The sequence below is a fragment of the Carassius auratus genome, chromosome 5 (assembly GCF_003368295.1).
Source record: "Carassius auratus strain Wakin chromosome 5, ASM336829v1, whole genome shotgun sequence".
Classification (NCBI taxonomy): domain Eukaryota; kingdom Metazoa; phylum Chordata; class Actinopteri; order Cypriniformes; family Cyprinidae; genus Carassius; species Carassius auratus.
Window position 1 is genome coordinate 32,746,404 of NC_039247.1, and position 71,016 is coordinate 32,817,419.

At 39.8% G+C, this 71,016-nt stretch overlaps 2 protein-coding genes across 7 annotated transcripts in view; both read left to right on the top strand.

Moving 5' to 3' along the window:
• Positions 1–23,955, top strand: part of LOC113086758 (G-protein-signaling modulator 1-like) — a 24,306-nt gene extending 351 nt beyond the window's left edge. The window contains exons 1-14 of one of the 4 annotated variants that reach the window (XM_026255499.1): positions 4,829–5,415; positions 9,393–9,614; positions 9,710–9,845; positions 10,436–10,578; positions 11,067–11,190; positions 11,339–11,454; positions 12,599–12,754; positions 12,841–12,949; positions 13,021–13,135; positions 14,308–14,378; positions 14,747–14,911; positions 16,852–17,020; positions 17,945–18,150; positions 20,007–23,955. In XM_026255499.1, the coding sequence (XP_026111284.1) occupies positions 5,264–5,415; positions 9,393–9,614; positions 9,710–9,845; positions 10,436–10,578; positions 11,067–11,190; positions 11,339–11,454; positions 12,599–12,754; positions 12,841–12,949; positions 13,021–13,135; positions 14,308–14,378; positions 14,747–14,911; positions 16,852–17,020; positions 17,945–18,150; positions 20,007–20,213 (2,091 nt within the window). In that variant the 5' untranslated portion in view covers positions 4,829–5,263 and the 3' untranslated portion in view covers positions 20,214–23,955. Of the gene's footprint in view, positions 1–4,828; positions 5,416–9,392; positions 9,615–9,709; positions 9,846–10,435; positions 10,579–11,066; positions 11,191–11,338; positions 11,455–12,598; positions 12,755–12,840; positions 12,950–13,020; positions 13,136–14,307; positions 14,379–14,746; positions 14,912–16,851; positions 17,021–17,944; positions 18,151–20,006 lie in introns of those variants that run through there. The other 3 variants (XM_026255500.1, XM_026255489.1, XM_026255494.1) reach the window with 3 other exon arrangements.
• An 8,654-nt stretch (positions 23,956–32,609) lies between these two features.
• Positions 32,610–45,723, top strand: LOC113086799 (adenylate kinase isoenzyme 1-like). 3 transcript variants are annotated; one of them, XM_026255503.1, is made up of 7 exons: positions 32,610–32,754; positions 41,267–41,299; positions 42,359–42,394; positions 43,784–43,947; positions 44,056–44,172; positions 45,354–45,545; positions 45,637–45,723. In XM_026255503.1, the coding sequence occupies exons 2-7, from the start codon at positions 41,293–41,295 to the stop codon at positions 45,703–45,705; spliced, it is 585 nt and encodes a 194-aa protein (XP_026111288.1). In that variant the 5' UTR covers positions 32,610–32,754; positions 41,267–41,292; the 3' UTR covers positions 45,706–45,723. The 3 variants fall into 3 exon arrangements, with proteins under 3 accessions (XP_026111288.1, XP_026111289.1, XP_026111286.1); XM_026255504.1 differs by lacking the exon at positions 32,610–32,754 and adding an exon at positions 36,110–36,200; XM_026255501.1 differs by lacking the exons at positions 32,610–32,754; positions 41,267–41,299 and adding an exon at positions 42,102–42,204.
• Positions 45,724–71,016: the final 25,293 nt, after the last annotated feature.

A 71,016-nucleotide genomic window follows, 5' to 3' on the forward strand; every position in this document is an offset into this window, starting at 1 on the left:
TCAGCTTTGTAGACGTGGGCACGATTCTCCTAAAGACTGTGTTGTCAGATTGGCAGCAAGTGCACAGATTGGCAGAATTTGGGCTCGTTGTGTGTTTTTACACCTTCACAGACCACAAGAAAGATTAGATATGCCAGGAGAGCGATATTCATCTCACACAGGCAGTTTCTCTCTGTTGACAGAGACATTTGCATGTTTAGCAGTAGTATTTGCAACTCTGCCCTGGTCTTTGCATACGTGTTGGACAGTTACGCCACTCTGCCAGATCTCACTGCTGCTGCTTCTTGCCTTCTGAAAGTTAAGAAAATGTGTGTGTGTGTGTGTTTCCCCCCAATTAACATTGTTGAACAACTGATTTTAACTGATTTCAGATAAAGCACTGGCATCATGCATGCTTTCAGTATTCCTATGAATGTTTAGGGGAATTTTATAATTTATGAGATCAGAATGAAGAACATTTTCCTGCTAATACGTGGTCAGCGCTGGACAAAATCCCTGACGTCTGAAGAATATGTTATGGTTGACAGTGATGGTGTAATTGTTGACATGCAGCACATCTCATTTGAGCTGTATTGTGGTAACAGCATTGTGTCATCATAAGCAATAAGAAACAGTAATACCTTCCAAGACGTGAAGCCAGCGCTGTGAATAACTAAGAGAGATTAGCAGATCATGAACGTCAGTTCAGAGTTATGGTAAATGTGTATACGCCACACATGATAGTGGCCATAGAAATCTCTCTCCACTCAGTGTGTATGATGTCACAGCAGTGAGTCATCGGCCTCCACTGACTCAACTTTGCTGTCTGAGCTTCATTCATTACAGATGTCTGTCAGGATCACAGGAAAGAGGCTCGGCAACATGCACATACTGTAATCCAAAATTCATAATGGGAGAGTTAGTCATTTTGCATTGACCTTCATCACGCTGCCACAAAGCTTGTTTGATGCCACTAGAATCCACTCAGTTGTGAACAGAATGTTAGCGTAAGGTAGCAATTCAGGGTTAGTAATGGTAATTAGCTGTTGGTAATTTTCAAGGCTACAAATTTTAGATTGGTTTAATATTTGTTTAAATAAATAATATAAGCTACTGAAAACTTATTGTGCTTTGTATTTACTATATTTATTGAGAACTAATCTGAAACTTGGTGATCCATTGTCAGTTATGGTTCTTGTGCCCCATATTCAATAAATTTGAGTTCTTTTGATCAATATACATTGCAAAGTTCCAATAGTTGTTTGTTACTTTTTATTACTATTATACGATCTGCTGATATCCGCCCTGTGCGCTCTCTTCTCCCTGTCATTAATAGACAATCCCCTTACTGTTAATTGACAGCAAGTTTGTTTGGGACTTGGTCCGACACTGGCCGAAATAGTTTTTCAAATATTGCTTAATGCACCTTTAAGTTTGTAATTTGTCTTCTTATCTTAGTTGATAACTATGTAACATTTAGAGCCTTGTAAAAAAATCACACATTAAACTATTGATATATCAGAATGACTACTAACGGTTTTGACTGGAAAATATAACTTCACATAGTCTTTTTCTTGTGCTTATTCATTTATTTTATTTTAATTTGAAAAAAAGGTAAACTTAGTACATATAGAATACTTTTTTTTTATTTAATAAACCATCATAGTGATGAATAAGAAACATGCTATTTAGATGATATCTTATGAAAAACAACTATTGCTTTTACATTACATATTAAAACGATTAATTAGGCTAATTAAAAACATTTAAGTTCAGTGTTCTGGTAGTTATATCTAACCTGTCATCAGTCAGCAGGTGTCAAAAACTGAAGCATGATCAAGCACTTCTCATGTCACTATTAAGATGAGAAGATATCACATAATGATATCAAATGGCTTTAGAAGACTTGGAAAGCACCACAAGTCATTTGTATTGCTTTCATGCATTTTTGGTGAGTTTTTGCAATAAGTTGTACTTTTATCTGTTTGATACATGTTTTATATTGCTGAGTTTAGGGTATATACATTATATATATATATATATATATATATATATATTAATTAGCAAAATGCTAACAACAAGAGATGCATAAGGAAAACAACTGAAAGCTATAGCGTTTTAAGTTCATCAACTTGTGCTGTTTCTGTTTCTTACTTGTGCTGCGCGAGGCTCTTGACTTGATTCAGCTGTTGATGCCTCTAGAGTTTGAACAGGTTGTAATATCAGTAGTAGGTCATGAGGACACACAGGCCACTGTGTCCTGAAAGGTCAGACTTCCTGCTTTCAAACTTTGAATCTGTCACAGTGATGGTAAGAAACAGCTCAGGTCATTTCATTATGGAGTAATTGTCTGAACGAACAGTTCAGAGACAGGTTCAGCCGCAGGAATGACGGCTCTCCAGGAGTCTGTGGCTTTTTCTTTTCTCTTCATTCAGAGAGTTCTGGGTTGAGTAATGTGTTATAGTTCATTTGATATAACCCAATTGACATTAAGGTTGAGGAATCAGGAATTAGAAATTCTACACTTTTTTTTCAGATGTGGGCCTATTTGGCCAGACATAATCCATATATTTTAGAAGTTTAAAATCCTTTCAAATTTGTGCATTTAAATCTGAGGCAAACTTAATTAAACTGCAGACCCTGTGGAATCTAGAAGGGCAAATCATACCATTTTGTCTCATTTTATTTAGCTTTCTTTAGTCCATTTTGTTTCTGTAAGTTGCTCGACCTGGCTAGGGGGAGGTATTTTATTTGGCTAGTACACTAGAGTTTGTATCCTTGGCTTTGACCTTACTCTTTTTAACTCTTTAGCAGCTGAATGGGGTGCTACTGACTGTACATACAGCAAACTAGTTTTTTCAAGTGTATGTATGCAGACTATTACTGGTAGCAAACAAACCTATAGACCACATTATGGCAAACACAGTCCTGGTATTCAAGGCATAAACATACTACATAGACTGGTGACTCAGCCCTAGTGACTGTGTCATTGAGTGCATAACCTTATTTTATTAAGTGTAATAATGTCAGAGCACTCAGCTAATTACTAAATACTCCTTTTTAATCCTTGTTCCAAATCTCATTAACTGTAATTTGGGATTAACCAGCAAATGATCCTCAAGACCATTAGAAAGAGCACCTGTGTAGAACGGTGTCTGATTAATCAAAGAAAAGCAACCAAAGCAAATTTATCCCACACCTTTAGAATCCAGAATTTATTTACACTTCTAAAACAGTGTCTAAAATCTCTCAACACTATATAAGATCTGGTGTCCTCAAGTTTTGTGATGAAGGAGCTCTTTTGATTTTGTTCGTACTGAAAGTGTGCAGCATTAAATATTCATGCAGTATCTCGACCTTTAACATGATTGAGAGAGCAAGGTTGTGACACTAGATGGATGTCTCACACACGCTGGTGCTGCTGAGATCAAACGTGTGCATGTCAGGGTAATGACTGCCTTTTTGTGAGTGCACTCAGTGACAAACGCTTCCTGAACTGCACGACCTCCTAAGACTCTCAGTGTGCGCCTCATGCCTGATCTAAAGACTTCAATGTAAAGTCAGCTGGTAGTAACAAAGCAAAATACAACACATGATTTGAGCAAGAGCACTGCATGCATTTGAAGGTAATTAAGTATAACAGTTCAAACATTTGTACATTTAGTGTTTTTAACAAACTGGGTGAGGGAATAATTCACTAACCCTAACCCTAACATCCATGCAACTTGTTTTGTTTTTTAATGAATCGAGCGTAGTGGCTTTCCTCTAAGCCAGGGTTGGCTGGTAAGGGTGATTTATTTAATTACTCATTCATGCAGCTTGTTTTGTTCCTTAATTATTCCAGTTTTTTTGAAGAAATCTCTTTTGTGAATGATTTAATGACTCACTCATGTAACCTGCAGAAAATCCCCACCACTAATGCACAGACAGACCTGTGTTGCAGGCTGGAATTAAACCACACCATGCTGGTTTCGTCTGGCCAGAAGAGAATAGGCCCCCCGGAGTTTTGGTTCCTTGCCGCTGTTGCCTATGGCTTGCTTAGTTAGGGACGCTTGACTGATTGCACAGACACTATTGGAAGAGAGCTGAACTGAATGAGGAAATCACTGAATCATCAATGATCTGACTTTAGCTGGAAAAATGTCTCTGTTATTGTCTTGCATTATTGACAAACTATTGTCCTGTTTTGACTCAACCAGTATTGTATATAGCGCTATACAAATAAAGATGACTTGACAGACAGTCTAGAACAATCACATACAAGTATCACATATCAGTATTTTATATATATATATATATTTTAATTATTAGATTCAAGGACCAGAACTGGGATGTATACCCAGCTAACAAAAATATGTTCTGGATTATTTCAGCATTAAAGGAAAATTCTATTTGATCATTTTCCAAACATCATGGCCATGGGAGCATTAAAATAACATTTAACATAAAAACTTTGGACGTCCAACTAAAGTATTTCAGAAAAAGGTTAAATTAACCATGTATAAAATAATGCTTTGAGCATTATTAACATTGAACAAACATTTTAAGAGAACCCTGCCAGAATGTTAGCCAAAGTTTTGAGAATGTTCCTTGTTAGCTGGGTATATGTTTGATTTGTAAGTCATTCGCAGTCATGCCGCAAATATTCTAGAGAAATTTGATTTATCATTCTGGTGGTTTTGTATGAAGAGCTTCATGTTTGTGTCATCTGAAACACAAAATCATTCATAGACGTCTGTAAACAATATCAGACCAATTTAGGCAGATTACATGCTTTCAGTTATTTTATTTTTATTGAAGTTTTGACCAATTTTTTTTTTTTTGGTGCACTGAATGCATTTGTGGAGGTTTTGTCATGACCGTCTCCTGCGTTTGAGCTCTTTGGGTCAGCAGGAACAGGATTAGCTGGCCTGTGCCCTAGGTGTCCTTTAGGAGAATTAGGGCAGCTTCCAGCTCTCACAGGAGCAGTCATCATGCTGGTCAGCGTTCATGCGGGATGAGTTTCTTTGATCCATATGGATATTTGGAGTACAGCAGGAAGTGTTAACTAGCAGTTTGCTTTATGAAATTTCAGAGAAGTTTGTTGATGGTATTGGAGAGTCCAGTGTGCATGTTTTTCAATGGATCCAACTGAGAAAATCTGAGAACTATCCGATGGTCTATTGACCTGGACTTGTGGAATGTGATTGTGATCCATCAACTTGAGATCTTCAGGTTTTGTAGCTGACCTTGCGGATCTGATTTGTTGCAGTGTTTTGTGACTGTGATTTCTTGTACATTGTGTATGATGTCGACTGAAGCATTTCCTCTGAGTGGGGCTCAGATAGCCTTGTGTCGTCTGGTTCATCACGGCCCCAGACCACAGGCCACGCTGAGACCTCTGAACCACGAGCTCAGGCTCTATGTTGAGAAGACACGCACCAAACCTAAATGCAGGTACAGGTGGATGCTTTATAGATATTCCTATTCTCCAGTTAAGGACGAATAATGAGCTGATCAATCTGCACAAACTTGCAAAAAGATGCTATATAAAGTGCCTGTATAATGGCAACTTTGACCAGCATTTTTGAGTTAACAAGTGTTCTTTATTCAGTCAAGCATCACTGTTTTTATATTGCCTTGGGTTTGAAAGAAAATTAATATTCAGTAATATTAGAAAGACTCAAAAAAGCTGAAAATCACATGCATTCAACATCTTCTCACATGAATAAGCTTCAGTCTCATTTTTAGGACTAACCATGAAACTTATGGGAGAGAATGCTTTACTATAGTTTCTCATAAAAAAGTGCATCTTCATTTCCAATTATTAGTCTACAGATATCAAGCTTGTAATTATACTATATATATTATACATTTTGCTAAATATAATATTTCAATGATTGCATATCGCTTATATGTTAATATAATTGATATATAAGTAGTTATATTATAATATAATTAATAAAAATATAATAAATATTATGCTATTACATACTCTCTCTATTTTCAGAACACAAATATTTTGAATGAAAACTGGGAGGCTTGTGACTGTCCCATAGACTGCCAAGTAAAACACGCTGTCAAGGTCCAGAAAAGAATTACAAGCATCATGTCAGCTCAGAAAAGTATGAAAAGCACACTCTTCTGTGTCAGGGCTGCACTGTTTTCTTTCAAATCAAAGCTTAAATATACTTAGAAATCGTATAGCTCTGCTTGTGTTCAGCTCATATTCTCCAAAATGGTGCTAAGCTGATGTGAAGAGACACAGACTAAACAAATTGTTCTATAAATTCATTATTTTTTGTTTTAATCGCATACAAAAAGTATTCTCGTTGCTTCATAATGTCTTCATAAGTGGTTATGCTTGAACCACTGATGGCAGATGGACTATTCTGACAATGCCTTTCATACTTTTCTATACAATACTTTTTTTCTTGACAGTATATATAACTTGGCAGTCTGAGGGACATTCACAAGCCTCCTGGTTTTCATCCAAAATATCTTAAATTGTGTTCCAAAGATGAACGAGTGAAACATCATTTTATGTTGTGGTATATAGGCCCTATAGGTAGAGACTCTTGAGACCCTCACATAAACCACTCATGCCTTGTTCTCGTCAGAAACTGAGCAACAAAATAATTGCAACACCGCAAGTAATGATAGTGGCATTAACATACAGTTTCATGTTATTTAACAACATATAATTTTATATGCAGAGCCATGGTAATCCCAGGAGAGTACCATGACATGTCATTTAATGCTTACAACTCATAACTGCTTAGGCTAACGTTAGCAAGCTAGCAATGCTATCTCTTAAATGACATCATAATGGTTTTCTTGATTATCAGTTACTTACCTACATAGCCATTAATACATTTTTAACCACTTATAATATGTGTCAAAACATTTGTATTATTTCTCAACTCTACAGCTGTGCAGTAAAAATCACAGATTCACTTTTCATTCATGATGATTACTTGAAAAAATGCCAAACCTCCTGCTGGAAAACAAAGACTTTAAAGATGAAAATAACATGAAATTATCATTAAAACCAGTAGAAGAGGATCGCTCAATATATATATAATTTATATTTCTAAATGATTTCTGACATCTGCTTTTTCGTTTCATTCCATTTTTCACTGTTAATCATAGCAAAGAGTCGCAGAACAATTTAGCGGATTCACTGGTGCAGTTTATCTCGTACAATTTTGGCTCATCTAAAACCAGAAAGTAACCATGCATACGGTCAATACTAGGCTACTTGTTTAGACCTAAATGGTCCCCTAAATGAAATTCAGGTTAAGCTGATAATACTGGTTAAATACATTACAATATTCAGTGACATGATATGTTCTCTGCGTGGAGTAACCTCTGGCACAGTCATAGCTTGTTCTTATTATTAAAACAATTTAAAGTAAGTAAGTAGGATTAATGGTCATTAATTGGATACATTTGAACATTTCTTCTAGATTAGGTCATGAATATTGTCTCAAAAGTCATGGAAATTTATTGATAAAGATGTGCACGAACCCTGGCCACATCTATAGACCAGAAGATCACTGAGACGCAGGGCGCATCATACCACTTAGTATCTACCCAATCCAGCCCTAGCAACCGCAGTGACACACTGTCATGATGTCGACTTATGAAAAGTCAAACACCACTTATTTGATTTCAGAAAATGTAAAAATCACGGGGTGTTTCTTCCTTTAAAGTGTTATTTTTATTGCAGATTGATCCAGAGAGGAAAAAAACAAAACAAGGCAAAGCTGGATGTGAGCCCATTTACTGCGCCAGCTAAAATACTTTCCTGACCGCAACGCATAATAAATCTCTCTCTCTTGCTCTACAGTAGCCAAGCCAGCAGGACTGTTTCAGACATTAATGGAAAAGAAGCAAAACCAGTGAGCGGCTTGTCAAAGTATGGCTAGATATAATTGCTTTCAGACCATTGAAGCTGGGAGGCTTTGAGAGAGAGATGGAAATGTTTTAGGGGTGCACAGATAATAAAATTTCGAACAGCCATTACAATTATGGATGCCAGAATTACGAAATTGTTCAAAGGTTCAATTAATCGTTCAAAGTCCATATATTTTATTCTGAGTGCTTGAGATGCATTTTTTTCTTTCTGTGTTATCTTAAGGGTTTTTCCTATTATTTTAATTTTAGTTTTAATATAATATTATAATACCATTCATGTCTTTATTTAAATAATTTAAAGAAGAAACCAATCCGATGTATAGTTGACATCTGAGGCTTAATACTATAGAAAAGCACTAAACATTTTTCAGTAGTGTTTTCAGCTTCTTTGTTTTCATATAAATATACGGCATGCAGTTGCGTCAAACAATGGTATAAACATCATTTAATGTTCATTTTGATAATCCTAATAAAAAAATCGCAATTACAATTTCAAGGGAATAATCGACAATTATGATTTTTGTCATAATCGTGCAGCCCTATTTAACTATAATGAGAATGAAGATCGTTCAGCATTAAACATTTTATCAACATTGTTTCAGCAATATTTCAATGTTAAAGGTCAGTCTGGGCATTTTGTTTTTACTGTTAATGGGGAGTTAATATTCTGTTAGTAGGGTCGCTTTAACCCACGGATTTGAAGGCCATCCCATGGCACTTTACTTCCACTGACAATACCTTTTGCAACTTGTCTTGATATCTTTGGCTTTGCAAATCATTGAAGTGACTCCCATGAGTGCAGAATTATGACAAATGTTGGTCTAGAGTGACGGAACAGTTGAATGAATTTCGATATGACTGTTCACAATCAGCAATCGCATTGTAAAACATCTGACCTGTTTAGGATTTAGTACCACATATGGAAATGGCACAAATAGGAACTGAAAAGATCCGATTCCACCTGGTTTTGTGCTCAGTGCAGGTCACCCGTGATTTTGCCAAACAAGACATGTTCCTGGATCAACATCTTTTGATGACCCTGGATTAACATTATTGTCCAAAAATATAGACTTAACCCAATCTCTACCCCTAAACCTAACCCTACCCATAATTTATTCCCCAAATCAGTGGGAAATTATAGCTGATTAACAAGGGTGTAGAACCACCTAACCCTAATTGTAAGCTTAAAACATATATTTCCTGAAAAGTTTCATAGACGATAGACAAGCATATTGGCTTTGAATCTATGTAGTTGCTCGATTCCATATAAAATCTATTCATTATTCAAAATGTCTCTGAAAACAGACAGTTTTTGATGTGTATCAATTATGCATGTTCATTTGCTTTCTTAGGATGATCAACACCAGCTGTCAATAATAGGTCCAATGGTCTTAATAAGTCCGGCCATGTTAGTGTGCAATTCAGTCTTTAGGGTTACACCAAACTTGACAACATTATGGCATTTTTCCAGAGAAAGCCTGTCAGTTTCATCGATTAATGCCTTGTGTTTGCAGGATGGAGGCATCTTGTCTGGAGCTGGCGCTGGAAGGGGAGAGACTGTGTAAAGCTGGAGATTTTAAAGGTGGTACAGCCTTCTTTGAAGCTGCTGTTCAGGTGGGAACAGAAGATCTCAAGACTCTCAGTGCCATTTACAGCCAGCTGGGTAACGCTTACTTCTACCTGAAGGAGTACGGCAAAGCCCTGGAGTACCATCGGCACGACCTCACGCTCGCCCGGTGAGAACACTGACTCTTGACTGCCATTCATAGCCACTTGAGTTTCATGCAAGTTTGTGTCCAAGGAAAATAAATTGAGCTGCATTGTAATCCAGGACAATTGGGGACCGGATCGGGGAGGGGAAAGCCAGCGGGAATCTGGGAAACACTCTGAAGGTTTTGGGCCGGTATGATGAAGCGGTTGTGTGCTGTCAGAGACACCTAGACATTTCTCAAGAACAAGGAGACAAGGTGAGAAAACCACCATCAGTAATTCTTTAGATCTGAGTAAGTGATGAGAAACACACTGAATGGAGACTGTGTGTGTTACTGGAGCACACACTGATGGATTTGATAACCAAACAAAACCGCAAATATGATTTACAATTATATTCTCAGGGAATGCATGAGCTGATAACTCACTTTGGATAAAAGCGTCTGGAAAATTCAAAACAAATGTAAACACAAACCTTCTGGGATTGCCTTGACCATGAATAATACATGTATGCAACATATCTCAGTTTGGAGCAACTATGATTGCCATAATAATACTTAAAATATACTAAGATTTTAAGTACACTACAAGTGTACATTTAGTACAATTATGCACACAAAGTTACAATGCATCGTTTGCAAGCCATTGCACCTCTTTAATATGATTTATCTCATAATGTTGATTATAAATTGCTGTCTAGGCAGGTGGCACACTTGATTTCAGAGCAAAGCCAGTGTGGTGTTTCTCAAAGGTTTCTGTACTGTTGAGTCTGGAGGTCTGTTAAGATAAAAAATACATGCAAATGTAAACCAACAATAAGCAGTGTACAAATGGCCTCTGTGTGCAGGTCGGCGAGGCCAGGGCTCTGTATAACATGGGGAACATGTTTCATGCCAAAGGAAAGCAGCAGCTGTGGGGCATCTCACAGGACCCCGGAGAGCTTCCTCCTGACGTCAGAGACACGCTGCAGCGAGCCACGGCTTTCTACGAGTGAGTCCAGCACACACACACACACACACACACATGAGCAATGGAGAGTTTACTGAAGCATCTGAGCATCAGTACACAGAACCCACTGTTTGCCCGACTGCAGCGCAGCTCATTACTAACAGCAACACTTAGCAGATACAGAAGGTTAAACGCAACATAAATGAGACGCCGAGAGACCAGAGGTGTCAGACAGAGGACAAACGGCCTCAAACAGTCATTAGTAGCTCCCTCTGTGTGTCCATTTACCAGGAAAACATGGAGAACAAGGACATGTGCTCTTCCAAAATCAAAAACAGATACGCATCACTTTAGGTTTATTAGTTGATGTTAAAACTATAATCCAAAGTTGGTCATTTTATATGCATATATTTTATAAATCTTACTTTAAAACTTGAATGTAATTTCTATTGAAACTCCATACTGTATTTAAATGTGTTTTTAACTTGAATGAAGTGAATTGCAAATGAGTCTGTTTTGGTCTGTTTCAGGATGAATCTCTCTCTGGTAAAGGAGTTGGGAGACCGAGCAGCGCAGGGAAGAGCCTTCGGAAACCTCGGCAACACTCATTACCTGCTGGGTAATTTCGTTGAGGCCATCAAGTTCCACAGAGAGGTAAGAGCCAATCAGCTCTGACCATGGGCTCATTCTCTTACCTAACTGGGATTTCACTCCCAGTTTCTCTGCTGCGGCTGAGTGAGCAGCTCAGGATAGCAGGCATCTGTGATTCAGAGTAACACACAATCCCTCCTTGTTTTTCCAGCGTCTCTCCATTGCAAAGGAATTTGGCGACAAGGCTGCTGAGCGCAGAGCGTACAGTAACCTAGGCAACGCTCTCATTTTCCTTGGCCAGTTCAATGCAGCCACAGACTATTACAGGTAACCATGACTACAGCACCATCTAGAGGATGAGTCACGTGTGACCAGCCTTTTTATTTGAGGAAAGGTGATGATATTAAATAAACAGGAGAACATTAAAAAGCATTGGCTGAAAATGGTACTTTTGAAACAGACTCAAAAGATAGATAAGCAAAATGAATGAATGAATAAAATAATGAAAATAAAAGGAAACAGCTGCATCACAGTTGTAGCTTACATACTATGGATTCTTTACTGTGAAAGAATTTGAGCTTCTGATTTCATGGTAAAACTCACAAATACGTGAGAGAAATATGATCAGTTACACCATGTATTTATTGGTGCACTCTGTATTTTTTCCTCATTGAAAATGTTTTATACTTAACTGAAAAGTACTTTTGGAAAAATATGTTAATCATAAGGCTTATTGAGGAGAGGTGTGATGTTGCTTATCTAGACAATAGGATACACACACTGTAAAAAGTGGTTTGATGCAATTCTTAATTAATTTATTAATTTATTTATTTTACTCATTATAAACTAGTTTTGTTGAGGGAAAATGAACTGTTTTAGATTTGTACATCTATAGCAGGGATCCTCAAATCTGACCCATGAGATCCACTTTCCTGAAGAGTTTAGTTCTAGCCATAATCAAACACACCTGAGCATGCTAATCAGTGTCTTCAGGATCATTTAGAGAATCACAGCTAGGTGAGTTTGATCAGGGTTGGAGCTAAACTCTGCAGCACATTGGCCCTCCAGGACAAGATTTGAGAACTATTTTTTTTCTACTATTACTATTTTTTTAGGTTACTGGTTAAAAGTAAGTTAGTTAGGGTCAGTTAAAGTGTTTTTATCCAGCAAGAACACAATACATTTTTGTAAAAATGTAAATAAATGCTGTTCTTTTTGAACTTTTTATTCATTTGTGAGTCCTGACCAGAAAATCCTTGAGCATCAAATCAGTGAATAAGAATGATTTCTGAAGGATCATTTGACACTGAGACTGGGGTAATGATAGGGGGAATTCAGCTTTGAAAGACATAGAAAGCAGATATTTTGAATTCTAATAATTTTTCACAATTTTACTGTATTTTTGATCAAATAAATGCAGTCGTGGTGAGCAGAAGAGATGTCCTTCATAGAGGTTTGCTCTGTTGTTCAGGAAAACTCTGCAGCTCTCTCGGCAGCTGAAGGATCAGGTGATGGAAGCTCAAGCGTGTTACAGTCTGGGAAACACGTACACGCTGCTGCAGGAGTATGGACGAGCCATAGACTATCACCTCAAACACCTGCTCATCGCTCAGGAGCTCAATGACAGGTGTGAACCGTGAAAACACACAAACACAGACTCACCTTCACATCAGCGCCACTCTTAACTAGTAAAGTGTTCTGTGTGTTTGGTAGGGTCGGTGAGGGCCGGGCCTGCTGGAGTCTGGGCAACGCTTACGTGTCATTGGAAAACTACCGTCAGGCTCTGCACTACACTCGGAAACACCTGGACATCTCCAGAGAGGTCAGACAGATTCCACGTCCAGCAGCAACTCCTGCTTTGCTTGTGTGTAACTGTGTGCTTTGATTTCTCAGATCGGGGACAGGAATGGAGAGATGACGGCCAGGATGAATGTGGAGGAGCTGATGGAGGCTCTCGGGGTGAAGGAGGCCGATCTCTCACCGTCCGAATCGGAGTTTAAAGTGCAGGGTAACAGACTCTTAGATAATTCGTATCTGCAGATGACAAGTATACTACATCCATATAAAACACTTCACCCATCGTGCAGTGTACACATAACAAAACTACTAAAACTTAAACTAAAATGGAAACAAGAAATAAAAATACAATTCCAAAATAAAACTATAATAGGGTCTAAATTAAAAAATAATACTGTGGCAGGGCTAGTGTGGAAGCTTGTAGCCATTGAATAAAAAAGGTAATTGTAAAATGTAATTTAAAAGAAGTCAGAATTACGAGATATAAATTTGCAACTGTGAGAAAAAAAGTAAGAATCGCAAGATAAAAAGTAGCATGGGGCTATTTAACAACTTTTATGTGTTTTGACTCTTCGTTTACACGATAATAGCGTCTTGGGGCTGAAAACGCATATTTTGAAAACAGGTTTCAAAGTGCAAATTTTTGAAAACCCCACTGTTTACATTTCCCTGTAAACACTAAATACGGGAATCTTTAGAAACGGTGATGCCAGTTTGCTAACGCTTCTTCAGCAAAGTGTGGATTTACTTCACCAATATAACAACCAACAGTACACATCATATATGACATATAATCATCACTTCCTTACAGGTACTGTTTACTAACAAGGTGACAGCGCCAACTACTGGCCTAGCATATGTAATACAATGCTTTTGGCCATTTTTGCAGATATGTGTAAACGCAAATTGTTTTGAAAACATTGTTGTGTAAGCGTGAAACTTTTTTTAAAACGCAAGAGAAAGACCTTTCAGTTTTTGACTACACTGTTGTGTAAAAGTAGCTGCAGTTAACCCCCCCCCCCCCATTACATTTTTTATTGGTGGCAGAAACAATGTTTCGTAGTAACACTACTTGCCCGATCTGCTCATTTTTTAAAATCATTTTACTTTTGTTTTAAATAAGACATACTGAAACAGAGCCATCTTTAACAGCATCTCTCTGTTAAAAATGTATTTTCAGAGACATTTAAACAGTCAATCAATGCAGAAACATAAAACTATTAATTAAAGGGTTAGTTCACCCAAATAGTGAATCCTGACTTTGTGCATGTCTGTATGATTTCACTGTTCACTTGTTACACAACAAATGATAATGTTCTAATAATAATAATAATAATAATAATACTTATAATGTCATCAACTTTTACTTGTTTTCTTTAACAGGAGCCAGACCCAAGTTCACCAAGAAGAATAGCATGGACAGTGTTGACTTGTGGAAATACAGCTCTGAAAAGGTGCTCAGCATGCTCAACATCTAACTGGGCGACCAGGATTTTGCTATGCAGGACGTGAACCTGAATCAAATTATTTGTATATTTATATTTTGGTCTTTCAACAAAATGGCAGAAAAATAATCTAAAGTTTAATCTAAATTTAATGCTGCAGATATTTTACTACCAGATTCTTACAGACATGTGATGGTAATGTAAGGTTGTAAAGGGGTGGATAATTTCCCAAAACGTTCCAAAAGTTTCTGAAAAACCGTGAAATTTTCCACATTTTTCCACAAATCATGGAAAGTTTCCAAATTTTCTCGAAAGTTTGAGAAATGTTCCACCTCTTTGCTGTTGTGATGCTGATGTGTGCTGCTTTGGTGCGGCAGAATGGAGATGCTCCAGATGTTGATGGTGTTTCAAGAAGGTCAAGGAACCAGCTGTTTCAGTCCAGCAGAAGCAAAAGTTACGCGGACAGTCAGTCGTCAGATGAAAGACAGTGGCTCGACTCACCTGTGGACATGGATGACATCACTGTTCACGTCACACCTCCAGTGAGTCTCTATCTATCTATCTATTAGATATACACTGCTGAGGTGAGTTGAAAGTTGCAAGCACAGCAGTGTTATAATGAGATGGATAGTTGTTTTTTTTCTGACAATAATAGTACAGTGTAAGCGTGCAGATGTATCTGTCTGCGGGTGTTAATTCACTCTATGCTTTAAAGTGCTGCACTAAAGGTTTCACTTGATAGCCATGGCTCCCTGTGTTCCTCTGCTAATCAATACACACCAGCTGTGCGGCTGCTAATGCATCTGTGTGCATGTGACTTTCCCAGTTTCAGAAGACAGATACAGTATATAGACTACTTTTTAGATTGTATTGTGGCTGCTTGATTCTTTGATTTGTTCATAATTAAAGCTTCTTCATATATTATGCATTGATTTGATTCGTCCCACAACGTCTCGACAACTCAAAAGCAGTCATTTTGCAGAGTGTGATCAGTTGTGTCATGTGGGATTATCGCTAATTTTAGGATAATTTTTTAACACATTTTAGGATCATTTTTGACCTTCGACAAAGACACCCAAGGAGTCAGCGATTGTTTTAGGGTTTATGTGCACGACCAAATGCCGTGACACCAAGGTCAGGGGTTTCTATGGAAACCGTGATGTTATTTGGACAGAGACCTTTCACGGTCCATCCACTCTCTCTCTCTCTCTGTATCTCACCCTCGGTGTAACTGAATTATTGAATTAAATGCACGAGCAGCTGTGATTGCCGAACAGAGACAGACAAGCAGTGAAGGGAAGGTGTAGCCGAGACCAGACACTGACGGAGGACAGACATGTGAGGATTTCCTGTGCATGATTTTGTATTTGCATATATTTGTATGTGATTGTGTTTTAGCATTATGTAGTAGTCTTAACAGTCACTGTTCATTACTGACCCTAAATCCACCATCTACCCCCTCCCCGACCGTCCCATAATCAGAGCCAAATTAATGAGTTGTTTTCCCACAGTGAGACACAAAGATGGACACAGAGAGAAAGATAGGACGCACACTGATGGAATAGAGAGAGATGTGTCTATGATTGGATGATCAGGCTGTGGATTAATTAATCGAACCATAAGTATATATTTATCATATTATCAGATCTGCTTGTGGTGTAAGGATACTTGAGCCTGAACTTGGTCTTGTGTTGTTGGATGAGCTGGGATGTGATGATTAAGCTTTGTCATCGTAGGTTATAGTGGTTGAATGTTCTTAGTATGCATGCTGATACAGGACAGCGCTGTTATGGTGGAATGTGCCTTTACTGTATATGCGTCTGGTTTGTGGAAGGGCTAGGTCATTCGCAACCTCATTTCATGCTGCTATTGACTGATCCCAGTTCACTGTATCAAACAGAAATATTTGTGATTTTAAGGTGACATTCAAATGAAGATGACTAAGATGTGTGTTTATGCATTTTAGTCAGTATATTTAAACCACTGTTTGATTTTTGTTTGGAAATTATTAAGACTTGTAAATGTATTGCTTGTCTACCCCGCTGTGGAGAGTGTTTAAATGTGTGTATGTGTATCTGACCACTGAAAGGTCATCGTGACACACACACACACACACACACACACAGGGCTGTGAAGATGTAGATAAGAGCTCACATGAGCGCTCACAGGACAGAATACACCAACACATGACCAAGGAACCCGAATTGCATTACGCTCTGTTAATACTGCATTGTCCCTAATATGGTTGGGTGAATGTCACTGAATGTGTCACATTACATTGTAGTGTAATGTGATTCAGGGTCTTTTAATTCAAAGTTTAAAGGTTGTAAAACCGATTGGAGGAATGTTACATTATCTTTTGAATGCTGCACACTGATGTGATACTGTGAATGAAACCGGTCTGATTGCTGTTTCTCCAGGGTTTGTTTCCAGCTGACTTTGTAATAAGAAAGGAGCTGATGTTCTGCTGTGTTTTCTGCAGAAACTGGCTCGTGACGCCTCAGATGAGGACTGCTTCTTTGACCTGTTGAGTAAGTTTCAGAGCAGCCGTATGGATGACCAGCGCTGTCAGCTGGACGAGCCGTCCGATGGAGAGAACACAGGAGGAGCGGATCGAAACACACTCAGTGACATGATTGGTCAGTCACAGCGTAAGATCGCACAGAATCTGCTGAAGTTTCATTGGCCATTAACTTGCCTTGTTGTTTCAAACGAAAAAAAAAGATTTTTGAGATATTTTGAAGAATGTTAACACTGCTTTATGTACATAAAGTAAAAGTTTTATGAGATTTATGATGCAAATTAAGGCAATTTATGATGAAAACATTTTACAATAATGTTGTATTTGTTAAAGGAGTCCTATTATGCTTTTTCACTTTTTGAATTTTAGTCAGTGTGTATGTTTGGGCATAAAAAAAGATCTACAACGTTACAAATCTCAAAATCCAATTAAGTTTTTTTTTTTTTTTTTTTTTTAAGAACTACGACATATGGCTTGTTTGGACTGCAGCATTGTTTTCAGGGGTTTTGTGATGTCACAAAGTGGCCCATTGGAATATAATTAATTCCCGCCTTTGTAAATTGGAATGTTTGGCGTGTGGGGTGGAGCTAGGTTGTGGTGAGAACACTTGGTTGAGTGCCACAGACAAGACAACAATGACAAAGAAGTGTTGCTGTAGCATCAAGTTTTCGCCATGTTGAAGAAACACAGTTTTTTTCACCCCTAAAGCGGACCACATCAGGAAACGGTTGTTGTAATTTATTTTTAACTCTGTTCTGAGCATTAAGCGATTGTTGACATCGTATCTAAAATGTATCAATCGTATAAAAAAACAAACAAACAAAAAAAATAATAATGTTACCACTCTAATCTGTCTTGCAATAGGTTCTGCGTGATCCTCTTGTTCAGTATTCTCGGGGTATGAATCCGGCTCAAAATGATATGGCAATATTATTTGCATTAAAAAGCATTCAGTCAGGATCACTTTGACCAAAGATTTGACGAAGCTCATCATCAGTGTGAAATGATCACAGATTAATATCATAAAGGTTGAGTTGTTTGTGTTGTTTCTCAGATGCCAGTCTGCTGACGTCTCCTCAGACCGAAGAACTGTTCGATTTGATCGCCAGCTCTCAGAGCCGCCGTCTGGACGATCAGAGGGTGAACGTCAGTAACCTGCCTGGACTCAGAATTACCCACAATAACCTGGGCCACCTGTGTGGAGACAGCGACCCCCAGGAGCCCAGCGATGACTTCTTCAACATGCTCATAAAGTGCCAGGTGAAACCGAGATCCTTCAATCATATGCACACATATTGAGACTAAACATGTCTGGTGTGTTTTATCTCACAGTGACTGTAGTTCTGTTCTAAACTCTGTTCTGAGCTGCTTAAAAATATGTCTCTTTATATTATGAGTGTGCTCCCAATGTGAAGGCTGTGAACTTAAAAAAAAAAAAAAAAAAAAAAAAAAAAACAATATCTGTAAATTTTAAATTAACGGAACTGACTGAACTAACTGAAATAAAATAACTTTGTTCATTATTACCAAAACTAAAACAGATTTTCTTTATATTTAATTGACATTTTTGTAATTCTGTTTTGTGCTTTTGTCATAAAAAAGTTTTACATTTCTATTTAGCTCAATTTGTTTCAGTTTTAAAGAGCCAGTAAGATGAAAATTCTAAGCTTCCTATCACTGTTTATTAGTCCTGTACAACAGGTTTAAATCCATTCAAGGTTAAAAAACATTGTCATTTTGACAAAATATCATTTTAAAATTACCTCAATTCTCAGAGATCCCCAAACGGTTCGCTCGAAGCTGTTCAAAAGATTCAGTTTCCTTAAACCCCACCTTTCGGTAGCATACTGTGTTCTGATTGGTCAACTAACATAGTCAGTTTTGATTGGTTGTTCCACACACACTTCCACAGTAAACTATGCGTTAGCATCTGTTTGGGGTGAATTATGTCTTATTCCTCTCATTGCGAAGCAAACAGTAAAATAAAAAAACTTGAACAGTCTCGCTGCTTTTTCTTCTGTGTGGGTGTATTCAGTTTGAATCTGAATAGCGCATTCAGTGCGGGGGCGTGGTCATGAAGGGAGACATGAAAAACAGACATCGCGTTGTTTTCATATAGATTACTTTATCACAGAATATCTGTTTTCGGCAGCACTTGTTAATTTTAAAGTAGACATGTCAAGCTTTCTATAGATATCTCTCTAGTGTCTCTTCGTTGAGTATTCACGGAGTTACACTTCATTTTAATGACGTGTTTGTACATGACGATCAGCACAAACAAAGGCTGCAGACAGCACACATACTGATAAGACGCTCGGGAGAAAACAGACATATAACTTCATAATCATACTTCGCGTTGTGATTCGGAGATGCTCGTTGTTCTAAATAAACCATCTTTTGTGGCCAAACGCTTTGAAAATCCCGCTGTACTCACCGAGATTAGAAAAGCAGTCATCAGTGAAATGTTGTGAACACAACAAAATGGATTTGTTGTACTGCTCTGGTTTTGTGGTGAAAATGAATTTTAGCCATTGGTTCTTCTGATCTTCATTCTTTCGCAGTGAAAATAAAACACACTGTCTCCTCGACATGATGCTATCACACCAGCCAGAGTGTCTGCGTGAGGGGGTGGGGGGGTGGGGGGGGCAGGTCAGAGTTACGTTTCTCCCAAGACGGTGGGCGGAGATTATTATGCAAAGTGCTCCTAGTGACGTACATAGAGATGGGCAAAAGATTTGAAATCTATAACGACTTGTTTCAGCGATTCAGAGTCGACTCCTTACTTTAGAAGCCAATAACTTTATAAATCGTGTATTTTTTGGTTTAATTATTTGCACATTGTTTACACTGATGGACAGCTACATCATACACTGTAATACAGGTCATTTTTGATTTCCTATCTGTGTGGCTCTTTAAATTTCAATTTAAACTTATTTTATTTATTACCAAATCAGCATTTCTAATTTAAGTTTCTTTAAGTTTTAAATTTAAGTTACATTTCTAAAACTAAACTAAAATAAAGCTATATATATATATATATATATACACACACACACACACACACACACACAAAAAGTCAAATTAAAACAATATCTGTTCACTGTGCATGTGTTCAGTCATCCAGGATAGATGACCAGCGCTGCTCTCCTCCTGAAGGGGGTCCACGGGCCCCAACCGTCCCAGACGAGGATTTCTTCAGCCTAATACAGAGAGTTCAGGCCAAACGAATGGACGAGCAACGTGTTCATCTCCCTTCCGACGAACAGGAGCTGGACGAGGATGAGGAGGACGACGAGAGAGAGCCAGGGGTCGCAGACTCCTGAGGAACCCCCGGCCAAATGACACACAACGAGGATTGAATGAGAAAGGACGTTTCACGGGGAATGTTTTGGATGGACTCTTTCATGAGATGAGGAAATGTGCACAAAGAGAAATCACAAGTGCCATCTCAGTATACGGTGCAGTTTTACGCCTCCTGTGCTTTACAGCCAATGATACATGAAGTTTGACAGAGTTTATAATGATGCATTGGGACGCATCTCTGAATCAGTGATTGTGTTGTTCATTTGCAAACACTGCCTGCACTGTTTTAGCACCTGATCAACAAAAGAAACTTTACAAATCAGGTACAAACACTGCAACAAAAAAAGAAGAACAGAAAATGTTTATTTTTTCTTTCTTCTTTTTTTTCAGTAAAATATATAAACAGCAGGAGAGCATGATGTCATTTACAGAGATGGTTCAGCATTCAGACACCTGAAGTGGCACTTTAAAATGTCTGCATCTGAAAGTACAGCCAGTTATAACCATTTGATCATTTATGCATATAGCAAATGCTTTTCTCAAAGTGACTTGCAAAAGAAGAACAAAAGCACAAAACATTACATTATCTACAGATTATAGTAATAGTTCACCCAGAAAGGAAAATGTGCTTTTAGTTTTTTTTTTTTCGGAGAACAGTAAGGAGATTCTTAGCTGAAACCATGATCATTCATAAAAGGCAAGTCTACCGTTACTTTGAGAGTAAATAAAAAACAAAACAAAACAAAAACCAACGCATATCAGGCAACATAAAATGAATACACACGGCTCCTGATGATATATGAGGTCTCATGAAACAAAATGATCAGCCTGTGCAAGAAGCTGAACATTATTTGCATCATTACTACCTGTAATCCACAGGCGAACGCTACGGAGTGGTGTCCAGTTTGTTAACAAATCATTATTTTGAACGTTTTATTTACATTTTTTATGAACTAGTTCAGACAGTCTGAAACAGCACAGATCTAAAAGCTACTCAGTCAAAACTTCCTAGCCTGACAGTCACTCTGATTGTAAATACTGGTGTATCTGATCCTAAGATGAAGCTCTTTCAGAGCTCCAGCTCCCAAATCGTGTACTATGATGTTTCTTAGTATGTTTCTTAGTATTGTTTTATATGCATATGCAAGAATTAGTGTGCAGTGCATGTGACACAAATTTCATCACCAGAATAGCATGCATGTACTGTACGTGCAGCTTCCGATCTTTGTAACACAGGTCACACGTGAATTGACTTGGTTTTCCAGTTATCAGTTGTTCCACAAGGTGGCAGCACTGACCTGGACTGCTGTTTCAAAATAGAAAATTAAGCTAATGGTTCATTTCCACCCGAGTGTACAGTACAGTACAGTACAGTATGAGTCGGGACAATTCACCCTGATCCGGCTTGATTTTGTGGCCAACCGTAACCTTGCCTGATAGGTGTGGTGTATGCCGGAAAGTAACGATTGATATCATTCTTGCACGAAAAAGAAAGTGTGACATTGTCTGTGTATGAATGTGAAAATATAAAATGATAAAATACACTGTTATATTTTTTGTTTACGGACTATAACAAGCCCAATATGCATGAGCAGCATGACGGTAAGAGTGTAGGAGATGCCTTGTAGAATGAACAAGTGAGGATACTCTGTCAACCAATCAATGCTCTACCATGAGTCTAGCTCCACCCATTAGGTATCGGACTACTCTGCTAGGTTTCCCAACGGAAGGGTCCCAAAAAATGGTATGTATGGTTTGCTATTTTGGTACCATTCACAACTTCTGACAATGGAAATTGAAAAAAAAATGTGTACTGTACTGAACCCCAGTGAAAATGAGCCATGAAGATACAGAACAACAACAACAGATGCCTGTACTGACAAGTGCTTGTATAATGTGGTTGATGAAGCTCTCTGGAGAGCACGTGTCGACCATCTGCGTTCACCTCAAATGGACTATACTTTTAAAGGCTGCATGTTTAGTGTATGCGTACAAAAATTAAGTATACTTTTATACTTGTATATGGGCTTTTAAGTGACAGTAGCAATTGATTTTAATTTTATGAATCACCACAGTTTCAGCTAAAACTCTCTTTACTGTTCTACTGAAGAAAAACGTCACCTACATCTTGGATAAGCAAATTAACAGCACATTTTAGTTTTTGGGTGAACTATACCTTTAAGCTCCACCGAAGGACTGCTTTGTGCAGGCAATAACAGCTCGGTGTTAATTGTATCAGGGGAATGCTACTGACCTTTGAATCTGGTTGATTCAATAATAAGCTTCATATTAGCACCAGATTAAGTTGGACTGGTGGTAGATAATGCAATGCGATGCTAACGTGGCGCAGGCGTTTTGTGAATTTGCCCTATTGTTTCCCATGCCAGACGTTCAGATCAAGCTTCTCATTGTCATGTATTTCTCATCTACTGCCTTAATTGGACCCGCAGACCCTGATTGTATTCTTTGATATTGTGTTTTCTGAGGTCTTTACCAGTATTTTGTCCGTGTTCATTGACAGAGTTGCGCAGCTGCCGCTGTGTCTTTGACATTCTTAATTGCTAGTGCATTTTGGTTTAGTTTTATATTGTATTTTCATTTAGCTGCTGACAGCACTGTAATATAAATGAAGACGTTAGGGCTGCTTTTCTTTACATTTCTCTGCTTCTTTTGAATTTGAAGATGCTATGCTAACTCCACAGATGTATTTATTGAAAGTGTTAAGAAATCTGTACAAACAACAAAAAAAGAGACTGTGAAAATACATTTTAAGTGTTGTTAATTGTGTGGAAATATGTGAATGTGCACAAAAGCTAATTTAAGCCACCATTTTAATGCTTCATTGCATTTTTTGACTGAATTGACTGAGGGTGCTTTTAGGTTTACAATCAAACAAGTGATTAGGGGGTTTTCCATAATTGTCCCCGAATCACTGAAAAGAGCAGTTTGGACATTGATTGAATTGGTTTAGTTGTTCAATATTTTAGTCATTTGTGGCTGACTGAACAGCAGTGTAATGGCTCATTCACACCAATGGCAGTTTTATGTAGAAGCTTTAAAAAGTCTTGTTAAAATGTAAATCTGCAGTATTTTGAAAGTAGACCAATGCGAGTTTTTGAGCATTTTTTTTTTTTTTTGGAGCAATTATTATTGGAGGGAATTAATATTTTGAGTCAATTCACTGCCATCTTGTGGTAAAAATAAGCAAAGGACATAAAAATATTATTTTTTGTTAGCTCAAGAAAGTGTTATGCATTACGTCTCATTCCTAGAAATCTGTGAAGTTACTTTTGTTTTAAACACCTGATTCATATTGATGAATATGTTTGTGACTGATGCATGATGCTTATAACTAACCCTCATTTCCAACATGACTTTCTTACTACAGTGATGAAATCTTCAGCTTACTGACTCCTGATCAATAAAACATGATATATGTGATAGATACATAGTGATATGATGTGATGAGGTTAACTATGAAACTGTATTAGTAAACTGTTTAAAAATATATATTAATTTGTCATGGTTTAACCGAAATTTCATAATACAGGAGGAAATAGTTGATTCAGATAGACTGTTAATCCATCTGAATCAATTATTTCCTCCTGTATTATGGTTTGCCTTCAATGTGCTGTAATAACATGTTATCTCTGAAAGCCTTTGAAAAGCCACTGCCCCAATGTACATAACAGTTTTATATTTATTTTATGTTTATAAATTTGGGAATGGATTCCTTGCTTTTAATAAAACTGATGAAACTTATATTAACCAGTCATCTTTTTCAGTAGAAACTGTAACTCACTTCAAACTCATTTAAAACACATTAAAACACACATTACTATACTCTTCTATTTGTCTATCAGTGTCCAAAAGTGGACATATGTGATGTCGTTGGTGGTGTCACTAGGTATTCAGCCATCTTAAAGGGTTAGTTCATCCTAAAATGAAAGTAAGCTTGTTTTTACTCACCCTCAAGTGCTGCACACCTGCTCCAGGGGGTGAATAAAGGCCTTCTGTAGTGAATGGATGTGTGTTTGAAAGAAAAATATCCATATTTTAAACATAATAAACACTCTCTCTCACTTCTGTTATCTTTCATATGCGGATGTCGTTCTGGCGGATGTTGTAGTACATCGGTGTTGCGTGATTTGTGTCAAAATGCAGAGAGAAAACAAAACGTTGGTCACTAATTAAAAGTACAAACTGAGGGTTTGTAAAGAAAAATAAAGGAGGATTTTGATATAAACCAAGAGCGGACTGGTTTTCCTTGCTAAATTAAGGAAACTTCCTTTACTCCTATAAATAAACTCACGATACTAGCATATCTCAGAGGCTCATGCACTGTGCATACATGATGTGCCATTTGAGCTGAATCTTCTTATTCAGTGTGTTCCTGGCCTGATTGAACAACCTGTCTCCATTTTTGTAGGCATCTTCTTCGGCCTGACAAAGACGTCTGAGTTTTGCTGTAAACCATAGCATATCATTTTTTAATGTTAGATTAGGGATGCATATATATCCTTAGAAAAACTGATTTATGATGTTACAGTCTCCATGAGCTCATCCAGTTCGGTGGCAGCAGCTTCAGAAACACTCCAATCATTGAGGTTGAAACATGCTTGTAAATCCCACTCTGCTTCATTCGTCCACCTTTTAACAGTCCTTAATACAGATTAAGCAGATTTCAGTTTCTGCCTGCAGGTTGGAATAAGACCTGACATTTACCTGACATTAGTGATGTGTGTACCATGTCCTGTCTGTCTCCTGTGTGTCCAGTCCCGTCATTCAGTACCTTCAAAAACCTGTATCAATGCTCCTTCTAGTCCGTAAGACTTTTTAGTGCCATTATTTACCTGCATTTGTCCATTTAAACAGCTGTTCAATAAATACCTGCTTGGGTACACTAATTCCTGTCTTCAGCCTTGTTTATACCCTGACAGAAAACCAGACCTAATAATGGCATGAATCCAGAAGTGTATTCACCTAACCACCTTACAGACCTAAACCTCTCTTTCTTTCAAGATGGCTACCCTCTAGAAAACTATGTTTAGGAGTTCCTAGAGCATTCCCATCTGCTATCCTGGAGTGATGATAATCTGACGACTGTCTTCTGGAGTGGGTTGGATGATCCTCTTTTCCAACAATTACCAGCAGGAACTATCACCTACACTGGCTGAGTGGCTACTCACTCACTGTAGACAACTGAGCAACAACATCAGGGCCACACATTCACAGCCTCCCAAGCCCACTCTAGTCCTCCTTGTGGTGCCAGACTCCTGACACCATCTGCCTTGAAACTCCTCCCGAGTCCTTCTCTATCTCTCCTCACACTAGCCACTAAGTCAGAGCCAGTACCTGAAGCAGATCCCCAGCCCAGAAAGCGCCTTAAACCACCCACCTTGGTCACTGTGGCGAGTGGGGCGGGGCCGAGGGACGTGGGAACAAGGAGTGAAGCCGGCGGAATGATTGGGAAATCAGCGACACCTGCGACCCACCGCCGGTCTCGAGTCCCACGTAGGATATGGAAGGATATAAAACTGGAGTGACAACAGTTAAGGACGAGAGAGGACCAGGCCCGAACCTTGAGTACCCCCCAAAAAGGCAAATGTACAAGAGGACAGCCGCCAGTTTAAAGAATGCCCCCCCCAAAAAATCATAGAGTACTGGCGGGGGCTGATTTGGTTTCTGAGAAGTCATCTCGTTGGCAGGCTGGAAGGGCCTACGTACTCCGGAGGGAGTGACTTGGGCGTTGGGAGAGTAGGACCTACCGGCTGCGGCTAGTGAACTACGTGGTTGTTGGAGCCCGGGCGGTAGGGCTCGAGCCGATGCTCAACTGGAGCCTTTTTGGTGTTGGAACGGTGAGCCCTACCGGCCGATGAGGAGGAGCAGCGTGGTTGTGGTACCTATTCAGTGGGTGAAGGGCCTAACGCTTACCGATAGGGCCCATGAAGCCTCCGACAGGAGACTGAGACTCAGGATGACGGACGTCTGGGTCCTCTCGGTTTGGCAGATAAAAAGCTTTGGGCTGGCCGACAAGGAGGACTCTGGCAACATCCGAAGGGAGATCCCGACTCACGGCATCGGATGGATGAGACTCACTTGCGGCCGGCAAGCATAGGCCCGACCGGGAGAACTCTCGCCAGACGTCTGAAGGGAGCACACGCATCAGACGGGTAAGCCTCGCCGGACGGGGAGAGTTGGAAAGGAAAACCTGACTGGGAGGACTCTCGCAGCATCCAATGGGGCATTAAACTCAGAACATTGAACGGGTAAGCCTCGCCAGGCAGGGTTAAAAGATGTGAGAGTAGCTGAGGGTAGCTGAGAGTTTTTTTTTTTTTTTTTTTTTGCAGGATTTGGCGAGAGGACGAGACTCGTTGTGCCAGACGGTTAAGCCTCGCCTACCATCAAATGGAAAGGTAAGTTGCGTGGCCAAGAGACTGTTACTCTGACGTCCGAAGGGAGCACACACATCGAACGGGTAAGCCTTGCCGACCGTAGAGTGGAAACGTAAAGCAAGTCTGTCCAGGAGGCTCTCGCCAGCGTCCGAAGGGAGCACACACATCAAACGGGTAAGCTTTGCTGACCATAGAAAAGGAAAAGGTAAGGTTGTCTAACCGGGAGGCTCTCGCCGGCGTCCGAAGGGAGCACACACATCGAACGGGTAAGCCTCTCCAGATGTGGGACAGAAAAGGTAACGATAGGTGGCCAGGAGGCTCTTGCCAGCGTCCAGCGGGGACTTCCTGTTCCCCAAAAAACTGGGTGAGCCTCGCAGGCCGTAGGATGGAAAAGGTACGTTTGTGTGGTCGTTAGGCTGTCGTCAGTGTCTTATGGGAGTTTGCTACTCCCGGCAAGAGACGAGTAAGCCTTGGCGACCGTAGGAAGGAGGGAGGGTTTATTTGTGTGTTTGGTACTTGCGGCATCGAACAGCTTGCTTGTAGGTTCGTAACCTAAACCACGTGGAAAGGTCATGGTTGGCTGGCCAGGAGGCTCTCGCCAGCGTCCGATGGGAGCACTCGCATCGAACGGGTGAGCCTCGCTGGCCAAGGATGGAAAAGGTCAGGTTGTCTAGCCGGGAGGCTCTTACCTTCGTCAGACAGGAGCTTAGCTCCCGGAATCGAACGGTTAAGCCTCGCTGGGCAAAGGACAGAAAAGGTAAGGTTTTTTTAGACGGGAAGCTATCACCTACATCCAATGGGAGCCCTGACTCCATGCATTGGATGGGTAAACCTCTCCGTCCGTAAGACAGAATGGCAAAACAGGTAGCCGGGGGCTTTCACCTACGTCCGAAGGGAGTGTGAGCTCCTGGCAACGAAAGGGTAAGCCTTGCTGGCCGCAGAATGGAAAAGGTGAGGTTGTATGGCTGGGAGGCTCTCGTCAGCATCCGATGGGAGCTCGAGCTCTTGGCATCGAAGAGAGAAGCCTTGCCGGCCATAGGATTGTAAAAAAGTAAGGTTATCTGGCCGGGAGGCTGTGGCCGGCATCCGGTGTCTTTTTATTTATTTATTTTTATTTTTATTTTTATTTATTTTTATTTTTATTATTATTATTATTTTTTTTTTGTTAAATTTGCGACACCAGATGGGTAGTCTCTCCAGCCATCAGAGGGAAAATTGAGATTGTTTTATCTGCGAAGCACCCGTTAGTGTTCGCCAAAGCGTAACTTGCGGTATTGGATGGGTACATCTTGGAAAATTTGTTTTAGCTGTGATGTACTCGTTGGTGTTCGATAGGTAAGTGTCGCTGACTGAATTTTTTTTTTTGGGTTAATAGGGCTTTTTAATCGGGTAAGCTTCGCTGGTGGTCGGATGGAAAGTCCAAGATTGCTTAAGCGGGAAAACATCTGACAGGATTTTAATACTTGCGATGTGATACGAGTAAGCTTTGCTGATAGTTGAATGGAGAAGGCAAAGGTTGGCTCAACCGGGAGCACTCTTGCAGCGCCTGACAGGGAGTTCGATACTAAGGATGTTTTGTTTGTCTACGTGGGTAGACTCTGGGAGGCTTACTTGAATAATTGTTTAGCAAATCCAATGAGCTGCTTCCGATAATGAGTCCGAAAAATCTTGGTGCAGTCATAGTATTCGAAATTAAGCGTGCAAAAATACATTGGATTTCCTGTGCCAGTGTACCCCAAATAGGTGCCATGTATCAGCGATGTGGTCATTGTCAGCACGTGAGATCGATGGTACATATCAACGATGTAAGCGTGCATGGGTGGAGTAAGAGAAAGATTCTTTATGATTGTCTGAGCTTACTATTTGCCATTTTGACCATGCATGTGCACGAAAAGCCTATGGAATCACCAATAATCGAAAAATATACTTTTGGACATACTAATAAACTGACATTAAGTATAAAATACTATATTTAAATACTGCTAGTTCATGTAGTCGGCACTACTGTCATCTCGCTTGTCCTGTGAATTTTTTTTTTTAAATATACGATAGTAGATTCCATTTAAAGTCCAACGATTTAACCCTAATATGGACGTAAACGAATGCCTTAAATATAAGGTATTCATTCAAAAACCGGTAAGTTCATATATTTGGGGTGAGTTCAGTTGAAATGATGCCTTGGTTGTACGGGCTCCGGACCACATGCCTCAAGATGGGACCCACGCGGCACCCCTGAAACCAGAATGAGATGCATTCTAATGTAACTGTGGCATTAAACTCCGTTAGTGAGAGCTCCTTTAAAAAAATTGCACGTATCGGATTACCTGTTAAAGTACGATGAAATACCTTATATCTGCAAACGATGTATGTCTATTTGTGGATGGAGACTTCTTTGCCACCTACAGGCTCACATCATCCTTTGAGAGCACGGGCGAGCGTGAAATGCAGTGCTGAGATGGGTTAACGGTTTGATAGCCGAATTATGGTAGGCCGCCTAATGATTATTATAAAAATTGTTGGTTGGAGAATGGGCCTAATATCGTCTTGGCTATTGTCGATACATGATGCTATCACCGCAACCTCAGATGCATGGCATGCCTTTAAGCGGAGGTGATGTGTGTGTTTTTTTATTTTTATTTTTTTATATAATATATATTTAGGTATAGGAAAGGCTCCTGCGGGAGCAGACACTCCTGCGGCAGTGAGGAGGTACAGGAAAGGCTCCTGCAGGAGCAGACACTGCGCAGCAGTGAGGAGGTATAGGAAAGGCTCATGCGGGAGCAGACACTGCTGCGGCAGTGTGGAGAACCAGAAAGGCTCCTGCGGGAGCAGACACTGCTGCGGCAGTGAGGAGGTACAGGAAAGGCTCCTGCGGGAGCAGACACTGCTGCGGCAGTGGGGAGATACGGGAAAGGCTCCTGCAGAAGCAGACTTTGCTGCGGCGGTGAGGAGGTACAGGAGAGGCTCCTGTGGGAGCAGACACTGCTGCGGCAGTGGGGAGATACGGGAAAGGCTCCTGTGGGAGCAGACACTGCTGCAGCAGTGAGGAGGTACAGGAAAGGCTACTTGAGTAAAAAGAGTAAGAAGGGTTAGTAACATTTGATGGGGCAAGCTAAAAATGAATGGGTAGCCTACTGTGTTACCAGCTTAGCAATTGGTTGCCTGATTTGACAACTCCTCAAGCCTTGTCCACCTTATTATGTTCCTGTTGGAACAGCATCTTTCCTCTCATTTGGCCTCCGGGCTCTTTAGACGGTCTCCCGAGCGGATACGTTTGGAACGCTGTTTTCACGTCGTATTGTGGACTGTGGAAACAGAGGCTTTTGGAAACGATGAAGCATGTTTAGTCTTGTAAGACGTTGTACCGAAAGACATGATTATAGCAGTGACGTTAACCCCTTACCAGTCACTCCCCACATTTTTGGCATGGAGACAGAAATTACATACCCAAAATAAAGATGTATCTGTTCATGACATTTGTCCACGAGCTAACACTTCGATGTTTCCGGTTCAGGAATGGGAATAGTTTTCCAAGTAAGAGAGTGATGTTTAACGTTTTGTGAAAGTGGAACGATAATAGACTGAGGCCGTTGGCGATGCTTATGTGCTATTCGCTTCCAAGTGGTTTCTAAAGATATTTACTTGCCAGTTTTTTCGCATTACGGTCTTTAAAAGGCGACAGTAATTTTACTCACATTTGCTATCCTGCATCAAAACATGGGGGCAGATGCGTTTTAGATAAATTTTGAGTGATCACGCCAGTGAATGGTGAAATAGGTCCCTAAATGATTTGGTCCTACCAGAAGACTTGCATGGAAATGAACATTTAAAATTAAATTAACCATTTAGCAGACGCTTTTATCCAGAGACTTACAAGCTTTTTTTTTTTTTTAAATCATGGAATTTTTAGAGGTTTAAACGTGCGCAGTAAGGCGACTGTAATGCCTTGGCTCCGTGGTTTAAAAGTGGCATCATCATCCGAAGGAACGTTTGTATCTGTAGTCCAAATCTATGCGTAATCCACACTCCAGATCAGCGGGTGGTGGTAATGCACCTTTACGCTGGTTTGCCAAAATCACCATAAAACACATGACGTCATTTAACAACTTTTAAACTTTAGCAGTGAACCTGCTTTTAGATGCAACACTTTGGATGCCAACTGCTATAAAAATCCAATGAAGAAAAAGAAGAACCTGTTTTTAGCGTCTTCGCCTGGAAATGTATTGGTTAACGTCGCGTGGTCTGCGCCGCTAGAGGAAGCGGCCTCAAACTGCCACTCGGCCGGAACGCCATGGTAAAAGGCTGAGCCGCAGTGAGAGCCGGGGTTCGGCCCGGGCTGGTTGGATTCTTTCTGCTGCAATCCAGCGCTCGACGAGAGTTCGGTCTCGGGCGGCGCAATCGTTGTATTGAGCGAGGCGAGCTCTGAGCTTGCACGGTCTATTGGCCACGACGTGTGGCTTGGCGAGGAGAGCAGCTGTCGTGATGACGCTTAATGCTGCTCACCGGCCGTGTTTGGCTGGGTAGAAATGATCTCAGGTCCGGCAAAAGCAGCAGGTCTTATAAATCCCCTGTGTAGCACTCTTCGTTGGTATGAAAATTGGGTCTGTGATAAGGTGACTGACGAAGCGAACCAGCATGCTGATAAACTGTCAATGGATAGAGGTAAGTCAGTGATATTTATACTATGGGATTGATTACTTGATTATGGTCCACCTGTGTTGATTAGGCTAAGTATCTGACGCGCTCCTCCCGAATCTTATTAATAAATTACATTTATTTTGTGATTATTAAAGTTTCTGTTTGATTGTGCGCTGGTTCCTGCCTCATTCTTCCCGATGGTTAGGAAGTTTATCATTACAGTGGTGCCGAAGCCCGGGAGAAGGAGGGACGCACTGCTGAAGATCCCTCGCCGCTGTGGTGAATCCGCGGTGCCATCGAGCTGGCGAGGAGTGTGCCACCATGGATGCTCGAGGCGGTGGGCTGGAGCGAGTTGCCGGGGACAGGCGAGTTTGCTGCCGGCCGCCCGTGAGGTGGAGGGGCAGTTGCCATCCGTGAGGGAGCGGAGGAGTCAGCGCCGTTTGCCGGGGGGCCGGAGCCTGCTGCCATCTGCCGGAACGGGGAGGAGCAGGGAACGGGGGACTCCTGCCGGCTGCCCAAAACCGGAAGAGCCGTCGCCGTCCACTGGGTGGTGGAGGAGTGTCCTGCCGGCCGCAGGTGAGGTGGAGGCGCGGTTGCCGTCCGTGAGGGAGCAGAGGAGTCGGCGCCGTTCACCAGGGGGCCAGAGTCTGCTGCCATCTGCCGGAATGGGGAGGAGCAGGGAACGGGGGACTCCTGCCGGCTGCCCAAAACCGGAGGAGCCGTCGCCGTCCACCGGGTGGCGGAGGAGTGTCGTGCTGTCCGCCGAGTGCCGTCCAGTGCCACTGCCAGGCACCGTGGAGGGCCGAGCAGCAGTGCGTCTGGGAACCGGAATTTTTTTTTTCCTCTCTCCCCTCTCTCATCTCTATTGCTCCTCCTTCCATCTCCTTTTCTCTCGTCTCGTCTCGTCTGTCCTACCCCCAGGTTCCCGCAGGGCCCCGTGAGCGGTCCCCTCCCACAGGGATGTGGCGAGTGGGGGGGGCCGAGGGACATGGGAACAAGGAGTGAGGCCGGCGGAATGATTGGGAAATCAGCGACACCTGCGTCCCACCGCCGGTCTCGAGTCCCACGTAGGAGATGGAAGGATATAAAACTGGAGCGACGATAGTGAAGGACGAGAGAGGACCAGGCCTGGGCCTTATTTTATGTTTTGGTTTTTATTTGAGTAAAACACAAAATCATACTGTAATTATGTCAAATGTATAATTAATACATTTATGCACATATATACAAAAAGTGAATTTTTATAAAGAATACCTTTAAGATTTGAAGTACACAAAAAGCACACTTTTAATACAATTAAGCACACTTCTTTTTCACGAGAGCAATCATGAGCTCTAAGTCATCAACATTCCTGCATTTTTTCCCAGCAGCCCTCCATCTTCCCAGTGTGCCGTGCGTCCACTGGAGCTGCTCAAGACTATATAAAGTGGCTGTTGGCAGAGGGAGGGCTGCCGTGCAGTGGACAGACAGCAGCCGGACACACTCAGCCTTCACTGGACCACAGAGACAGACAGAGAGAGACAGACAGGTCAGTACAACACACTGAGAGGAAGTGCAATAATACAGCACGGAAATGCCTTATCGTGTATGTGTTTGTGTGTGTGTGAGAGAGAGTGAGTTAAGCTCTTTAAGGTCTTGCTGTTCACAGGCTGATCAGGTTAAAGCTGCATGAGAATATGTTTTGACAGCTGCAATGTCAAACGGACAAATGCGTATAGGCATTTGTGTTGTTTCATCATTGCAATCGTCTTTTGTTTTCTCACGAATTGCTGAATGCAGTGCTGATCTCACGCTCCGGAATAAACATCTGATAGAATCAGTCACATGTTCTCCATTGTAAACATGGCCTCTTTTACGTCAAACGAAGCCGTTCTCCTTTCTTAAAGCTACAGCAGCTCCATCACTATGGCAACAGCAGAAATGGGGTTTTCCAGTGGGTTTGAGAATGAAAGCGTTTTGTGCGCTGGTTATGTGGTGGACATCAGCTGCTGCCATAGTAGAACATCTTTTTTTAGCATCTCCTCATGAGCGGATGGATGGATGGGAGGATTATCAATCTATATGATAGGACAGGATCAAGGTTTCCCTCATATCAATGTCACCAGAAATTGAGCACAAGGTGTCCACAGATGCGTCACATGACCCTGAGTCGCATTAAAATACATGCAACCAGTTCTAAATTTTGATGGCTGATTTATGAGGTCATATGTGACATTTCATCTAGTTGGAGACACTTACTGGGATCCCATATTCCTAAAAATATGCTACTCCTGAACAGAGTTCAAAATAGGTTTTGTAGTAACTAGCGGATGTAATTGGACTCAATATTCATATATATATATATATATATATATATATATATATATATATATATATATATATATATATATATATATATATATATATACACTGTATATATATATATATATATATATATATATATATATATATATATATATATATATACTTTATATATAAATGATTAGTAAAAAATATTATATAAATTTTTTTTTAATGTATTTTAAATACTGTATATAAGTATAGATAGATAGATGGATGGATAGATAGAAACAGCTAACAAGTTAGTTCATTAACTTGTATGTCCCCTATCATAAAGATAATTATGTTTGATAATTTTTCTGTCAATAACTCACAACTTACAACTCAACACAATTCCACATTTTTTTAATCTTTGGATCATTATTACAACATTACTGAAGTACATTTACAAGAAAATACCATGTAAGTCTTTCTACTTAAAATGTTTTATGTTTAATTAAATGTTTTACTTGCCATTTTTCTGTAATTGTTTACTAGCAATTTCTGAGTGAGAGTTGTTTTTACACTTTTTTTTTTCAGAGGGGAAACTCATGCAGAAATAGGGTTAAATCAGTTCAAACTGACTATTTGCAAATATTATAGGAATACACAATGTTTAACTGCATCACTGAAATCTATGTTGAAATGCATTTTATATAACAAATGAAGGTTTCATTTGCCGGTGCTGATGGGAAGCACTGAGCAGCTGTCTGCTGAGAGAACCGGCTCATCTTTACACCAGCTTTTAATAGACAATTTAGAGACAGCTCTGTGCATATCAGGTTGCATTTGTGCCTTCTCGTCTTCAATTCGGACATGAATTTGGAGTGTTATGCTGTCTAGTAACCAAAAAGTAAGTGTTATGTTACCAAAGCATTACATAATCAAAGTCCTTCCAACACCTTATAACCTTTGATTAATTTTGCTGGTTGATGCAGACATGGACACACTACTACAACCCTAACGCTGATGTTTAATTTGTCATGGCACTATAGTTTCTGCCAAAATACCATAATAATGTTGGTTTTTCAAAAAAGCAAATAGTGATGATAATGTTTTTTACATGACATGTCTTGTGCACGAAACACTAAAAAAATTCAATTTATCAAATAAAGAGAGTTCGGTAAGCTGTTAATTGCACAAGAAGTAAGTCATAGTGATAGAAATGGCAGCGGTTTCTGAGAATGACCCACATACCGTACTTCAGTTAATCATTCTTAAATGCAAATAATACAAGCATAAACATAAGCCATTAAACCTGCTATGATTCTTGGCTAATGTTTCCAACATAGACACTTCACGTCAGTAGGAATAAGACATGTAGCTGCAGAAAGCGAGACCTGCTGGACCTGTTTGCTTCACGTGCTCTTGAAACTCTGGCATATTCAATTGATCAGATCTGCTGCATCACACTATACATTACATGCATGCGACCATATAAACCAGCTGCTAAGTTAGAGCCAAGAACAACTGTCTCACATGCCAGAGAGTCCTACAGAATCACCATAATTGGCAGTGCATGCAGTGCTGAAGTGTCCAGTGCTGATTCAGGTCTTTGGGTGACATTTACAGTGGCACAGGGTCACCCGCATAGAAAAGCAGCCGATGCATTTACATTTTGCCAGGAATGTGTCTTAAACCACTTCCTGCAGCTATTTTTTTGTGATAGGGTTGTGCTTCGTTTCAGTCTGTCTTTTCCTGATTGCATAGCTTTTTGATCAGTAAAATCATATGGCATGGTAAATAAGTGTAGTTGAGAAACTCAGCAGTTTAACTACATTTCAGACATTGTGCCTTATGAATGTAAATTCTGGTAGTGTTTTAATGTGCCTTGCATAACATAGTTATAATGTTGGCTTGACAAAGTAATTATTAGACAATGGGGGGGAAATAGGAGTGGCACGCTTTTGTAATGTTTCATAAAACACATAGTTTTAAATGGTCATGCTTGTTGCTCAGGCTCGTTTTCACTGAAGTTCATTTACTAGATCCATATAAATTTTCTTATACATTTTTAAATATATTTATCTAAATTATAAGAAATATTTGTAACACTATATATATATATATATATATATATATATATATATATATATATATATATATATATATATATATATAATATATACACACACAATGTTTTATGCGGTGTTAATATTAATATGACACATTTTGAGTCTTGAGTAAGTGTGTCTTGTAACAGATGATACATCACCATCATAATAACAACGAAACATTGTCATAATCTTTTTCCCCAAAAATATTTGTGCCAACCTTGTTGCATTTAAAAGGTTCAGTGGTTGAAGTCCAGGGCGAACATATGCAGTCACCTTTGAGTAAACCCTTGAAAACACTGTCTGTAAATCCTCAGATGCAGTTGGCTTAAATTCACAACAAATGCTCCAACAGTGAGCAGAGATCTGACGTTAAAATAAGACCACCTCCTCTCAAATCTTCATCTTCAATTAGGAGAACTTACTATAGCACTGCTCTTTTAAAACAGCACTGCAACTAAAGCACAGACCAGCAGGACAAGTCTTTGAGAACACAGCATTTGCATGCAAAGCATTGTGGGTCACATGACCAGTAGTGCCGTCACAAGAAAAAGGGATCTGTTTTCACTTGCCATCCAGACGCTCCGAGACAGACCGAACAGTAAGACACACTCTTTACAAGCTCTCTCTTTCTCTGCTTTAGTGTTTGATGCAGAGTCTTTACGCTTTATGAATCCTGTCTAGAAAGACTCAGTCATTGTGGTTGGTGTGTAGTTTGAATGTCACTAACCTCTACACTTCAACAGACCGACTGACAGAGCTGTTTCATACAGATAATAATGCAGAGAACATGCACAGCTGTTAGGCTGCAGTCTAAACATACCTATTTGCATAAACATACCTCATGTTAGTGACTAAGTGTAACTTGAGACTGAAAAATACCTCTGCAGAAATAACTGATGGTATAAATAGATGCAAATAAATTAATGTTTGAGAGTTTTGAATTCCAGTCAACTTTATAAGATCATATTGTGAGGCAGTAACAGCTCTTAATGTCTATAAGCAGTGGATTGCTCTTCTGGTTTTGTGTTTAGGTGTGACCAGTCGGTGTGACAGCTCACATGGCACAGTTGTGAGAAACGTCAGTTCATTTATGTGTTCATAACCATCTCATAATGCCTCTAAATCTAGTTTTTGATGTAAAGATGGTTAAACTGATGTCTTTAAAAGCATCAGGGAATGCTTTACCCTACAGGATTTGAATAATGTCCTACGCTGCGCATCTGTATTTTAATTTTTAAAAAAAGATAGCTTTCACTTGATGCACAATGCTAAATATTTCATCAACTGTTATTGAATTGATTTACTGACTATTCACAAGCAAGAGTTTATACTAAAGAAAAATACTGTAACGTTGAGAAAATACTGCAACTTGTGATCAGCAGAAGCGAGTCAAATGTGGTGAAGTGTGTGAAAGCTTGTGCTGTTCCTGTCTGTGTGGATCAGCTGCTGCTCTGAAGAATCCAATATGTATATATGTATAGTAAAATATAAATAACAAATGCTATGAACATGGTATGAATTTATATTTATATATATATTAGGGGTGTAACGGTTCACAAAATTCACGGTTCGGTTCGATACGATACACCGATGTCACGGTTCGGTTCGGTATGTTTTAGATACAGCAAAATGTAAAAACATCTAAACTTTTTAGAATGCCGCAAGCGCACTGCGGGTCATGTGACAAGAACTAACCAATCAGCTTCATCCTTTCCCGTAACAACGTTGAAAGCTCAGCAAAGATGAAGGAACAGCTGATCAGAGTTGTATATGGATTGCAATTTTGAAATAAATTTAGTAGCAGAGCTAGCCTACTGCAAGCGATTTTTAGAGCTGCAAATCCATTTATCCTTTGCTGAAATTTCCGCGTCTTCATGGAGAGAGCAGCACGTCATTGTTGCTTAGCAAAGGCAGACGCCTCAGGAGTGCTTCTTGCCTGAGCGCTTTGGAAAGGAGGAGAAAGACGTGCCTAGCGCATTATAGCCTGTAAGCTATAATGGTGATGACAGAATGAATGGTAAATAGTAAAGTCTCATATCTGCGGCTATAATGTAAATGTAACGTAAATGAAACCTACCAATCGCCGCGGTGATGTCTTTTGCCCTGTTTGAGTCCATTGGAAATGTCTGTCTAAATGCTGCGGGGATAGTTTTTTGCGTGTATTTTTCGCCTTTTTTTCGTCTTTACCCAGATACTGACACACTAAGGTGATGTCGGCGTAAATGAGTTGACATGTTTCAAGTATTCCCGCTGGTGTTTTTTTTTCAGATGCGACCGTTGTTTTTTTATCCACCACTCTCTTGCCATCACCATTATAGCTTACAGGGAATCCAAAGTGCACTCAAACACCAGACCTGTTGGTTATTGGAGGATCTTCTATTTCTGGTCTGTTAAACGCACTGGCCACCGCGTCCCGTGCATGAACTGCTCGCTCACTCAGCGCGTACTGAGTGAGTGAGCACCTGACTGAGAAGCCTAACATAAAAATATAAGTTGGTGTTTTTTTCTTCTTCGGGGGTGTCAGGGGAGTTGCCTGTTATGTCGTTTGGGTTATTGGGCTACCTTGTTGAACGCATATCATTATATTTCACTTTTTTTTTTTTATATATATAATTAGTTCAACAAACCGTTCGGTAGAATAAGCGTATCGTTACACCCCTAATATATATATATATATATATATATATATATATATATATATATATATATATATATATATATATATATATAAATTCATATCATGTTCATAGCATTTGTTATTTATATTTTACTATACATACGTACGATTTTGAGGGAAATTACATGCATAAAGGCGGGCATACACGGTGCGAATTCTGATGGTTGGAAAATCGTATGTCTATGCACATGTCACAAGTGAGTATATTTGAAAATCGTATGGACAAGGTGATATATGTCACGATTTTACGACCTGCCAATTTCCGAAGCAATTGCAAGAAGTTAATATAACTGCTCTCCCTCTCTCATAACTTCATATAAAATATTGATACAAGCCATGATGTGTGTGTGTGTGTGTGTGTGACACAAATGTCTATAATGACATGGGTATTACAACGTAAACATGGTTTATGAGAACACTTCCTGTGCCCTCGTAAACCAAATGGCTTTTAAAAAATACTAAATGGTGTTTCATTTAAATTTTAAACATGCATTTTTCCGTGATGGATAGAGGTAGTGTATGGGGATAGAATATGTTTGTACAGTATAGAAAACTGTTAGGTCTATGGAGAGTCCCCGTAAACCACATACACATGTGTGTGTGTGTGTGATAGAGAGAGAGTTCAGTGAGTTTATCCTCTTGGTCAATAGTCCACATTCGCTGTGGCGCTGCCGTATTCGTCTTTCTTCTTCGGTGGTTTTCTTAGTTCATGATTGGTGAACTTCAGATAGATCAACAAATCAGCTCGTTCAACCGCACACGTCACGAATTCAAACCGATAGCTCACAAACTTTTTAGACATTTAAAAAAATAAAATAATCACATGCGAACCCGTACGATAGCAAAAATCACACCATGTAGACCCACCTTTATACACTAATTCGTTCGTGCATATCACGTGTGTCAAGTGATCCGTACACAGCGAAAAGCAGCTCTGACGGTGTAATGGTGCAATGTGTTTATGTTGTTAACATGAAAATTTACACGATTAGTCAAAATGGCAAATATATTGCTAATCACTGATTGTAAAAACAAAGAAACCGCAACTTATTTGTCCAGTTGTTCTGAGAAGATCCTGTTTTTGCAGTGCATCGAATCACATTCACCCGCGCAGAGAAACACAGGAAAAACACAGCCAAAATTAGGTTCTCCCGCCAAACGTGTGTATTTTTATTTTTCACCGCTAGAGGGCCACGATTTACTGTGCATTAAAGGATTAGTTCAATACAGAATACATGTTTCCTGATCATTTACTCACCCCCATGTCATCCAAGATGTTTGTGGCTTTCTGTCTTTAGTCGCGAAGAAATTAGGGTTTTTGAGGAAAACATTCCAGAAAAACATTTTCTCCATTTAATGGACTTAAATGGTGGCCAAAGGACTGAATGTCCAAATTGCAGTTTTAATGCTGCATCAAAGGGTGATGCAGAACATGAGGGTCTTATAAAGCAAAATGATCTGTCATTTTCTAAAAAAAAACAAAAACTAAAAAACTAAAAAAACAACAACATTATATGCTTTGTAAACACTAATGCACGTCTTGCACTATAGCTCCAGGATGCGTGTGTGCAAATTATCGCATGACGTAATCACGTTGGAAAGGTCACCAGTGGTTAGCTCGTCATCTGGTTCAAAAAATTAGGGTAGGGTGAAATATTCCATAATCACTCTCTCCTCCAACTTCAAGATCATCCAATATCAGTGTTTTATTTATTTATTTTTTCTTTGCCTTTCTTTGCACTTTTGCTTTCTAAATGGCATTCTCTAAATTTCAGGGGTGTTATTGACATGAAATGTGCATTTCCGGAGGTGTTGGTAAAACGCCCCCTTTCCAAAAAAATGTATAAAATAAAATAAAAAATTAAGAGGTCACTGATCAAATCTATTTGTTTATTATATTGTGTTTTTATTTTTATTTTATTTTTTTTGCTTGCGGGCATTTACAATCCCAGGATTGACTCCGATGGACAACGAAGGAGAAAATAATTCCTGCGATGGATAATGATGGACAAAACAGTGATACACATTGCTATTTTTATGTTTTATAATCTTTCGTTTTTAATGATTTTTGAAAACAGCGAACAACCCAACAAAATAAAAAAATTTATGTGCTGTACCATCATTAGCCTAACTACAGGTGCTGGTAATATAATTAGAATATCATCAAAAATTTGATTTATTTCACTAATTCCATTCAAAAAGTGTAACTTGTATATTATAGTCATTCATTACACACAGACTGTATTTCAAATGTTTATTTCTTTTAATTTTGATGATTATAACTGACACCTAAGGAAAATCACTGTAGTGTTTTTTTTATTTTTTTCATAATATTTGAGCGAGGGGGTACAGCAATACAATCCTGCTTGGGCACCCATCTGGCCGGCAGCAGTAGCCCTAAATTAACAGGCAAAGAGACAATGAGGTAAATAGATAAAGATGAGTCAGAAATATACATTACCTTATGGGGACAAAATCTTATGGGCAATATCCAAAATCTTTGTCATTTTTTATTATTTTTTTCTGGTCCCCATGAGGAAACAACATAAATTGTACAGAATTATTATTATTATTATTATTTTTTACTAATATCTCGTGTGAGAGGTAGGGTTGAGTTAAGGGGATAGAAAAAACAGTTTGTACAGAATAAAAACAATTACAACTATAAAGAGTCCTATAAAGCATGGAAACCCAATATGTGTGCGTGTGTGTGAGTGTGTGTGTGTGTTTGGGGCGGAGGGGTGTAAATGTATAAAGTGTTGTTGGCCAGTGTGTGACAGTGTTACAGGACTCTGTTGGGAAATGATGCTTTGAGCAATGTTTCTCCTCTGGAGTCTGCATTTCAGCATTAATTCAGAATCTGCTCGTATCAACCACATCAGAAATGATTGTGAACTTTCTGAACGAGTGACAGACTTCAAATCAATAAGAACAGTAGTTTTTCCAATCTTTATCTGGACTAATCCTTGGTTTTATTGCTCTTTTAGGATAATCTCTCACATTACAGACAACCATGGCAGGTAAGAATGTATCTCCATCTACAATATTTAATAATTTGAAAGATATTCAAGATATATTTGTTTATTTATTTATAATTGATTTATTTATTTGTAATGAGACTTACAGTTATTTTACAGTCACCTGAAAGAAACAGCCTTCAGTAAATGGTAGAGCTTTTGTAAATCAGATTAGTTCGAGACTGTCATGAAACACAACAAGTGTTTAAAAACATGGACCTCTTAAACAAAGACCTGCAGTCTGAGAATTAAACTCAATGACAAACACAAATACAAAGAACTAAAGAGCAGATAAACAGGGAAAGTCGACATGAACACACAAAAATGAACGTCTTCATCATTCATCAACATCTGATGGTCTCTGATGACCTCATGTGGGCTTTCACTGTAATGCTTCTCTATAGTGCAAAAAATAGTGATAGCATTCCCTGTTAGAGGGGAATGAGAAAGAGAAACTAAAGACACATACAACTCAATTTTTAAATAATGAATGAATGAAAAAATAACAAAAAAGAAGCACATAGTGTCTAACATATAGTGAAACTGAACATACACATAGCAAAATATGTGTCTGCCTTAAAGGTGTACAGTTTGCATTTTTATTTTATATATATATATATATATATATATATATATATATATATATATATATATATATATATATATATATATATATATATATATATACAGTTACAATAAATAATGGAGTATGTTGCATTGGTTGCAGCTATTGTTTACCTGTCATCAGTAGTTCAGGATCAAACCTTGGCAACAGTTGCCATGGTGAACTCAAGCATTCAGAAGTAACTGAAGGAAAGAGCAGAATCAGTGTGAAGCAGAAATACTGTGGTCAGAAATGGGCTTAGGTTGCTTGAGTAAATCAGCAGTCGCCGTGCTGAAGACAGATGGTAAATGATTTGAGCACAATGTCTGCAGGAGAACATCAGACTACAGAAGTTAAAAGACAGTCTGATAGTACTGAGATCTCAGAGAGTTTTCAAATAATAGCACAGCCTCCACATGCTACATTTAGACTGATGTGAATGTTTTATTGTGTCACAGATAAACTTAAAGATGCTAAGATCGTCTTTGTGGTGGGTAAGTTGAACTGCCTTTACTTTTCACCTTGTCTGGTAAAATAAATTTTTTATCAAATGAGGCGTTCTTTTGTAAATGGAAACTCATAATCATAAGCCGTGTTGGCATAATCATAAACGTATTGTGAAACCAGACCAGCTTTCTGTAGGAATGACAAAAGCATCATGATACACTGTAAAAAATATTTTAAAAATATAAACTTTGTAAACAAAGATTACATGCAATTTCTTTGTAATTATAAATGGAATTTACCAGCAATTTCTGAGTGAAAGGAAATCAGTTGATGAATTCATGACTATATGTTTCAAATAATGCAGTGCTGTTCTGTTCTGTTTGTTTGCTGCTAAGTGTAAAGTCACATAAACTCCTAGTAAAGCATGCGTCTATGAGCCATCACTCAAAGGTTTGAAATAATTAAGGATTAAGGATTTTAAAACCTTTCAGCACATCAAGGTTGCATTTATTTAAAAATACAATAAAAACTATTAAATATCAGCGTGAATATATTGTGAAATGTAATATATTCCTTTGATCAAACCTTACATTTACATTACATTTACACTTATTCATTTAGCAGACGCTTTTATCCAAAACGACTTACAGATGAAGACAGTGGAAGCAATCAAAACAACAAAAAGAGCAATGATATATAAGTGCTATAACTAGTCTCAGATAGGTTAACACAGTACACGTAGCATGGGATTTTAACTAATATAATAAATAAAAAGAAAAAAGATAGAATAAAAAAAAGAATAGAGCAAGCTAGTTAGAGGTCTTTACACATACACACACATATATAACAATAAAATATTTAACCTTCAGTCTTTTCCTGAAGCATTTTTGATTATCATCAATGTTGAAAACAGCTGTGCTGCTGAATATTTTTGTGGAAACCATGACACATTTTATTGTTCAGGATTCTAAAAAAAAAAAGAACAGCATTTATTTGAAACTAAATTATTTTTGTAACATTATAAATGCCTTCACTGACACTTTTGATCAATTTACTGCATCCATGCCAAAAATAAGTATTAATTTACTTTTTTTTTTTTTTGCCACGTATCACAGTGTTCACACACAAAAAAACATTTTCTGATAATAATCATAAAATGTTGATGAGCATCAGATAAGCATATGATTTCTGAAGGATCATGTGATACTGAAGACTGGAGAAATTATGCTGAAAATTCTGATTTGATGACAGCAATAAATTAAATTTTAACATATATTCACATAGAAAACATCTATTTGAAATTGTAATATTTAACACTTTTTCTGTATTTTTAATCAAATAAATGCAGCCTTAGTGCACAGATGACCTCTTTCAAAATCATTCATATAATCAAGTAATATTATATTGGTAACTGATGAGTGTTCTTCTTATGTCAGGTGGCCCCGGCTCTGGAAAAGGCACCCAGTGTGAGAAGATTGTGGCAAAGTATGGCTACACTCACCTGTCCTCAGGTGACCTGCTGCGTGCGGAGGTGGCGTCCGGCTCAGAGAGGGGCAAACAGCTCCAGGCCATCATGCAGAAGGGAGAACTCGTGCCTTTGGTCAGTCCAATCTCTCTTCACATCCTGGATAAAAGCATTTCTCAGTCCCGACGTCACTCGCCGTTATCATGAGCGGAGTTCATTCTGATGCTGCTCTGGTTTCTGCAGGACACAGTTCTGGACATGATCAAAGAAGCCATGATCGCCAAGGCTGACGTCTCAAAGGGCTACCTGATCGACGGATACCCTCGTGAGGTCAAACAGGGAGAGGAGTTTGAGAAGAAGGTAAAAGAACATCATCACACAAACTCAAAGACAGCATACATGTCAATCTCAGCAAATGGTGTCATTTATGACTGGATTTCAGGACTGACATCATTTGATCAGAGCAGATGGAATCACCATTAGTGCTCAACAAAGGGTGACTTCATTGTCCAATTCTTAAACTGTTAGCGCTAATCCTAAACATTGTGCATACGTTACATTATTTCACACTTAGAATACATCTACTGTCACTCCGTTTTGCGTAGTAGTCTTTTAATAAACCACACAATATGAGAGAATTTTGCATTTTTTTTTTTTTTGCATGTAAATATACACCAGAATTTAAATGTTTGCAGGCAATAAGAGCTTTTTTGAAAGAATGTAAAAGTTTTATTCATCAAGGACACATTAAATTGCTCAAAAGCAATAGTAAAAATAAAATAAAAGACCTTATTTTGAACTTTATATTCATCTGTGAATCTTGAAAAATAAAATGTATCACGGTTTACACTAATATATCCGGCAGCACAAATGTTTTCAAAATCGATAATTTCTTGAGCAGCAAATCAGCATATTAAAATGATTTCTGAAGGATCATGTGACACTGAAGACTGGAGTAATGATACTGAAAATACAGCTTTGATCACAGCAATAAAAAACATTTTAACCTAAATATTAAATATTCACATAGAAAACATCTATTTTAAATTGTAATAATATTTCACAATATTTAATTCATTAATTTTTTTGTTGAAATAAATGCAGCCTTGGTGTGAAGAAGAGACTTCTTTTTAAAAACATTAATAAAGTTATTGCTGACCCTAAACTTTTGTCAGCTAGCGTAAATAAAACAACAACATAGTTAAAGTGTTCTTATTCGAAAAATAACAACAATTACATCCAATTCAATTATCTTCAACCCATCTAAAGAATGCTGAAAATTTCAGGTAAAAAGCAAATGTTGAAATATGAAATTGTAGTTTTATTTCACATTTGTGTCCAGTACAAAACAACTGTGTAATCAATGAAAACTTACAAGTAAGTTCAGTATGCCGTTAATTATATTAGTAGTAAATCACAAGCCACAAATCTCCTGAATGACCTGCACCTACAAGCACACACATAATCTGGCTTCCAAAACGTAAAAACTCCTTGAGAAGTCATTCAGATGGAGCATGCAGTGTCGCTTTTCTCTCTATCAGATCGGCGCTCCAGCTCTGCTGCTGTACGTTGATGCCAAAGCCGAGACCATGGTGAAGAGGCTGATGAAGCGCGGAGAGACAAGCGGGCGTGCAGACGACAATGAGGAGACCATTAAGAAACGTCTGGATCTCTATTACAAAGCCACTGAGCCCGTCATCGCTTACTATGAGAAACGCGGCATTGTTAGGAAGGTGAGAAGAAACAATGACAGAAATATAATGATTCAGTCCAGCATGACACCGTTTCTCTCTTCAATTCTATGATTTCTCTCTCCTTCTCCAGATTAACTCGGAGCTGCCGGTTGATGAGGTATTTGCTATTGTTGAAAAAGCTATCGATGAGCTGAAGTAAAAAGCACTTGACAACAAACTCTTGTTTGGGTGATTCTTTTGCCTTTTCTCTCATACTGTATATTCCTTATTAAACAGAAAATCCAACCTGAGACTAAATCCATCAGATCTCTCAACTGGATTGTGTGTTTCACTAGTAATACCCTAGCAACCTGCCAGAATACATTAGCAACTGCATTTCAAACAGTCACGCATCCCACAGGCTGTATAAAACATTCAAACTACACAGACACATGGATTTGGCAGCCTTCGGACTTTTTAAAGCTGTTTTAAACTTTTATGTATTATTTTATGTGTTTTGTCAAGCTGACATTCGAATGCCTTTTCTCTCTCAATGTGTGTGTTAATTGCTAATAGTGACAAGAATCCAGATTTATTGCCTTCACGATTCCTCCTTCTTTAGTGCTCCAGACTGAAAATAATCTCTACACTTTAAATGTTATTATAAAATAGATAGATCCAGTCCTTGATTATGACTGACTGTTACGTACGCCGCGCTTCGTAATTTTTGTTTGTGCGTATGTTGTTGCATATGCTTGGCGTGTGTGTTTGTGTACTTTGTTTGTTTCAGGTGTGAAGCTCGATTGGAGCGTCCGCCTGTCAATCAGCTGACGTAGGATGCTGACGTCTGGGATCGCGCCGCCAATCGCCTGTCGCCGGGTGGTTTATGAATGGCTCTAACTTCAATGGCGGGGGGATGAAAACAGACTCTGGGTTGGGAAAAGAGTTGGCACACGCTGTGAAGACGGTTCTCTTGTTCGAGAGACCAGTCTGAGCGACTGACTATTGTTCGGGGCTCGCTGCTTTTGTGATCTTGCAGTTAGATCAGTTCTCTTTGTTTGCGCTTGAAGGCGCACTGTGTTGCCCTTGGTAGCTTACGTGTTTGCAGTGCCTGCTAAATGTTTGTTGCTGTCATGAAATCTTCATCTCAGTTCATCGTTTAACATTGTGTAGACTGATGGGAGAGGTTGTGAGCCAGGTAAGCAGGTCGCGACTTACATTTGCACACGTAGTTACGGAGATGTATTAGATGCACTAGTGTTAGGAGTGGTGCTAATTATGTATGTTTTTGTTTTAGTTAGTATAGTTTAGTTATAGCGTCTTGTACGCTGAAGATGTTTCTTTCTACCTTTTTTGTTGATAGTTAGTTTAGTTCCTTAACTTTAGTTAAAGGGGCTTTTTGTTATATTCAGTTTTTTGATTTAAGCACCACTCTTTTGCTCCTTCCTCTTCCCCAGATTGTCTGTTGCTCTGGTTACTCTTGTTACGTTGTACTAATTATAAATAGTCATTACTTTATTATTCTTCATTATTATTTTTTCCCTTTGTTACTACTTCACTTTATTGTAGTTGAAGAATTAAAATCTTTCAACTCAGTTATGGGTGGTTGTCTGTTCCTTTCCAATAACAGATTCTCGTCACTATATTGACACACATGCAAAACTTTTGTTACGTCTAATAATATTCCTAGACAAATAACATCTAAATAACGAGGGACGTAACATATTTGGGGGCTCGTCCGGACTTTTATATTGCTTATGTTTTGTGTGTGTGTGGTGCGGGGAACTGCGCTGGAAAGGAATTAGTGCATGTTGAAGTGAGTATGGTGGAATATTGGCAATGAGTACTTTTGATTTGCAATCATTTATTGCTGATCCAACTCTAGAAATCTTTGATCGTTGTAGAAAAGACGATTTGTTGCAGATAGCTGAATACTATCGCATTCCTGTGGTGAGGCAATCTCTAAAGCACAGTATTAAGAATGAAATTTGGAAACACTTGGTCGAATTAAAAGTATTTTTATTTCCAGATGCGGATAGTGAGAGGGCTGGCATGTCAGCTGTGGAAAAACGTTTGACTAGTGTGGGAAATGTGGCGGAAGCAGAAGATGAGAATGCTGAGGTGGAGGTTGAGGCCGAGCCCAAGGCTGGCTTACCCCCCTTCTACCCACTTTCTCCGCTTTCCGTTGGCTCTGGGGGTGATGCGCGACTGAGGGTCCGCCTAGCCAAAATCCAGATGGAAGCGCAGGAACGGGCTGAGACGCGCCAAGCTGAAATTAAGCTACGCCTAGAAATCCGTAAACTGGAAATTGAAGCTGAGACACAGGTGAAACTGCGACAGCTCGAGTTGGATTCAGCGACGGTTGTCTCGGGCCGAACTGTGCAGCCTAATCCTGTTGTTTCAGTAAATTCAGAAAATTCTGTGAGTGATGTTTCGACCACTACATTTGATGTTAGTAAACAGATCGCTTTAGTGCCTCACTTTAGAGAATCCGAAGTGGATGCGTATTTCGCTGCTTTTGAGCGTGTGGCTGCTGCACTTCGTTGGCCAAAAGAGGTTTGGTGTCTGTTACTACAATGTCGATTAGTTGGAAAAGCACAGGAAGTCTGTTCTGCACTAACCTTAGAAGAAAGCATGCAATACGATACCGTAAAGAACGCTGTTCTTCGTGCATATGAATTGGTGCCTGAGGCATATCGGCAACGTTTCAGGAACCATAAGAAGTCCGCTCAGACATTTGTGGAGTTTGCCCGTGAGAAGGGAATTCTTTTTGATAAATGGTTGTCTTCTAACAACGTGCAAGATTTGAGTTCGTTGAGAGAGTTAATGCTTTTAGAAGATTTTAAGAATTGTCTATCGGAAAGAGTAGTCACGTACCTGAATGAGCAAAAGGTCACCATGTTATCACAAGCTGCGATTCTTGCAGATGAGTATGTGTTAACGCATAAGAGTGTGTTCACTTTACCCCGACCAGAGAGAATGGTGAGTTCGTTTTCAACTCAAAATTCAAGTACCCGTGCTAAAATCAGTTCACCACAGAATAAAGAAACACGAGAATGTTTTTATTGCCACAAGACGGGACACCTTATTTCTGATTGTTTAATGCTGAGACGTAAGACTCAGGCTCAGCAAGGACAGTTAAAGCCTGTTACTTTTGTGAAGACTGTGCGTCCTAAAGCGGTTTTAGAGAAAGATGCGATTGACTCAGGGTTTAAACCATTTTTGTTGAAGGGGTTAATCTCCGTAAATGGTAAACCTGGAGAGCAGAAAGAGGTACAAATCTTGAGGGATACAGGATCGATTCAATCTTTTGTAGTCTCTGATGCACTTCCTTTGTCGGAGCAGACGTTTTGTGGGTCAAGTGTGTTAGTTCAAGGGATTGAGATGGGTGTTGTAAAGGTACCGCTGCACCGGATACACTTGCAATGTGACCTGGTCTCAGGTTTTGTTAAGGTGGGGATACGTTCTTCCTTTCCTGTGAAAGGGGTTGCATTCATTCTCGGGAATGATTTGGCGGGAGGTAAAGTGTCACCTGTGCTCGAAGTCGTTGATAAACCTGACTGTTTTATTCCTGTTGGTGATATATCTGATAATTTTCCGGAGGTATTTGCTGCTAATGTAGTTACGCGTGCTCAAAAACGCAGAATTGGAGATGACATTGTTTTGGCTGACACGTTTTTGTCACCTGTGTTCACCGAGGAACATTTTGGGTCAGGTCAAAAAGAATCTGAAAATGTTAGACATGACAGACATTCTGATACGGCAATAGCTGAGTCTGAATTGTTAGCTGAACCTATTTCTCATGAAGGAATTAAGACTGCACAAAGAGAAGATCTGTCGTTAACTAAATGTTTTTCTGCTGTGGAAAGTCCTCAACCTAATAAAGTCAACGCGGCTGAATACGTGATCGAAAATGGGTTGATGTTAAGGAAATGGCATCCTCACAGAGATGGGGAGAATGAGTGGGATGTTGTATGTCAAATTGTTTTACCTACTGTCTATCGAAAACAAGTGTTGAGCTTGGCACATGATCATGATTTAGCAGGTCATTTGGGGGTGACAAAAACTTACAACCGCATTCTCAAACATTTTTTTTGGCCTGGCTTGAAGAGCGACGTGTCTAAGTATTGCCGCACATGTCATGAGTGTCAAGTGATGGGCAAGCCCAACCAAAAGATTCCACCAGCTCCATTAATTCCGATCCCTGTCATTTGCGAACCGTTTGAGCATATAATTTTGGATTGCGTTGGTCCCTTGCCGAAATCAAAAGCAGGCAATCAATTTTTGTTAACTATTATGTGTTTTGCGACACGATTTCCGGAGGCTGTTCCCTTGAGAAGAATAACTGCGCCTGTCATTATTAAAGCTTTGATAAAGTTTTTTTCCACGTTCGGATTGCCAAAAATCGTGCAGACAGACCAGGGTACGAATTTTCTTTCTAATGTTTTTAGACAAGTGTTGAAAACTTTGGGTATCTCACATCGGATCTCGAGCCCGTATCATCCTGAAAGCCAGGGTGCTATTGAACGATTTCACCAGACGCTGAAGTCAATGTTGAAAAAGTACTGTCTAAGCTCTGGTAAAGAATGGGACGATGGAGTACCATTAGTGTTGTTTGCAGTTCGTGAAGCAACTCAAGAATCTCTGGGGTTTAGTCCTGCAGATTTAGTCTTTGGTCACACCGTACGAGGGCCGCTGAAGGTGTTGAAAGACGGAATGTTGAATGACACTAAGTCATCTCAACAAAATGTGCTAGATTACGTCAGTCGGTTCCGAGAACGACTACATAATGCGTGCTCATTTGCACGAAAATCGTTATCCACTGCTCAGGAGGGCATGAAGAAATGGTATGACAGGAAAGCTGTTGTGCGTGAAATTCAACCTGGTGACGAAGTTTTGGTACTGTTACCAGTACCAGGTTCAGTTTTGACTGCTCGTTTCTCTGGTCCATACAAGGTATCAAAGAGATTGAGTGAGACTGATTTTGTAATCCACACGCCTGACCGCAAACGGAAGTTTCGTACATGCCATATTAACATGTTGAAATTATATTGCTCTCGAAAGGTGTCTGAGAAATCTGTGGAAGAGAAAAAAAAGCTTGTTGCTGTTCCTATTGATGTTCTAGCTGCTGCTGTTGTTGCGGTGTCTGATCCTACGATGGTGAAGGACGAGGTGTCGCGGCTTTCTCTTGGTGAGTGTGATCCTGATGATGGTGTTACACTTCGTAATGATTTATCAATGTGTGGTAGACTTTCGAATTCTGAGATTTTAAAAAAATTGTCTGAAAACCTTGAGAATTTGCTTGAGTCACAGAAACGGGACGTTATGAGGCTAATTCAAGAATTTCCCATGCTGTTTAGTGATGTGCCGACTCAAACGCATGTATTGCAGCATGATATTCAAGTGACGTGTAATTCTCCCATCAAGCAACATGCTTATCGTGTGAATAGTTTGAAACGTTCTGTGATGAGGACTGAGGTTGATTATTTGTTGAGGAATGACCTAGCTGAACCTAGCTATAGTCCGTGGAGTTCTCCTTGTCTTCTTGTTCCAAAATCTGACGGTACATTCAGGTTTTGCACAGATTATCGAAAAGTAAATTCTGTGACTGTACCGGATAGCTATCCTCTTCCCAGGATGGAAGACTGCATCGATAACTTGGGTTCTGCTAGGTTTGTGACGAAATTAGATTTGCTGAAAGGGTATTGGCAAGTGCCATTGACCGCTCGAGCTGCGGATATTTCAGCTTTCGTTACTCCGGATAACTTCCTGCAGTACCGGGTTATGGCATTTGGGCTGCGAAACGCCCCAGCAACTTTTCAGCGCCTTGTAAACATTGTGTTGTCAGGAGTGAGAAATTGTAATGCCTACCTTGATGATTTAGTAATCTATTCTGTTGATTGGTCTGAGCATTTGACTGTTCTTCGGACAGTTTTTGAAAGATTGGCTGATGCTTCCCTGACAATTAATCTGGCTAAGTGCGAATTTGGTAAAGCAACGATCACCTATTTGGGCAAAGAAGTAGGTCAAGGTCAAGTTCGCCCTGTTAGTGCCAAAATATCTGCTATTGCTGACTTTCCTATTCCAACGACAAGACGAGAGTTACGTCGTTTTTTAGGCATGGCTGGTTACTACAGAAGTTTCTGCCGAAATTTCTCCACTGTAGTACATCCTTTAACCAGTTTGTTAAGTCCAGCGAATGCTTTTATTTGGACTGATGCGTGTCAACAAGCTTTTGAAGGTGCAAAGTTGTTGTTGACTAGTGCACCTGTTCTTGCTGCTCCGGATTGTACACGTTGTTTTAAATTGGAAGTTGATGCTAGTGCTTTAGGCATGGGAGCTGTTCTTATTCAAGAGGATGATGTCGGTTTTGAGCATCCAATTTGTTACTTTTCTCGAAAATTCAACCGACATCAGCGAAATTATTCTACCATTGAGAAGGAAGCTTTGGGTCTAATTCTGGCTTTGCAATTCTTTGAGGTTTATGTGGGTTCATCTGTTCTGCCTGTTACTGTGTACACGGATCACAATCCGTTAGTGTTCTTGTCCAGAATGTACAATCACAATCAACGTCTTATGCGTTGGTCGTTGATTGTGCAAAATTATAACTTGATCATAAAGCATAAAAAGGGTTCAGAGAATATCATTGCTGACACCTTATCTAGAGCTTAAATACTGCTTCAGGTTGAGTTTTAAGGGGGTGAGTGTTACGTACGCCGCGCTTCGTAATTTTTGTTTGTGCGTATGTTGTTGCATATGCTTGGCGTGTGTGTTTGTGTACTTTGTTTGTTTCAGGTGTGAAGCTCGATTGGAGCGTCCGCCTGTCAATCAGCTGACGTAGGATGCTGACGTCTGGGATCGCGCCGCCAATCGCCTGTCGCCGGGTGGTTTATGAATGGCTCTAACTTCAATGGCGGGGGGATGAAAACAGACTCTGGGTTGGGAAAAGAGTTGGCACACGCTGTGAAGACGGTTCTCTTGTTCGAGAGACCAGTCTGAGCGACTGACTATTGTTCGGGGCTCGCTGCTTTTGTGATCTTGCAGTTAGATCAGTTCTCTTTGTTTGCGCTTGAAGGCGCACTGTGTTGCCCTTGGTAGCTTACGTGTTTGCAGTGCCTGCTAAATGTTTGTTGCTGTCATGAAATCTTCATCTCAGTTCATCGTTTAACATTGTGTAGACTGATGGGAGAGGTTGTGAGCCAGGTAAGCAGGTCGCGACTTACATTTGCACACGTAGTTACGGAGATGTATTAGATGCACTAGTGTTAGGAGTGGTGCTAATTATGTATGTTTTTGTTTTAGTTAGTATAGTTTAGTTATAGCGTCTTGTACGCTGAAGATGTTTCTTTCTACCTTTTTTGTTGATAGTTAGTTTAGTTCCTTAACTTTAGTTAAAGGGGCTTTTTGTTATATTCAGTTTTTTGATTTAAGCACCACTCTTTTGCTCCTTCCTCTTCCCCAGATTGTCTGTTGCTCTGGTTACTCTTGTTACGTTGTACTAATTATAAATAGTCATTACTTTATTATTCTTCATTATTATTTTTTCCCTTTGTTACTACTTCACTTTATTGTAGTTGAAGAATTAAAATCTTTCAACTCAGTTATGGGTGGTTGTCTGTTCCTTTCCAATAACAGATTCTCGTCACTATATTGACACACATGCAAAACTTTTGTTACGTCTAATAATATTCCTAGACAAATAACATCTAAATAACGAGGGACGTAACACTGACTAAGGTGTGTTCAAAGCCATTGATAAATACTCTGTGAAACATATAGAAGCTTATTACTGCAGTGAAAGAAAACCATGCTTTGCCAAGTCATAATAAAGTCATAATTATGAAACAAAAGTCAAAATTATGACATGCTTAATCTTATTTTAGAGATTAAAAAAATAATTTACGTCATTTTAACTTGGTACTGTATGTCACAATTGTCACTGTCTTCTCTTAGTGTTGTGTTTATTTGGTGCCATGTGACAACAATTACTTTTAAAATTATAATTTTAGCTTTTCATCTCATAATGACTTTAAAAGTAACCATTATAGGATGAAAAGTCAAAATTATGATGTTGACAAATGATGACAAATACTTAAAATCAATAAATCGAGATTTTTAGTTAAAAAGGGCAACAAAAAAACCCCCAACTATTATTATCATCATTTTGTATATTTTAAGCTTACAATTATGATTTAATATGTCATGATTCAAGCTTCTGAAGTTTTAATTTTTCCTTTAAAGTCATAATTTTCTACTTTTTATCTCATTTTTATCTCAAACTATAAATTTTCTCCATACAGGAATTTATTTTTTAAAATAACTGATTAACCATTACTGACAGACCAACTGTGAGCTCTAAAGGTTGTCAATTGGTGGAATATACTTTTGTTGATGTCAACCGTTGACATTATTTTAAAAACAATTGTGTTAACAGCTGAATTTGTGGTAGAAAAGCTACATTACCGATGTCACTATGTAGAAAATTCCACAAATCAGGGAGTTATGGAGTGCAAATTGTACCAAAAGAGTGCCTTAATATGCTGTGAAAATACTAAAATATTTGTATATAAATAAACTTGAAGGGTATTGTTACAATATATAATAGATATAATCAGCAACTTAAAACGTTTTTTATTTCTCCATTGTCTGATTTTGAAAAAAATTTTTGTTTCAAATTAAAGTTTGTAATGTTTATATAATTAAATTTAACATTATTTAAATAGATTTTTACTGTTGTGTGTTTATTTTATGATATCTTCCCAGCTATATATAGTAATCGTTTAATTAATCCGATGCACCCTGTGAAACCGTGGTTTGCAGTGATTTTAGAACAGCTCGAAATCATACCCAACAACCCGTAGCTCTTCTAAAATCACTGTAAAGCAGGGTCCTTCACATCTTAATCTGTCAAGAGCTTTATAAATATGTAAAATAAATGTCTTCAGTCTGCAATTAGATGCGGACCAAGGAAGTAGAAGATTGCCCATGACTGGGAGCAGGGAAGACAAAGGTGAGTGTAACACCAAAGAAAGAAACAACCAGGACACAGGACACAAAACACATAGAACACCAAAACTACTCACAAAACAGACTGGACAGAAGAGAAATATAAAGGAAAGGGGTAATCAGCGATAGGTGGGGTAGAGTCAGCCAGTGTTCAGCGCAGTCCCACCGCCAGATCAGCGCTGATTGCACTGGTCACAAGCTGCCGAAAAAGACATTACACACAGACAGCAGAGGGAGCCAGAGGGCAACCTGACCTGCAACAGTACCCCTCCCATCAGGGATACTTCCAGAGGACTCCATGACACTGATGAAACTGGTCGATGAAGGCACAATCCAGAATGTCACGAGCCGGAACCCAGCATCTCTCCTCTGGACCATAACCTTCTCAGTCTACCAGGTTTTGGTGTTCTCTACCCCTATGCCTCACATCGATTAGTTGCTGTGCCCTTATAAGCCGTGACCCCTTGATGAGTCTAGGATGGGGCAGTGGTCTGGGGCTGAATAACAGGCTTGATCTTAGATACATAAAATACCAGGTGAATATTCTTAGGAGGGGGGGGGGGGTTCATTGAGTCGCACAGACAATGGACTGAGCACTTAGACCAGACCTTCTGACCGCACATGTAAAGTGGGGGCTTAGTAACCGGAGACAGAGATCTCGGGTGGAGAATCAAACCTACTGATCCAGCTGATGACAATGAGCTTGTTCTCTAGTATGAAGAACTGCTCTTTGAAGATGTACGTGGGCCTCGTTCCATGTCTCTTGCCTTTTGTTGTAGCCAGTTGTGAAGTTCCCTGGACCCTGGGAATAGAGGTGGTTGGAAACCCAGGATGCACTGGAAGGGAGTGATACCAGTTCCATGTTTGTGGAGTGAATTCTGAGCATACTCGGCCCATAAGAGATAGCGGCTCCAGTAGAGTAGAGTAAGCCACCAGAAGTTATTATTTAATAACTTTTAAGTGTTGCTGCAATACCTGGGTGACCAGAGCTGGACGTTTAAAGATCTAGCTGAAGGACTATTTGTCATACGGCTTGAGGCACGAAGGTTAGGTTAGGTGGGGTTCTGACTGGTGGTGGTTCAGTGGTTTGAGCATCCGTGATCTCCCATCATGATGTCCCATTGGATGGGTGCGAGAATTATGGTAGATGGAAGGATGGATTCTTGGCTGGGAGACAGTATGGAAGATTCATAGAGTTGGGAGAGCATCCACCTTGGTGTTTTGAAAGCCTGGATGGTAGGTTATTGTGAAGTGAAATCTAGTGATGAACAGTGACCCCCTTGCCTGTCAGTGATGGAACTCTTGGCTGATTCAAGATACTCCAGATCGCGTTGATCGGTGAGTACAACTAAGGGATTTTTGGCTCCCTCAAGCCAATGATGCCACTCCTCAAAAGCGACCTTCATTGCAAGAAGCTCTTGGTTGCCCACATCGTAGTTCTGCTTGGTGGGACTGAGTTTGCGGGAATGGAAGATGCAGGTATAAAGTTTAGGTGGGTTAACCTGTCATTGTGAGAGAACTGCACTGATGCCCGTGCTTGATACGTCTACTTCTACAATGAACTTTCACTCTGGATCTGGATTTTGCAAGATAGGTGCAGTAGTAAACTTCTCCTTGAGGCTCTGGAAGGGGGATCGAGCTGATGAAGACCATTCAAGGTGCTGGCTACTCCTTTTAACCTTTGAAGTCATTGGAGCTGCTATGGTCTTCAAGTTGGGAATTTGGCAAAGAAATTGGCAAATCCTAGAAAGCATTGCCTTTCCTTTAAGGTGGCTGGTAGAAACCAGTTGACAACAGAGTGAACCTTCTTGTTATTCATGGACACCCCTCCCGAACCGATTACGTACCCAAAGAATGATACATTGTGGAACTCACACTTTTCGGCTTTGACATTTAGATGGTGGTTGATGAGACGTTGTAAGACTGCCCGCACCTGCCTGACATGCCCCTGGTATGACTCGGAGTAGATTAAGATGTCATCTATGTAGACAATGACCCAGCGATATAACATGTCTGGAATACTGATGGACTGTTCGCAAGCTGGAACGGCATAACTCGATACTCATAGTGCCCAGTAGTAGTAGTACAGAATGCAGTCTTCCATTTGTCACCCTCTCAGATGAAAATGAGATTGTAAGCACTGCGCAGATCCAGCTTGGTGAAGAACCTTGCTTTTCGGAGCTGTTCCAGACCTGGAGGGACTAGGGGCAAGGGGTAGCGAAACTTGTTGAGTTCTCGATAAACGATGCAGGGACAAAGACCAACATCTTTTTTTTCATGAAGAAGAACCCAGCAGAGGCAGGTTATGTGGATAGACAAATAAATCCTTTAGAGAGTTGCTCTTCTACACAAGACCTCAGCCTCAGTTTCCGGTTGAGATGAAGGGAAAACACTTCCCTTGGGAAGATGTAAATCAGGTTGGAGATCGATGGAACAGTCATTTGTTCTTTTAGGAGGCAGTTCAGACGCCTTGGCCTTACTGAAAGCCTCGATGAGATAGTGATATTCAGCAGGCATTTGGAAGTTGGCAGTTGCCCTCCCTCTCCTTTCTGACTGGAGTAGCGTTGATAAAATTCTGTTGATAGAACTCTGACCACTGCATAATTTGTCCTTCGTACCAGGAGATTGAGGGATTATGCTTCTCCAACAAAGGCAGTTGCAGAATGATACACGAGTTTACGCCTACATATAATTAGCTGAGGTATGATATGCATATTTGGCGTACTGTCCGGGGAAGGGCTCTGAGCTCAGGAATGGCTGAATTTATATTTATAAAGTGAACTCGAAGTGAGGAGATGGGGTGGAGGAGGGATGCTGATAAACTGTCAATGGATAGAGGTAAGTCAGCGAAATTAATACTATGGTATTGATAACTTGATTGTGGATAATCCACATCTGTGTGGATAAGTAACTGACCCGCTTCTCCCGAATCTTGTTACTAAAACACCATTAGTTGTTCGTGGAGATTGGAAGACTAAGAGGCAGATACGTTCAGTGTGAAGCACTCCATTACATAATTGTATGTCTTTTGTGGTGAATTGAATTCGGCCAATGCCCAGCAGTCAGCCATCTGCCAGTGCCCAGCGGTCAGCCAACCATCGATCCCGCTACCTCTCGCATGCTAAGCAAGTGCTCTACCATTTGAGCTAATTCCCCTGGTCTCTTGTTTAAACTGGCGTCAATGAAATTTCTTGCAGCCACCGAGTCAATCAAGGCTGTAGTCTCTGTGATCTGCCCATTTATTTCTAAAGTGACTGAAGTCTCTAAAGCAGTGGAAGAACTAGAATTTTAACTCACTGCAGATGGATTGCGAGGCGGATGGTTGGGGCAAAAAGTGCTCATGTGTCCAGGTAATCCACAGTATAGGCACAGATGTTGATGAATACGCCTCTCACTTTCTCCTCTCCACTGAGATGAGTAAAGCTAATCTGCATGGGTTCTGTGTCAGGACATGATGATGTGGTGCTGACTGGAGCCGAAGAGAGCTTTGGTGCTGACTGGACCCGAAGAGAGCTGTAGTTGACGACGAGAGCATAGGAGGTTGTCGATCTGAATGGCCAGCTCACTGAATTGATCCAAGGATCTCCCCTTGTCACAACAGGCTAATTCTGCCTGTAATTCCATGCTCAGACCTCTGTGAAAGTGGAGTTTTAGTGGATCCTCCGGCCACCCTGTCTGTGCAGCTAGAGTGCAGAATGAGAGAGAATAATCTGCCGCTGATCTCCTTCCTTGGCAGAGAGCTAACACCTGTTCATCTGCCTCCTTTGCATCAGTGGGATGTTCAAAAACCTCCTTAAATGAGACGTGCTGCGTTTGGTCTCATACTCTATCGCATACGTTGTCAGTGTTGTGTGCTTGCTTAGACCTTTGTTGTGATAAACAGTAAAGTGTGTTCAAGCACCAGCCAAGAGAGTGTAAAGAAATACCCTTTGTGAGAAGCAGGTAAATCAGCGGGAGTTAAAAGCAGATCGTAAGTCTATTTATTTCTTGTCTCATTAGTGTTTAGCGCAGTTGTCGTTGCTAGGAAACATTTGTTTGTTTACTGTGTTGAGACGTGCTGCGTTTGGTCTCGTACTCTATCGCATACGTTGTCAGTGTTGTGCACTTGCTTAGACCTTTGTTGTGATAAACAGTAAAGTACGTTCAGCTGAATTCAATTTCCGTTTTGTCGGGTTTAAAAAAGATTAGTATACCCCGGCAGCAGTCGCGGCAGCCCTCCAGTTAAGCCCTCCTCGTGTGAAGACCGAAGAGTGTAAAGACCATCGACTCTACCGTGCGACTCCACCGGGCAGGGACACCGGCAGGGGATATAAATACTGTACAATACAAGTATTGTTTTGATTAATCTTTTTCCTTGTTTCATTTCTGTTTCAGTTGTTTTTTGTTTATAACCAAATCTTACTATGTGTTTCCAGATCCCTACTATCATTACCACTCTTAAACCATGCAACACACATGCAATATGTAGACAGCGCAATCTTAACAACCTGCATACTTTGCCTATGTCTGCTAATACACTACTTTCTTTTCCTATTGGTCTCTGGAATTGCCAATCTGCTGTAAACAAAACCGATTTCATTACTTCTGTTATTAGTCATTCAAAGCTTAATCTCATGGCCCTAACAGAGACCTGGATCAAACCAGAGGACACTGCTACACCTACAGCACTCTCCAATAATTTCTAATTTTCCCAAAACTCATCCTTTCTAATCACCCTACAACTTGCCCGCTTGATCCAATTCCATCTCATCTCCTTCAAGCCATTTCTCCTGAAGTTGTACCTGCACTCAATCACATCATCAACACTTCCCTCCACACTGGTGTTTTTCCCTCATCATTTAGACAGGCACGTATAACTCCACTACTTAAGAAACCCAACCTCAACCTCTCTTTTAGAGAACTACAGACCAGTTTCCCTTATTCCTTTTATTGTAAAAACACTTGAACAAGCTGTGTTCAAACAAGTCTCTACATTTCTCACACACAACAATCTCCTTGACAGCAACCAATCTGGCTTCAGAAGTGGGCATTCAACTGAGACGGCCTTGCTCTCAGTTGTTGAAGCTCTAAGACTGGCAAGAGCAGAATCCAAATCTTCAGTACTTATCCTGCTTGATCTGTCCACTGCTTTTGACACGGTTAACCACCAGATCCTCCTATCAACGCTACTGACGAAAGGAATCTCAGGAACAACACTTCAATGGTTTGAGTCTTACCTATCAGATAGGTCCTTCAAAGTATCTTGGAGAGGTGAGGTGTCCAAGTCTCAACATCTAACTACTGGGGTGCCTCAGGGCTCAGTTTTTGGACCACTTCTCTTCTCTATCTACATGGCATCATTAGGTTCTGTCATTCAGAAACATGGCTTTTCATACCACTGCTATGCTGATGACACTCAACTCTACCTCTCATTCCATCCTGATGATCCGACGGTAGCTATTCGCATCTCAGCTTGTCTAACAGACATTTCTTCCTGGATGATGGACCATCACCTTCAACTCAACATTGGCAAGACAGAACTGCTTGTGATTCCAGCTAACCCATCGTTCCATCACAATTTCACCATCAAGTTAGGAACATCAACCATAACTCCTTCAAAAACAGCTAAAAGCCTTGGAGTTATGATTGATGATCAGCTGACTTTCTCAGACCACATTGCTAAAACTGTCCGATCCTGCAGATTTGCTTTATTCAACATCAAGAAGATCAAGCCCTTTCTTTCGGAACATGCAGCACAACTCCTTGTTCAAGCTCTTATTCTGTCCAGGCTGGACTATTGCAATGCCTTCTTGACAGGTCTTCCAGCCAATTCTATCAAACCTTTACAATTAATTCAGAACGCGGCAGCAAGATTAATTTTTAATAAGCCAAAAAGAATACACGTCAGACCTCTGTTTATCAATTTGCACTGGCTTCCAATAGCTGCTCGCATAAAATTCAAGGCATTGATGTTTGCCAAAAAAACTACCACTGGCTCTGCACCCATTTACCTAAATTTGTTACTTCAGACTTATATGCCCTCTAGAAGCTTGCGTTCTGCAAGTGAACGTCGCTTGATTGTGCCATCCCAAAGAAGCACAAAGTCACTTTTATGGACTTTTAAATTAAATGTTCCCTTCTGGTGGAATGAATTCCCCAACTCAATCCGAGCAGTCCGAGTCCTTAGCCATCGTCAAGAATCGGCTTAAAACACATCTCTTCCATCTTTATTTGACCCTCTAACTTTAACACTCACTATTCTAATTCTATTCTTTAAAAAATCTAACTACCTTTCTAATCTTTTTGTATTCTATTTTCTTTTCATTTATTATGCAATTGTATATGTATGTGTGTGTATGTGTAAAGACCTCTAACTAGCTTGCTCTATTCTTTTATTTTTTATTCTATCTGTTTTCTTTTTATTTATTATATTATTTAAAATCCCATGCTACGTGTACTGTGTTAACCTAACTGAGACTTGTTATAGCACTTATATATCATTGCTCTTTTTGTTGTTTTTGACTGCTTCCACTGTCTTCATCTGTAAGTCGCTTTGGATAAAAGCGTCTGTTAAATGAATAAATGTAAATGTAAATGTAAACCACTGGATGAAGGCCGAGAAGGAAGGGAAGACAGTCTGAGTCTCACTCCACACCGGGTAGCCCACTCCAACACCCTTCCAGTGAGTAGCGAGCAGACAAACACTATAAAGCTATCGTCTGTGGAATACAGCATGGGTTGTTGGTGAACAAACATGGAACAATGAATAGAGATCAATTACTGGCGTAAGATACATCACAGGCTGGGCAGAATCATAAACAGAGTTCATAAGCAAGATCAGGGCAGGCGGCAGACAGACAATAGTACAGAACCACGTAGGCATCTATCAAACGTCAACAGGTAAACAGTCCAGGTAATCAAAAGGAGATCAGACACATGGAAACACTCAGAAATGTATGCAGGGCAAAACAAAACTTTGAAATGAGCACAGCGAAGGCTCATTCTTAAATAGGCCAGCCAATGGAAAACACATGTGCAGGTGATTAGTCTCAGGTACAGGGCATTGTGGGAATTGAAGTCTGAAAGGCTGACTCTAGTGATGGTTTCCCTCTGGTGGTGATCGAAGGGAGATTTGTGTGATATATAATTTGTTTTGAAATAAAAAACTTATGAACTGTTTAGGATAATTAATTATTATTCTACACTGTTTTGAGAACAGTAATCTGAGTTATATAATGCAATTTACTATACTCTTTCTACCATGTTAAGCATATCTGTTGCTGTAGAATCAAGCACAGAATCTGGTTGTTTACCTCCAAAGCTCAAAAACGAGCCAAGCCAAGGCTGCTGAAATCATCACAGGCTCCTCACACTTCATTCGTACACTTCCCGAGAGCCAAATAACACTTCTCCGCAGGTTTCCGGCGTATCCTCTGAGGAGCACTCGTCTGCCTCGAGGAGGAAGAGGAAAAATTTGTTCGTCAAACAGGAGGATGTGTCCTTCTAAACAAGCGCCTGTAAGTGTGTTCATAACAGCGAGGCAGGTTATGTGTGTGGAACGCCATGTCCTCGCAGACAGACACCTGACTAATGTTTGAAACATCAGGAAGGAAGTGTGTGACGTCAGGTGAGCTGATGAAGGTCAAATCCACAAAAACATATTGTAGCATGCAGCTTAGCTCATTCCAACATAACAAAAAACAGAGCCTCTGCTTTTAAGCAAAAACCCCTTCTAACCCCTGGCTGTCTTACGTTCTTCGTGAACATCGGCCCCAACTCAAGAAAATGTCACGAACTGAAAGATCTGTTAGACCTGAGTAGGCTATGTATCAGTCTTTGCTTTCATCTTTCTCTGCTGAAGTCCATGCCAAATCTTCATACAGTCAAACCAAAATTTATTCAGACACCTTTATCATTTCACACATTATCACAGTTTATTCGCTACAGTTTAAAAATGGTAATAAAATATGACAAGATCTCAGTTAAAACTGTTAAACTGTTTTTAAACTGTTAAACTGTGTCAGAACAAGTTCATCTTGATGATGTCAGATAACAATTAAGCAAAACATGGTCAGGTCAGAGTGTCTGAAAAAATGTTGGTCCAAGATGTTTTATAAATTTTGCTGGTGGTCTACTGTATGAATAATTTTTGGGTATACTATATCACAGTTTACTTTTTATTGCTATCCTCACTTACATAAATTAACTAGATAGATGAACTTGTCCTGCACCCACTAGTAAAAAAATATAAAAAATTAAATATGGTGTATTAGTAGTTTTTGTTTTTACTTTATTTACACAACAAGATCAACAGCGCTTTGGACAGACATAACCTCTTCAAAACATTAAATTCTTTCCTTTGTCACCCTCCACCACCTCTTGAACAGCAGATGATTTAAATACATTCTTCCCAGAAAAAACTGTTGTGTTATTTAGTGCATATTGGCCAGTAGGTGACAATAGAGGTTTGTGGTATATATATAAATATATGGTAAATGGACTGCATTTATATAGCGCTTTCAACAGACCACATGGCCATCCAAAGCACTTTTCAAGTTGCCTCACATTCACCCATTCACACACTCATTCATACACCGACGGCCATTCAAGGCGCCATCCAGTCGGTTCGGTACGTTTTAGATACAACAAAAAGAAAAAATTGGCAGATAAATTTCCTTGATTTAAAAAAAAAAAATTTTTATTTATTAAAACTAACAAAGTATGTTTTTTGTTTTTTTTACATTGAACAAAGATGGAGCTGTTCTTTACCCATCGTCTATGGTGTTTTCTTAGCAGCATACTGTATAAAACAAAAACAGCTCCTTATAATTTTTTTTTTTAATGTTATATTGTTGTAGTAGTTATGAACAAATACAACTATACAACTACAAACACCAGACCTGTTGGTTATTGGAGGATTTCTATTTCTGGTCTGTTAAACACATTGGCCATTTTGCAACGAGCCTTCAGCACGTACTGAGTGAGCGAGCGCCTGACTGAGTAGCCTAACATAAACATATAACTATAAGTTGGTGTTTTTTTCTTCTTCGGGGGTGTCAGGGGCGTTGCCTGTTACGTCGTTTGGGTTATTGGGCCACCTTGTTGAACGCATATCATTATATTTCAATTTTTTTTATTTATTTTCCAAATATAATTAATTATAATTAACCGAACCGAAAGCCTCGTACCGAACGGTTCAATATGAATATGCGTATCGTTACACCCCTAATATATATATATATCTATCTATATATATATATATATATATATATATATATATATATATATATATATATATATATATATATATATATATATAATGGTGGGCCATTATCATGCTGCGTTAAAGTGAGACTCTTATCGGGAGATAAAAAAATTATCGCAGTTAATCTATTCTCAATGTTGGGTGGGGAGCTGGGTCTATGATGACTTTCACCTATGTCGAGAACGCATTATTGTAACGCGAAGTACATTAATATAATGTGCGAGTGCGAATCTCTCTGCTCGTGCACGATCTCAAATACACGTTGCTATTGTAAGAATTTTCACTGGGCATATATATGCGATCCGCAAATTATATTTCGCGCTCGAGGAGAGAGATTCTCCCTAGGGCACATTATATTCCACACGCGAGCAGAGAGAATTGCGCTCGCGCATTATATTAATGTACTTTCTCGCTACAATAATGCACTCTCAACATTTGACAGGGAAATAACGCCATAAAATAACGCCATATTTTGGAAACAGGAGATGAGCCCCTGGTCTAATACACCACATGTCTTGAGAAACCCATCCTCAAAAACGTAATGCTACTTTTAGTCATTATTTTATTTGGTTAACACACATATTCTGAATGCCTTCGGCAGAATTCAAATGAGCCGTTTTAATCTAGATTAATCTGTGTGTGTGTGTGTGTGTGTGTGTTCAGAATACAAGAGTAATGGAGTCAGAAGTCTTAACAACCTTCAAAGCCACCGTCTATGGCGCATTCTTCAAAGCCTTCATTTACTGCATTTGCTTCATCATACCATGAATTTTACTGGTGTGGATCTAGGAAACACCTCACAAATGACCTCATCAGAACAGTGTAATAACTGTCAAAAGATGGGACATTATTCACTGGTGTGTCATTCGGGACAAGCTCGATCAGGGCCTGAAATTGACATACCTGAGATTCAGATCCTTTATATGCATGACTCGTTAACTGATAAAAATAAGTGCACACCTGTCATACGTCTGTGCCTATCGAGCTTGCCATGGATTCTGGATCATCTGTTTGTATCTTGCCAAAAATTGTGTATGATAAACACTTCAGGAAAGATGGATCAGGAGCCTACTTACATAAGACTGGTGACGTAGTCTCGTTCTCCGATTCAGGTAATTGGATGCTTACCTGTCACTGTCTCTAAGGACGACATTACCTACTCCACATCGTTAATCTTGGTTGAATCTGGCAAAACTCTGCTTTGGATGGATCTGATCAATGGGCTACATCTTCATTTTGAAGGCAATCCAAATTTGCCAGCCTGCCAATCAGCTCCTGGGTATTGGCTGTCTGCTTAGACACCTCTATCTGCTTTTGGATGTGCAAAAGGCTTTGTGCAAAAGGTAAAGCCACTTACCTTTGTCCATTAGAAACACAGTCAGTGAGAAAATTAATTGTTTTCTCAAGGTAGGCATTATTGAAAGAGTGGTAGCTTCGCCGTGGATCTCCCCAATAGTAGTAATTTAGAACAAAATGGGTGCTATTCGTATGTGCGTGGACCTACAAGAGCCCAACAAGGCTATTGTTACTGATAGCTACCCACTACCAAACATCAAAGAAATGTTGTCTTTGTTAAGAGGTGCGACTGTATTTTCCTTTATCGATTTGGATAGATCTTACTTTCAGTTGCCATTACATGAGTAGAGCCACGATCTGACTGCCTCCATTACTCACAAAGGGCTTTCCAGATTTTGTCAGGTACCATTTAGTATTGCTTCAGCACCCTCTGGCTTTTAAAAATTTTTGGAAACAGTTTTACAAGGACTTCCAAACTTTGCCAATTACCTCGATGACATTATTCTTTGGGGATGTACACAAACAGACCACGAGCACATATTCAAAGCTGTCATTCAGCACTTACAGAATGTTAGGCTGACGTTGAATCAACTGAAGTGCCAATTCAACAAAGCCAGTCTGCACATCCTGGGACATACAGTGAACGTGCAAGTAATTCAATCTGATGAGGATCATCTCTCAGCTATTCTTCATGCACCTGCTCTGGAAGATGTGACCCAACTTCACTCGTTCATTGGGCTACTGTCATGGTACAACAAATGTATTCTTAATTTTGCCACAAAAGTTGCTCTGAGGACGCACAGCAATGTTTTGATGCTGTAAAAAAATTGCTCATTCATATCCCTGCACTTTCATCATTCAACCCAGATTTGCCTACAGTGGTATCTACAGATGCCTCTGACTATGGTCTGGGCGCTGTTCTTGTTCATTAAGGATAAAACAGAGCGCATTGCCGCTTTTGCGTCCCAGAACTTGTCACCGACTGAACACAAGTACTCGACCATTGAAAAGGAACCACTTTCTGGGGTCTGTGCCATAGAAAAGTGTTGAACTTACTTTTGGGGCCATAAATTCCTCCTGCGCACGGACCTAGGCTTCAACTGTGCTTCTGTCATCCAAAGGAACTGATCACAACGGGATGTGCATGCTGGACAGCACGGTTACTGTGTTTCTATTATGATGTGTTTTACCAGCCTGGGGCTCTGAATAACACAGCCAACTGTCTTTCTTGCCTATACCGTTGCATGCTTCGGAAGAAGACTTGGAGAAACTTGTTCATGCCTTTATCACCAGCAAGGTGGACTATTGTAATGGTCTCCTCACCGGCCTTCCAAAGAAGACCATTAAAAAGCTGCAGCTCATCCCGAACACTGCTGTCAGAATTCTGACTAGAACAAGAAAATGTGAGCATTTCACACCAGTCCTCAGGTCCTTACACTTTCTTCCGGTTACATTTAGGATTGATTTTAAAGTACTTTTACTCGTTTATAAATCACTCAATGACCTAGGAACGAAATACATTGCAGATATGCTCACTAAATATGAACCTAACAAGCCACTCAGATCATTAGCATCGAGTCAGTTAGAAATACCAAGGGTTCACACAAAACAAGGGAAATCTGCTTTTAGTTATTAATCTGCACGCAGTTGGAATCAGCTTCCATAAGAGATCAGATGTGCTAAAACATTAGCCACTTTTAAATCTAGACTAAAAACTCATCTGTTTAGCTGTGCATTTATTGAAAGAGCAACTGTGCATTGTCTGAGCTGATTGCATGGTATTCTATGAATTGCACTGTACTTTTTGCAACCTTAAATATAAATGTCTAAAATTAATTTTAAATCAAATTTTCAATAATTTTTTTTATTTCTACATTATCCATAAAAGTATTACATAATTTTATGTAAAGCACTTTGAACTACCATTATATACAAAATAAATATACTTGGCTTGCCTTGGATGCTGAACCTGAGTTTGTAGCATTTCTGTCTCCTGCGATTTCAGCTCTCTCCCTGGCTGAGTTTGCTTTTGCCTCCGCATCATGCTCTGAACTGAGTGCATTACGCACACAAAAAGCTCGCGGTTGGCTTTCCTCTTCAACTTCTGTGGATATTATTCCACATCTATACTTTCAACTACGTGACAAACTGAGTGTGCAGCAGGATCACCACACACATTGGTGAAGTTAGTTCAAGAAAGGAATTGTGTGCCCAAAACAGCTAATTTGTGAACTGTACTGGTGGCCAGGCATTGATTTTCTCGTTAAGGAGCATGTTCATGCCTGTCAATTGTGTCTGTCCTCTGATAAAACTTTGAACACCTTGGTTGCGCCATTGCAGCCAGTGCCTTTTCCATCTGTACAGTGGGTAAAGGTAACTATTAAAGTGGTGGGCCCATTTGAAAGCACTGTGTAGTTATGCACTGAAATTGATCGACTATCACAGTAAGAGGCCCTGCATTTACGGCTTCCATCACCACTCAAAGTGTTATCACCTTCTTGTCATCTGTGTTTAACAGATACAGCAATCCACAGACTGTCGTGTCTGATAACAGGACCCAATTCACATCAGCAGATTTTTCTACATTCCTGGAAAAGAGAGACATTTGACACATATGTAATTCTTTGATCAACCCTGCCACAAATGGAGCTGTAGAACATTTTCATCGCATGTTGAAAAGCTGCATTCAGTCTGCTGTTCTGGAAGCAAGGCCGTGGAAATCTACAGTCATGGAATTTCTCCAAGTGTATCATGCTACACCCCATTCTGCCACAGGACTTTCCCCATTTGATGCTTCATGGCAGAAAGATCTGACTCTCAAATGCATCTCAGTGTTCTCCCTACTCCCACCACTCGTCAGGATGCTCCTGTGCTCTTTCAGGTTCTTTTGAAGCAAAAGAAAATGAAAGCATACACTGACTCCAGACAAGATCTCACTTCTGATTTTAAAGTGGGGGATTGAGTGCATGTGTGTAATCCAACTCATATTCCAAAACCACATCCAAGTTTGCCAACCTTTGTCAAATTGTGTGTAAACGTGATATCATCAACTAACCACCGAAAAATCCTCTGCTTTGTGACTGGGGACCCTTTTGTGCGACAACATTGTGTCAACATTGGACTGCTAATGAAATGCAGTTAGCATCTTACCAGAAATGTAAGAATATAATGTTTTATATACAGAAAACTGAGGTCTGTTAGTCAGAAAACCTAGAATCCAGTTGTAGATGGATGTGCTGATTCCAAGCTAACTAGGCTTGGAGATCAGCTTGGAAGCGATTACAGTATTAAATGGATAACTGAAATCAATGAACAGCATTCTCACGTGTGTATTTTGACTATCCAAATTGGAATGGGTCTTTTGTAGCAGGGAGACAGGATTTTAAATGGGATGCAACCAGCCTCTCTATGCACTTGGCAATGATGGGGGAGAGTGTGACAGGATGGAAGTTGAGCAGTGGGTATCAGTGATGCGGAGGTCAATATATTAATAACCCACACCGACCGACGTTTTCAAATAACCTACCCGCAACTCTGACCGCAAAAAAAGGAAAAGAAAATATCGCATTTTTTTAAAGTAGTAAATGCTCATCATAGCCTCATTGTAAATCATAGCCTCATCGTCAATAAGCTCATAATTTGTTCTAAAATAGTCTAGTCTGGATATGTCTATTTTGATATTTCGTTTTCAGCAGACAGAGAGGCTCGGGTTTGTTCTGATCAGAGCTTGTGAGCGGAGAGCGCATTTCTCCATATATTACACTCAAGCCAGAATGGCCTGCTGGTTCGAAAATATGCAAGGAGACATTTAGTTGTTTAGTAATAAACTGGTGTTTTCTGTGTCGCTGTAAAGATGAAGTTGACGATGTGGACTCGCCACGCCATGAGAAATGCACATTTCATGTGGATTACATAATCAAAGAGTAGCCTATTTATTTTGGTTTTAATATTTTTGTTAAAAAGTAGACATTTCAAGCTTTCTGTAATATATAGCCTATATTTCTCAAATCTGTGAGGCACAAGCTGAGTTTCGGCGCCCTCCAGTTCACATGCAATGCAAGTGATCGTGCCGGCACCTCATTACATTGTCTGCTATATATTTGCTTATTTTTTATAACATAAGGGCAATTGATTGATAAAACATTGATCAAAATTAAGATACAATTTATACAAAACGAAAAAACTCTTTATATAATAAAGAGTTTTCTATAAAACAAAACTTAATGAAGTCGTCAAAATCATGTTTTACCAAAAACAGTGTCTTCACTTTTTCTCTTGCCGCCTCCATCTCTACCTGCAGACTGAGCTCGTGCGTCATCTTCGCGCCAGTAATTCAGCCGATAAAGTGTAGGCCTATGTATTTCAAAACTGTGTCTAGAACTATGTTAATTAAAAAAGGTTTAATTGGCATCTTTATTTCAAACAACCCCACCGCGACCCGAATATCATAAAAAATATTTTTGGATGACTCGTAACCGCAGGCAAGTGTAGGTGACCGCAGGCACCCGCTCATTTTGGATCAACCCACACATCACTGGTAGGTATCAACAATGACAGAGTCTGTACACCATGATTTGTTTACATAAATGCATACTCCACCACCCTTGTTTTTACCAGATGTTTCTGCTACTCTGTCAGCCCTGAAGAAAGACTGTCCATCAATATTCACCACGCTGTTTGGGACATCATTGCAGAGCCATGTTTCATTGAAGAACATAACATTACAGTCCATAAGTCATTTTTGTGTGAGGGTCCAGATCTTTAGTTCGTCCATCTTGTTCATCAGAGACCATACATTTTGCAAGGAAGATGCTGGGCAGAGCTGGTCGATGTGGAGTTAGCTTTAGCTTAGCACGCAGCCCTCCACGCTTTCCCCATCTTTTTTATGATCTCGACGGAGACGACGAATACTTCCGGTCGGTGCAAGTGATCTGCTTGTCTTTCTTGTCTGGCTTGTCTGCTTGTTATCTCTGTAGCTCCGGTGGGAGTTCACTGAAGTCAAAAGGATGATCTAAAACTATGTTGGAACACCGATTGTTGATGTCTAGGAGTGACTGTTTACTGTAGCTGTAGTTTTCATAACTGAATCGAGCAAACACGAAGGAAATAACCAGGTAAATTATCACTATTTTCTGAAAATCTGGTAAGCTTTGTGATGTGTTCCCGTCCCCATCCTGTTTTGATCCACACATTCAATACTCTTTTAGAAGATGCTTAGTAGTGCCTCCTATTGTATAACAGTGAAATCACAGAAAGCTAGAAGAAATTAATCAGGGAAGAAGGCACATCAACGTCTCTTCTTCCTGAGACGGCTGAGGATGTTTTGAATGAGCCTCAGCATCCTCAGAACATTCTACACCTGCACTATAGAGAGCATCCTGACGGGCTGCATCACTGCCTGGTTTGGAAACAGCAATGCTTGCAACCGTAAAGCTCTGAAAAGGGTTGTACAAACTGCCAGCCACATTGTTGGAGGTGAGCTTCCCTCCCTCCAGGACATCTACACCAGGCGGTGTATAAGGAAAGCCCGGAGGATCATCAGTGACTCCAGCCACTCGTTTTACAGACTGCTCTCTCTGCTGCCCTCAGGAAGACGTCTCCACAGCATCCGATACCGCACTAGCCGACTGAGGGATAGCTTTTTCCTCATCAGACTAATGAACAGTCCAAACTAATACACCCTTCAGCACCCTACAGCATACTCCCACAATATGGAATGCCACACACTGCACTTTAACAATTCAACACTGGACTATACATACACACTGCATTAATTTAATACAATAACCTACCCGTTACCACTGAATACCCTCTGATGCACATCCATGACATTTCTGTATTCAGTTCACATACACTCTGTTGCACATTAGCATATTTTTATGCATATATATTTTTACATAATGTAGAACGTGTACATTCTGTGTTTAGTGTATAATGTGTAGAGCTAACTGTATGTATGTACATACTGCATATAATGCATGGTGT

Bases quoted from the DNA above. Each gene is read 5' to 3' on its own strand.
- LOC113086799 (XM_026255501.1), top strand. From the start codon at position 42,153: ATGGGCTTAGGTTGCTTGAGTAAATCAGCAGTCGCCGTGCTGAAGACA. The intron at 43,948-44,055 runs GTCAGTCCAATC...TGGTTTCTGCAG, and splicing joins AGGGAGAACTCGTGCCTTTG to GACACAGTTCTGGACATGAT. The intron at 45,546-45,636 runs GTGAGAAGAAAC...CTCCTTCTCCAG, and splicing joins AACGCGGCATTGTTAGGAAG to ATTAACTCGGAGCTGCCGGT.